Source organism: Staurois parvus, unplaced genomic scaffold (genome assembly GCF_062004578.1).
Source record: "Staurois parvus isolate SC_StPar_1 unplaced genomic scaffold, SC_StPar_1.0 ptg001642l, whole genome shotgun sequence".
Classification (NCBI taxonomy): Eukaryota; Metazoa; Chordata; class Amphibia; order Anura; family Ranidae; genus Staurois; species Staurois parvus.
The window spans coordinates 1363931-1436019 of NW_028319438.1; the positions used below are offsets into that span (position 1 = coordinate 1363931).

The 72089-nt window shown below is 42.8% G+C and overlaps 2 protein-coding genes across 2 annotated transcripts; both read right to left on the reverse strand.

The window, feature by feature from the left end:
- Positions 1 to 8986: 8986 nt before the first annotated feature.
- Positions 8987 to 26331, reverse strand: LOC149434901 (transmembrane 4 L6 family member 4-like). Its single transcript, XM_089663241.1, has 5 exons — positions 26100 to 26331; positions 22061 to 22126; positions 16408 to 16577; positions 14670 to 14880; positions 8987 to 9335 (listed from the first exon to the last, which is right to left on the reverse strand). Exons 1-4 carry the CDS (start codon positions 26280 to 26282, stop codon positions 14682 to 14684), a joined length of 618 nt encoding a protein of 205 aa, XP_089519367.1. The 5' UTR covers positions 26283 to 26331; the 3' UTR covers positions 8987 to 9335; positions 14670 to 14681.
- Positions 26332 to 39917: 13586 nt separating this feature from the next.
- On the reverse strand, positions 39918 to 48205 carry LOC149434902 (transmembrane 4 L6 family member 4-like). The gene is made up of 5 exons (XM_089663240.1): positions 47951 to 48205; positions 46338 to 46406; positions 45422 to 45600; positions 42302 to 42509; positions 39918 to 40238 (listed from the first exon to the last, which is right to left on the reverse strand). Exons 1-4 carry the CDS (start codon positions 48131 to 48133, stop codon positions 42320 to 42322), a joined length of 621 nt encoding a protein of 206 aa, XP_089519366.1. The 5' UTR covers positions 48134 to 48205; the 3' UTR covers positions 39918 to 40238; positions 42302 to 42319.
- Positions 48206 to 72089: the final 23884 nt, after the last annotated feature.

Below are 72089 nucleotides of genomic sequence, written 5' to 3' on the forward strand. Positions count from 1 at the left end.
TGTGAGTTAGGGACCTTAGATTGTACACCCCTTGAGGGTTAGGGACTGATGTGAATGTACAATATATATGTAAAGTGCTGCGTAAATTGATGGCGCTATATAAGTACCTGAAATAAATTAAAAAAAGAACAAAAATATATGTATGCTAAAAATCGGGAGTAGCGAGAACCAGCCAGTAGAGGGAGTAAGGAGAATATCTTCCACACACTGGCAAAGGTAATCTGGTTTAAAAACAGAAAGGAAACAAAAGTATCTCATTGTAACAACAAAAAGGTAAAACATTCTAAATCTATAAAACCAAATATAGGAGGTCAAAGCTGATCAGCCTCGCTCACATCTAGCAAATTGGAATTTTTTTTTTTGCATTTTTTTGCGTGACGTGCATAGGGCAGCCCATTGATATCAAAGGGCTTGCCCTACACGTGTCAAACACGGCAAAGTAGCTTATGAAGCTTTTTGAACATTTTTTACTTCACATTTGCCATGTTTGTTGAGCACTTTTGCCTGATTTGTCTGCTGCAATCGGGGTGCCTTTAAGCGCGTGCTTCTGCGCACATTCCTGGAATGTGATGATGTGAGCGGAGCTTTAGGGCATTTTTGGGCTATCCTGCCTTCTCTCTTGGAATATACTGTGTGTGTGTATATATATATATATATAAAAATTTACTTTTTTTAATTTATTATTATTATTATTATTTTAAGTTTTATTTTTCCACAAATAACTCAACCAAGGAAATACAAAGTATTGTGGCCACTAGTTGGCATTGAAGACATAGGAATCACACATTACAGAGGGAATATGGCAATTTTTCCCTGATTTTGGGAATGTTTGTCACATCTGCACACGGACATTTTATACATTATTATTATTATTATACAGGATTTATATATTATTATTATACAGGATTTATATATTATTATTATTATTATACAGGATTTATATATTATTATTATTATACAGGATTTATATATTATTATTATACAGGATTTATATATTATTATACAGGATTTATGTATTATTATTATACAGGATTTATATATTATTATTATTATACAGGATTTATATAGCACCAACAGTTTGCTCAGCGCTTTACAATATACATAGACCCATACGTTTATTGCTCACCATTGAATGGTTCTGCATACTTCATACTGTAAAGTAAAAATACTTTTTTCCTTTTTGAATAGGAAAGAGGTTTTTATTTGCTTTTTGTGTCCAATTAGAGAGATTTCCCTTCAGTTCCTGTCCTGTAGACTCAACAAGACGATATCTATCCGATGTGACAATGTGAGGGAAAGCTCTTCTTAGACAGTTGTCACAGAAAAAAACATATCCCTATTAGCTCTCATCCATTCCTGTTCCCCTGAAAACTCAAAATTGTGGAGTTCCCTTTACATTTATTGTATTGACATTGGTGATGAAAACCATTTTCTTGAGCCCGCGGTACAATGCACAAAAACAAAACATTGTGAGTGAACCAAAAATGTGTATTTGAGCACAAAAAAGTGCACTTAGGATGTGTTCTGTGGTCCCCTCCCAAACAGGAAGGACCAATCCTTGTCATCCTGGTTCAGACTCCTGACAGGAACAAGGAACTCCCAGGTCCAAAAGGCCCGCCGGACCCCACTGTTCATGATCAGCCGAAGCCAAACAATGAGTACTGAGTAATGGGATTTCACATAAAGAGACCCCCTCCTCCTCCTTCCCAAGGCAGGGGAATAAGGAATCTGAAGCCAGTGCATGTGCAATGGCTTGGCCTTGTAGCCTGCCCATATGGAAGAAAAATATATTTGAAATATATTTTTAAAATATTCTCCCCAAATATATTGACATATATTTGAAATGCTAAAATTTTGGCCATATTCAATATATATACAGTATATATATATATATATATATATATATATATACTGCATGTTGAAATGCATTTTTATTACACAATAGATGAAAAATATTTTTAAAAATACATTTCAAATATACGGTGTGCTATTTAAAAATACAAATCTACATTTTTGGAATGCATTTACAAATATATGTACAAATATATGTTAAAATTCCTTTTTTATATGTTAAAGAAAATCTGAAGAATATATTTAGAAAATATATATTTTTAAAAATATTTTTTTTTAAAAATATATTCTTCAGATTTTTTTTCCATGTGGGTGGTAGCAAATATTCTCCCGATGTACCATATAATAATGACTCTCCTGGAAAATAACTCCCCAGTCATTATTATGTATATTATAATAACCAGGGGTGGACTGACAACTCATGGGGCCCCCCGGGCAATAGGGGATCATGGGGCCCCTGTGTCCTTGCCCAAACTCAAAAAAGTCTATGAAAAAGGTACCAGGGGCATCTCATGGGGCCCCTACTGACCCTGGGCCCTCGGGCAATGTCCGAGTTTCCAAATGGTCAGTCCGCCCATGATAATAACTCCCCAGTCATTTTTATATATGTAATAATAATTCTCACATAAAGAGAGTTATTATTACATATATAAAAATGACTGGGGAGTTATTATTTCATATATAAAAATGACTGGGGAGTTATTATTATTTGGGAGTTGCCTGACTAGATACAGACTGAAAGTATATTACAAGTAGGTCCCCCTACTACATAATTTTGGTAACTCCAAAGTTGACTGTACAGCCATATTGTAATGTGTATGTTGGGCTTTAGATCAGAGACAGCCAAGAGCCAACCAAGTAGCATTTTCAGAAGGAGATCAGCAATGGCAGCCCCCATATTTCCCACAGTACCGTTTTCTACCAGGCCAGATTCCTATGCATAGTCTAATAGGACAAGCCACAGTTTTAATTACCTGATCCCAGGCTGATAATAGAATCATGTGCATTCAGTCGTACTTTGGGCTGAACTTTGCTAATCACGAGTATGTGACATCTTAATAATGAGGGTGAAAGTCTGATAGTAATGGAATAGATCCACGGCTAGTATCACATATATCTCCTCTTATTATCTGCAGATACCTTCATATTGTAGTGTGTAGGAAAACACATGGTGCCTGCTATTGTGGAGCAGAGTTCTGTCTTTGGAGCTGGTGATGGTGTAGGAACGAACCTCCGGGAGAGTATGTCCATCTTTAAAGCAAACCTTCACCCTAATCTTTCACTTTCCATGACTTTACTACCCACCCCCCAACCCTGTTACACTATTGAATATTATTTTTGGGGGGAGCTCCACTGGCTTTCTTTCCAGTAGCTCTTTCTGACCTTCTCTGAATTTTTTGCCTAGGCAAAACATTATGTCCACCCCCCTGCCTGAAGCCTCCTGAGATACTGACGTTAAGCATCAAAGGAGGCATCAGGTCAATCTCCACCACACTGCTCATGCATTGGGGAATCTCTACTACATTGGCATGGGACCCAGAATGCACTGTGTGTCATCAGGGGGATGGTCCAATGAATCTGGAAGAGACAGCTTGCCTTCTGATGACACCAGAAGAGAAGATGATTACATGGGACCAGGGTGCACAGCATGTCATCAGGGGGATTGTTCAATGAACCTGGAAGAGACAGCTTGCCTTCTGATGACACCAGAAGAGAAGATGGTTACATGGGACCAGGGTGCACAGCATGTCATCAGGGGGATAGTTCAATGAACCTGGAAGAGACAGCTTGCCTTCTGATGACACCAGAAGAGAAGATGATTACATGGGACCAGGGTGCACAACATGTCATCAGTTGGATAGTTCAATGAACCTGGAAGAGACAGCCTGCCTTCTGATGACACCAAAAGAGAAGATGTTTGCATGGGACGCAGAGTGCTTAAATAGAGCTGCATCCAGAGCCGAACTCAATAACACATTCTTTGAAACAGATGCAATTGGTAGCTCGGATCCTTCACATCATAAAATCCATTTAGTTAGTATTGGCAGGGATAAAAAAAATACAACAAATAAGCAGCTTACAAGTTTTAGCACTCAGGGGGCCTTAAGCATAGCTACCAATAACACATTCTAGTTGTAATCTGAATTGTGTCATGCTGATCCAAGGGACTATGATAAGGAAAGAAGTATACAGATGGTGACTTTTGTAATCTGTTGGCCTGTTTCAAGTCATTGTCTCAGTGAGTATTGAAATCAGAGACAACCAAGCAAGTAACATCTTCAGAAGATTAGTTTAGTAATGACGCCCTCCATGTTTCTCTGAGTGTTCTCCAGGGCCAAGGACACCAACAATGGGTAACTATTCCTCCCACTGACACCAATGGTGAGACACTATTCCTCCCACTGGCACCAATGGTGAGACACTATTCCTCCTACTGATACCAATGATGGGGCACTATCCTTCCTACTGACACCAATGATAGGACACTATTCCTTCCACCAACACCAATAATGGGATATTATTCCTTCCACTATTCCTCCCACTGACAGCAATAATGGGATACTATTCCTTCCACTATTATCAATGATGGGGCACTATTCCTCCCACAGATTCCAATGATGGAGCACTGTTCTTCTCTCTGACACCAATGATGGGAAACTATTCCTCCCATTGACACCAGAGATGATGGGACACCATTCATCTGAATTAAACCAATGATGGGGCACTATATCTTCCACTGTTACCAAAGATAGGGCACCATTCCTCCCATTGACACCAATGATGTTGCACTATTCCTCCCATTGACACCAATGATGTTGCACTATTCCTCCCACTGATACCAATGATGGGACACTGTTCTTCCCACTGACACCAAAGATGAGACACTATTCCTTCCACCAACACCAATACCAATCATGGGACACTATTCCTCCCAATGACACCAGGAATGGAACACTATTCCTCCTACTGAAATCAATGATGGACCACTATTCCTCCCACTGATACCAATGATGGGGCACTATTCCTCCCACTGACACCAATGATGGGGCACTATTCCTCCCACTGATACCAATGATGGGACACCATTCCTCCCAGTGACACAAAAGATGGGGCACCATTCCTCCCAGTGACACGAATGATGGGGCACTAGTCCCCCCATTGACACCAAAGATGTGGCAGCATTCCTCCCAATAACACCAATGATGGGGCAGTATTCATTCCAATACCACCAATGATGGGGCACTATTTCTCCCAGTGACACCAATAATTGACCACTATTGCTCCCACTGAAACCAATAATGGGACACTATTCCTCCCAATGACACCAGGAATGGAACACTATTCCTCCTACTGAAATCAATGATGGACCACTATTCCTCCCACTGATACCAATGATGGGGCACTATTCCTCCCACTGACACCAATGATGGGGCACTATTCCTCCCACTGATACCAATGATGGGACACCATTCCTCCCAGTGACACAAAAGATGGGGCACCATTCCTCCCAGTGACACGAATGATGGGGCACTAGTCCCCCCATTGACACCAAAGATGTGGCAGCATTCCTCCCAATAACACCAATGATGGGGCAGTATTCATTCCAATACCACCAATGATGGGGCACTATTTCTCCCAGTGACACCAATAATTGACCACTATTGCTCCCACTGAAACCAATAATGGGATATTATTCCTCCTACTGACACCAATAATGGGGCACTATTCATTCAACTGATGCCAATGAAGGGGCATTATTGCTTCCATTTACACTAATGATGGGGCACTATTTCTTCCTCTGACACCAGCAATTGGCCACTTTTCCTCTCATTGACACCAAAAATGGGACACTATTCCTCCTACTGACACTGAGATGGGGCATTATTCCTCCTATGTACACAAACGATAGGGCACTACTTCTCACACTGACACCAAGTGTGGGGCACTATTCCTCAACTGATACCAATGATGGTGCACTATTCCTCCCACTGACACCAATACCAATAAGCACCAGTAGACTGAGAGTGATAAGCACTGGGGTTGGTTAACTCCACAATTTACACTTTACATGCACAAACAGTAGCGGCCACCACAGGTTTTAATAAAAACCCATCTGACCTAAAGGGGCTCTGTGTTGTTTCATCAGGTTGGCAGGATCCTTTTGAGGACTAGGTTGGTCCCTATCATAGATTCCAAGCAGCCACCTTGGGAGGCCTACATCTATCAGATGCTGACATCCCGCAAGGTTTGGGTGGCAATCTGGGACACAGTGTGCTTAAGTAGTCAGGTTATCTTTCCCTGAACCCATTGGCTTGCTTGAAGGATTCATCTGGTCTTCCTGTATTTTTGGAGTTGTTAAGATAACTGCCGTTTACAGAATTTATTAGCCAAGAATTTTCATTCTTCCTTAGTCATCACTTCTTCCTTTAACCCTTCTTTTGGCAGTTTTCTTATTTTTCTTTTCATTTTCAATACCGACTGTATCACAATAGACTAAAAACCATACTCATTATAGAACCAATGAATTAAACAGATCTATGTAATCATTAAATGGCAGACAACATGTCCTTATCTATACTGTATGGATAGTGTAATTCTCAGTATCTGTTCTTATTCTGTATATATGGAATCTGTGCAGTACCACTTCTCTTGGTCATCTCTTTCAATGGCCTTAATTTCTTGGACACTCAGTGGTAAGAGTTCATGTGTGAGGTGTGTAAAATCTTATACAGGCGTACCTCGGTTTACGAATTTAATGTGTTCTCCGGGATGTTTCTTATTGTGAAAACCAAAATGCAGTTTCCCATAGAAATGCATTGAAAACCAATTAATCCATTCCGGAGGACAGAAAAAAAGTCTTTTATCTGTTCAAAACTCTTTATAAAGTGCACTTTAAAGGCATAAATACTGTACAAGGACATGATTAAAAATGAATTCGTAAATGCACTGAAAACCAATTAATCCATTCCAGAGGTCAGAAAAAAAGTCAAAAAGTCTTATCTGTTCAAAACTCTTTATAAAGTGCACTTTAAAGGCACATGATTAAAAAAAATTTATAAATGCATTGAAAACCAATTAATCCATTCCAGAGGTCAGAAAAAAGTAAAAAAAAGTATTTTATCTGTTATACCAATTAATCTGTTCTGGACGTCAGAAAAAAGTCAAAAAAAGTCAAAAAAACGAATTAATCCATTCCAGAGGTCAGAAAAAAAGTCAAAAAGTCTTATCTGTTCAAAACTCTTTATAAAGTGCACTTTAAAGGCATAAATACTGTACAGGGACATGATTAAAAATTAATTCATAAATGCATTGAAAACCAATTAATCTGTTCCGGAGGTCAGAAAAAAGTAAAAAAAAGTCTTTTCTTTTCAAAACTCTTTATAAAGTGAATTTTAAAGGCACGGGGCCGGTGTTATAAACCTCCCAGGCGCAATGCATTCTGGGGAAACTTGCTTCAGATTGCAAAAAAAATTCGGAAACCGAGGCATTATTTTCAATGGATTTTCATTCATAAACCGAAAATTACGTTAGCCGAGGCGTTCGTAAACAGGTATGCCTGTATACTCTTTATCATGTTAATGTAATTTCTCAAATAATCTTCAATCATTTTCAATCTACAACTGTCAATAATATTGTACCTCCTGCTTGTACCATAAAGATCCCTTTTTAGGAATTTCCTGTTGCAGTGTGACTAATCTGTCCATGTCTACCAATTATGCTCCTGTGTTGTCACTACAAGGGGAAGTGCAGACACACATTACCCAGACATGGTCTACTGTAGTCACTGTCGTAAAAAAAACTGCATTCTGAAATGCCATACAGCTTTTAGTGTAGTACATGTAGATAGGATGTGGCTGTAAAGGGGCTACAAGATATCAGCAGCACTGAGATGCAGCCACAAAAAAGGTGAAAACAAGTATTGTATAAAAAAAAATGTTAGTTGCTTAAGGTATGTAGTGGTAGGCTGCTATAGTGGTAGTTTTGCTTGTGCTTGAGTATCTCTAGATCTGGGGGGTTTAGAGCTTTTGTGGAGCCAAAGCTGGGGGTTTTGGAGCAACTCTGAAGCTGGGGGTCTTGGAGCAGATCTGGTGCTGGAGGTCTTGGAGAAATTCTGGAACCACAGCTGGGGTTCTTGGAGCAACTCTGAACCCAGGGGTGGGAGCAGCTTTGACGTTGAGGGTCTTGGAGTAATGTTGGAGCTGGGGGTCTTGAAGCAGCTCTGGAGCTAGAATTAGGTGTTTTGGAGAAACCCTGGAGCCAACACTGAGGGTCATGGAGAGCTCTTTAGCCTGAGCTGGGGCTCTTGGAAGCAGCTGTGGAGGTGGAATTGGCAGTTTGTTGAGCTAGAACCAGGGGCAGACTGACAACTTATGTGGCCCCCGGGCAATAGGGGATCATGGGGCCCCTGTGTCCTTCTCCAAACTAAAAAAAGCCTATGAAAAAGGTACCAGGGGCATCTCATGGGGCCCCCTACTGACCCCGGGCCCTCTGCAGAGCCCGAGTTTCCAAATGGTCAGTCCGTCCCTGGCTAGAAACTGGTGTCTAGGTGTAACTTACTGCCCCCCCCAGTAAGTTACACCTAGACACCAGTTCTAGAAGCATCTCTGGAGCTGGGGGTCTCAGAGCAACTTTGAAGCTAAGTCTCTTAGAGCAGCTTTGGAGCTGGGGGTCTTGAAGCAGCTATGGAACTAGAACTAGGTGTCTTGGAAAATCTGGAGCAAACTCCAGGGGTCATTGAAAACTATTGTGGCAGCTCTGGAGGCAAAATAGAAGTTTCCTAAACCAGAACTGGTGTGTAGGTGCAACTCACTGAGATTCTTGGATTGACTCCAAGGCTAAAGCTGTACTGAGGGTCTACTTAGGCTTTGGAGTAAGCCTGGAGCTGAAGCTTATCCACGGGAGCTACTTGGGTGCCAGAAATAGCAAATATATGGTATGGCCAACCCTAGTCTGATGTTCCCAATTTAACATTTCAGTCATCTCATATTATGAAGAACGTAGCAGGATAAGTAAGACCCAAGCTGGATGAAGAGATATAGAGGTGGGAACTCTGGTGGAGGGCACTTGCCTTAGTTCAGTATGGAGTGGATTACACCTTTAAAATGGTAGCATTACAAATAACTCGAATCCCAAATTTTCAAACACGTCTACATCTCAGTTTATTAACAAATTAACATCAACTTAAATGATAAAAACAGGAATAAAAAACCCATATATACACATTTGGAAAATTTCCCAGAACATTCTCTGCTAGAGAAGCCAGTCAGGGTGGACAGTGTCCCTTCATCCTGTCTCATGTGAATAGATCACCTCTTCATTCCCTCTTCATTGCACACTAGAGGTTAACAGGTGCTCCATAAGAATGACAGCAGGTGTTCAGGTCCAAAAGATCAAAGGAGCCAGCCTTTGTGGTGGGAGGAGTTATGGAAGATAAGAGGAGGAGCTTCTGATGGACCTGTCAGCAAATCAAAATAATTCTCGATCTGCATAAAAAAAAAGAAGAAATGACATGTTTTATGTGAAATATGTGTAGTTATTATGACTAACTAAACATAACTTATGTTCAGCTATGATACATTGGGGGGATTTACTAAAACTAAAGCACTCAGAATCTGGTGCAGCTGTGCCAATCAGCTTCTAACTTCATCTTGTTCAGATAAGCTTTGACAATAAAACCTGGATGCTGATTGGTTGCTATGCAGAGCTGCACCAGATTCTGTGTGCGCCAGTTTTAGTAAATCCCCCATTTGTCATGTTATTTTATGTTATGTTTTATTAAATATTATGCTGTATTTAGTTAAGTTACATTATTTTTTACATTCAATTACATTGCTTTATGATGGGTTACGTTCAGTTAGGTTACTTTATGTGATATTAGCTTATGTTTACTTTATGTGTTCTGTTCAGTTATGTTGTGTTACCTTGTGTTCTGTTCAGTTGTGTTGTGTTACCTTGTGTTCTGTTCAGTTGTGTTGTGTTACCTTGTGTTCTGTTCAGTTGTGTTGTGTTACCTTGTGTTCTGTTCAGTTGTGTTGTGTTACCTTGTGTTCTGTTCAGTTGTGTTGCGTTACCTTGTGTTCTGTTGTGTTATGTTGTGTTACCTTGCGTTCTGTTCAGTTGTGTTACCTTGTGTTCTGTTCAGTTATGTTGCGTTACCTTGTGTTCTGTTCAGTTATGTTGTGTTACCTTGTGTTCTGTTCAGTTGTGTTGTGTTACCTTGTGTTCTGTTCAGTTGTAGTTTTGTTACCTTGTGTTCTGTTCAGTTATGCTGCGTTACCTTGTGTTCTGTTCAGTTATGTTGCGTTACCTTGTGTTCTGTTCAGTTATGTTGTGTTACCTTGTGTTCTGTTGTGTTATGTTGTGTTACCTTGTGTTCTGTTCAGTTATGTTGTGTTACCTTGTGTTCTGTTCAGTTATGTTGCGTTACCTTGTGTTCTGTTCAGTTATGTTGCGTTACCTTGTGTTCTGTTCAGTTATGTTGTGTTACCTTGTGTTCTGTTCAGTTATGTTGTGTTACCTTGTGTTCTGTTGTGTTATGTTGTGTTACCTTGTGTTCTGTTCAGTTATGTTGCGTTACCTTGTGTTATGTTCAGTTATGTTGTGTTACCTTGTGTTCTGTTGTGTTATGTTGTGTTACCTTGTGTTCTGTTCAGTTATGTTGTGTTACCTTGTGTTATGTTCAGTTATGTTGTGTTCCTTGTGTTATGTTCAGTTGTAGTTGTGTTACCTTGTGTTCTGTTCAGTTATGTTGTGTTACCTTGTGTTCTGTTCAGTTATGTTGTGTTACCTTGTGTTATGTTCAGTTATGTTGTGTTACCTTGTGTTATGTTCAGTTATGTTGTGTTCCTTGTGTTCTGTTGTGTTATGTTGTGTTACCTTGTGTTCTGTTCAGTTATGTTGTGTTACCTTGTGGTCTGTTGTGTTATGTTGTGTTACCTTGTGTTCTGTTGTGTTCTGTTGTGTTACCTTGTGTTCTGTTCAGTTGTGTTGTGTTACCTTGTGTTCTGTTCAGTTATGTTGTGTTACCTTGTGTTCTGTTCAGTTATGTTGTGTTACCTTGTGTTCTGTTGTGTTATGTTGTGTTACCTTGTGTTCTGTTGTGTTCTGTTGTGTTACCTTGTGTTCTGTTCAGTTGTGTTGTGTTACCTTGTGTTCTGTTCAGTTATGTTGTGTTACCTTGTGTTCTGTTCAGTTATGTTGTGTTACCTTGTGTTCTGTTGTGTTATGTTGTGTTACCTTGTGTTCTGTTGTGTTATGTTGTGTTACCTTGTGTTCTGTTGTGTTCTGTTGTGTTACCTTGTCTTCTGTTCAGTTGTGTTGTGTTACCTTGTGTTCTGTACAGTTATGTTGTGTTACCTTGTGTTCTGTTGTGTTATGTTGTGTTCCTTGTGTTCTGTTCAGTTATGTTGTGCTACCTTGTGTTCTGTTCAGTTGTAGTTGCGTTACCTTGTGTTCTGTTCAGTTATGTTGTGTTGCCTTGTGTTCTGTTCAGTTATGTTGTGTTACCTTGTGTTCTGTTCAGTTATGTTGTGTTACCTTGTGTTCTGTTCAGTAGTGTTGTGTTACCTTGTGTTCTGTTCAGTTATGTTGTGTTACCTTGTGTTCTGTTCAGTTATGTTGTGCTACCTTGTGTTATGTTCAGTTGTGTTATGTTACCTTGTGTTCTGTTCAGTTGTGTTATGTTACCTTGTGTTCTGTTCAGTTATGTTGTGTTACCTTGTGTTATGTTCAGTTATGTTGTGTTACCTTGTGTTCTGTTCAGTTGTGTTACCTTGTGTTCTGTTCAGTTATGTTGTGTTACCTTGTGTTATGTTCAGTTGTGTTGTGTTACCTTGTGTTCTGTTCAGTTGTGTTGTGTTACCTTGTGTTCTGTACAGTTATTTTGTGCTACCTTGTGTTCTGTTCAGTTGTAGTTGTGTTACCTTGTGTTCTGTTCAGTTATGTTGTGTTACCTTGTGTTCTGTTCAGTTATGTTGTGTTACCTTGTGTTATGTTCAGTTATGTTGTGTTACCTTGTGTTCTGTTCAGTTGTGTTGTGTTACCTTGTGTTCTGTACAGTTATGTTGTGTTACCTTGTGTTCTGTACAGTTATTTTGTGTTACCTTGTGTTCTGTTCAGTTGTAGTTGTGTTACCTTGTGTTATGTTCAGTTATGTTGTGTTACCTTGTCTTCTGTTGTATTATGTTGTGTTACCTTGTGTTCTGTTCAGTTATGTTGTGTTACCTTGTGTTATGTTCAGTTATGTTGTGTTACCTTGTGTTCTGTTCAGTTATGTTGCGTTACCTTGTGTTCTGTTCAGTTATGCTGCGTTACCTTGTGGTCTGTTGTGTTATGTTGTGTTACCTTGTGTTCTGTTCAGTTATGTTGTGTTACCTTGTGTTCTGTTGTGTTATGTTGTGTTACCTTGTGTTCTGTTCAGTTATGTTGTGTTACCTTGTGTTCTGTTGTGTTATGTTGTGTTACCTTGTGTTCTGTTCAGTTATGTTGCGTTACCTTGTGTTATGTTCAGTTGTGTTGTGTTACCTTGTGTTATGTTCAGTTGTGTTGTGTTACCTTGTGTTCTGTTCAGTTATGTTGTGTTCCTTGTGTTCTGTTCAGTTATGTTGTGTTCCTTGTGTTCTGTTCAGTTATGTTGCGTTACCTTGTGTTCTGTTCAGTTATGTTGTGTTACCTTGTGTTATGTTCAGTTATGTTGTGTTACCTTGTGTTATGTTCAGTTATGTTGTGTTCCTTGTGTTCTGTTGTGTTATGTTGTGCTACCTTGTGTTCTGTTCAGTTATGTTGTGTTACCTTGTGTTCTGTTCAGTTATGTTGTGTTACCTTGTGGTCTGTTGTGTTATGTTGTGTTACCTTGTGTTCTGTTGTGGTCTGTTGTGTTACCTTGTGTTCTGTTCAGTTGTGTTGTGTTACCTTGTGTTCTGTTCAGTTATGTTGTGTTACCTTGTGTTCTGTTCAGTTATGTTGTGTTACCTTGTGTTCTGTTGTGCTATGTTGTGTTACCTTGTGTTCTGTTGTGTTCTGTTGTGTTACCTTGTCTTCTGTTCAGTTGTGTTGTGTTACCTTGTGTTCTGTACAGTTATGTTGTGTTACCTTGTGTTCTGTTGTGTTATGTTGTGTTCCTTGTGTTCTGTTCAGTTATGTTGTGCTACCTTGTGTTCTGTTCAGTTGTAGTTGCGTTACCTTGTGTTCTGTTCAGTTATGTTGTGTTACCTTGTGTTCTGTTCAGTTATGTTGTGTTACCTTGTGTTCTGTTCAGTAGTGTTGTGTTACCTTGTGTTATGTTCAGTTATGTTGTGTTACCTTGTGTTCTGTTCAGTTATGTTGTGTTACCTTGTGTTCTGTTCAGTTATGTTGTGTTACCTTGTGTTATGTTCAGTTGTGTTGTGTTACCTTGTGTTCTGTTCAGTTGTGTTGTGTTACCTTGTGTTCTGTACAGTTATTTTGTGTTACCTTGTGTTCTGTTCAGTTGTAGTTGTGTTACCTTGTGTTCTGTTCAGTTATGTTGTGTTACCTTGTGTTCTGTTCAGTTATGTTGTGTTACCTTGTGTTCTGTTCAGTTATGTTGTGTTACCTTGTGTTCTGTTCAGTTGTGTTGTGTTACCTTGTGTTCTGTACAGTTATGTTGTGTTACCTTGTGTTCTGTACAGTTATTTTGTGTTACCTTGTGTTCTGTTCAGTTGTAGTTGTGTTACCTTGTGTTATGTTCAGTTATTTTGTGTTACCTTGTCTTCTGTTGTATTATGTTGTGTTACCTTGTGTTCTGTTCAGTTATGTTGTGTTACCTTGTGTTCTGTTCAGTTATGTTGTGTTACCTTGTGTTCTGTTCAGTTGTGTTGTGTTACCTTGTGTTCTGTTCAGTTGTGTTGTGTTACCTTGTGTTCTGTTGTGTTATGTTGTGTTACCTTGTGTTCTGTTCAGTTGTGTTGTGTTACCTTGTGTTCTGTTGTGTTATGTTGTGTTCCTTGTGTTCTGTTCAGTTATGTTGTGTTACCTTGTGTTCTGTTCAGTTGTGTTGTGTTACCTTGTGTTCTGTTGTGTTATGTTGTGTTACCTTGCGTTATGTTCAGTTATGTTGTGTTGCCTTGTGTTCTGTTCAGTTGTGTTGTGTTACCTTGTGTTCTGTTGTGTTATGTTGTGTTCCTTGTGTTCTGTTCAGTTATGTTGTGTTACCTTGTGTTCTGTTCAGTTATGTTGTGTTCCTTGTGTTCTGTTCAGTTGTGTTGTGTTACCTTGTGTTCTGTTCTGCATCGCCCTCCATATTCACTGCGTCATTTGCAGCCAGTTACAGCTACAGTGGTTTTTGAAGACAGTTGCAGTTAAAGTACACCTTGTCATTAGAGGCGGCCATTGTTGGCCTTCCCTTTTGAGAATATTAGTTCCCAGGTTATAATCCTAATCCAATGTCTTCAATGCTTTGAACAGCTTTTCTCAGCCTCTTTACCCCAAAGGACCCCCTTTAAATAAATATAATAAACTATAATATAAAAATAATTTTCAGGTTTTATGGAACTCTTACTTAAATCAATTCATCTTGGAGCAATGGGAAAATGCCTTATGCATTGGCAGTCAATAGAAAGAATAAACCAGTGGCACAGCGGTAGTCAAAATGCTACCCTTACAGACAGCAAAGAAGATAATTCATTTCAGGTTGCTGGATTTGCCAAGTGGCATTGGACTGTGCAGGCTCCATCAGACAAGGTGTCAATCAGCCACAGCTCCAGGAACCCCTAAACCTTAGATTGATAGCTTGGCACCTAGTATTTTTAGACAGCAGGTGATTTGTTTAGAGTTCCTTTAATCGTGAGTAACAGTCATACCTGAACTAGCGGTTAGTCCAAGTCACTTTTATCCCGGCAAGTTCCGCAGAGGCAGCCGAACAGCCCGTTCAAGACCTGGATGGTACAGAGGATGAGAGAGACGCCAGTGGCAAACAGCACAAGGGAGAACAGGACGACATTGAAAACCACCACTCCCTCGGGGTAGACGCAGGTGCTCCAGATATCTGTGTTGAACAGGTAATTGTCATTGCTGCAGGAGAGAAGGAAAACAACAAATGTTATCCTACTTCTTAAAAAAAGTGACTTTGCTAAGTATGGGCAGCACTGAAAGAGTTCCTTTTCCACCTTAAGAGGTGTTGTTCCTAAAAACTTTCACGGTTCAGGGGTACAGCTGGTTGGAGTTAACATGGTAAAGAGTCCTAACCAGGGGTGGACTGACCATTTGGAAACTCTGGCACTGCCCGAGGGCCCGGGGTCAGTAGGGGGCCCCATGAGATGCCCCTGGTACCTTTTTCATAGGCTTTTTTGAGTTCGGGTAAGGACACAGGGGCCCCATGATCCCCTCTTGCCCGGGGGCCCCATGAGTTGTCAGTCCACCCCTGGTTCTAACCCTGCTAACCCATTGTGGGGTCTTCCTCGTGTTTAGAAGTAACCATGGTTGAAGGATCACTACACACAACATTGAAATGAAGCCTTGAAAAGTGAGGAGGCTGTCTACCTGTCTAGCAGAGGTATTACTGGACATGGGCAGCCAGGGCACATGCTCCATATCTTCTTTGTAATAACAGTTGGCAACAAAGTTTGCAGCTTCGGATGGCAAAATGTTACACAGCCCCCCAACACATCATATTTCTGATTGCCAGTAACACAGTCTTGTGTGTCACAAAAGGTTCCAGGCTGCTATCCTGCCTGCCACTAAAAATGAGATTTCTAATATAACTAATGCCTACTCTTTAAGTCAACAAATGTTCAAGATGTCCTGGCCTACAATAAAAGGTAAGAAGAGTGCTCAAGGGTTGCATGACAGTCTTCAAATAAAGCCTAGGTGAAGCCTCAACTTCTGCTCCTCATGAAACTAAGTCTCACCTCCAGCATTCTACGACCCCCCCCTACCCTCTCCCTGGTATTCAAATGTTAATTGACAGAACTTCAGTGGGTACTAGAGGCCACGGAACTTGATAGTTGGTCATATGGAACCTCTAATTGATTTGTGCTGAAGTTGAGGTTCCATGTACACTCAAGACTTTGGATCCGAAGGCACTACAAAAATGGCAAAGGGTTCATTTGCCTCAAAGTGCTACATTGTTGTTACTGCTTTTACCATAAGAGTGTTGCAGACAAGTCACCTGGCCCAAAGTAAAGTAACAAGAGTGCTGAAGGGTTGCATATTTCTCTGTCTGTAAGAACCCATACGGTCTTTAGATCAATCCATGAACCTGTGGAGCATCAGCTTCTGCTTATCATGAGATCTCGCTTACAGCATTCCCCCTTCCCAGATCTCCAGATGTTAATTGGCAGAACTACAGTGGGCAATAGAGGCTATGAAACTTCACAGATGGTCATAGGGAACAAATAAATGTCTTGGGTTGGAGTTGAGGACCCACATACAGTCAGGACTTTTGATCCAAACGGGCTCCAATAATTACATAGAGTTCAACTAAAAGACTTAGGGTCACCACAAAGAGCTGCATTGCAAATAAGGTTTTTTGGGTAGGAAAGGAAGGCCTTTCCATAAAACTGGTGCTTCTTTTAGGTTCAATTTATTGGCAGGTCTTACCTGAAATCTTCTAGCTCAGAGTCAAAGGGCCGGCCCCATTTGAGCTGAGTAAGGTTTAGGAGAGTCCGGTACTGGCATACTGGTCCTTTCGCCATGCCCACAATGGATACCACAAAACCGTACAGTGATCCAGCCACGCCAATAGCAGCAAAGATGATTGACAGGAACATCTGCAGGAGAAAAGGGGGGAAATATGTCATGCACCAATTGAAATCTTCAATGTTATGACTTTAAACTTTAACTCCAGACAAAACATTTTTTGGGTAGTTTTGAGAGAAGGGAGAGCTTAGATTATTATTAAGATTAGAAATCTTCTCTGCTTTTCCCTTTTTATCAGTATTGTTGGAAAATCCAGCGAAATGTTAAATAATATAATAAAATACAAAATAATTCAATAATGCAGACTGCATAGTAGTATAGCATAAAATGATATTATAGAAAGGTATGGAACATTGCTGCATAGTATAATATTCATTTAATAACCCATATGGAAGAAAAATATATTTGAAATATATTTTAAAAATACTCTTCCCAAATATATTGACATATATTTGAAATGCTACAATTTTGGCCGTATTCAATATATATAATATATTTCAATAAATAAATATATATATATATATATATATATATATATATATATATATATATATACACACACTGCATGTTGAAATGCGTTTTTTATTACAAAATAGATGAAAAATATTTAAAATTTGAACTTGGGTGGAGTAAGGGGTGTATGGGATGACCAAGGGAAAGGCAACTGAGGACAATCTTCCTGGAACTATGCACAAGTCTCTTTAACAGCAAAAATTCTCTTCTTGGAGAGCTAGCCAGCATCTCCTGGTGTACCACTGCAGACCCCAGATACTCCTGTATCCAGCTATCTGAAAGAATCCCTGGGCAGGGAATCCAGTGCCTGTCACTTTAAATAAAGGACAGCCCGGGTAGCAAGTTAATTCAGTTACCCATTAGAGTGCTCCTTTCCATTTCTGGCCCAGGGGGTGCAGGTCTACTCACTCAGTCCTCTGCCTGTGAGCTGATAGGTTGTTGCTCTCAGGCCTTCTGCTGGGCTGCTTCTTCCCTGCTGCACAGATGGTCCTCGCCCTGTGGGCCAATAGTTACTTAGGTTTCTTCCTTCTCAGCTCTGCTGTATGTAGGTGAGCCCCTTCCCATCTGGGCCCTCTCCAAGGCTCCTGCTCTCCAGCCTCTCACTTCATCTTCCACCTGAACTTTCCTGCTGCTGAGCAGGCTCTTTCACATTTAAGGGCTGCTTTGACCCCATGCCAGGCCTCCTGCTTGGCCAGGGTCCCCTAAGTGTGCAGGCCAGCCCCTCCTCGCCCCTGCCCACTGCTTCCAGAATCTTCTCTAAGATCTCTAGAGCAGAGGGAGGTGTCAAGGAACTGACCTGCAGAGCCTCTCAGCCCTGACCTGAAATAACCCTCTGACTTATATAGCGCCGACAGTTTGCTCAGCGCTTTACAACATAACGGGAGACAATACAGCAACAATACAGTTCAATACAAGAGGGTTAGGAGGGCCCTGCTCCTTGGAGCTTACAATCTAACAGGGAGGGGCTAGTGGTAGAAAAGATAGAAACTGTGGGGGATGGACTGGTAGGAGGAATAGAAGATTCCATTATTAGCTGATTTTCAGAGCGCCTAAAAGTGAGCAGAGTAGGTGATAGTCTGATAAATTGGAGTAGAGAGTTCCAGAGGATGGGGGAAGCTCTGTAAAAGTCCTGGAGATGAGCATGGGAGGATGAGACAAGGGAGTTAGAGAGCAGGAGGTCGTGCGAGGAGCGGAGAGTACGGTTTGGGTGATATTTGGAGACAAGATTGGTGATATAATTTGGGGCGGAGTTATAAATGGCTTTATATGTTATTGTTAATGTTTTGAATTTTATCCGTTGGGCAATGGGAAGCCAGTGGAGGGATTGGCAGAGAGAGGTGGAGGACACTGAGTGGAGGTCAGTGGAGGGATTGGCAGAAAGGGATGGAGGACACTGAGTGGAGGCCAATGGGGGGATTGGCAGAAAGGGATGGAGGACACTGAGTGGAGGTCAGTGGAGGGATTGGCAGAGAGGGATGAAGGACACTGAGTGGAGGCCAGTGGAGGGATTGGCAGAGAGGGATGGAGGACACTGAGTGGAGGCCAGTGGAGGGATTGGCAGAGAGGGATGGAGGACACTGAGTGGAGGCCAGTGGAGGGATTGGCAGAGAGGGATGGAGGACACTGAGTGGAGGTCAGTGGAGGGATTGGCAGAGAGGGATGGACGACACTGAGTGGAGGTCAGTGGAGGGATTGGCAGAGAGGGATGGGGGACACTGAGTGGAGGGATTGGCTGGGAGGGATGGAGGACACTGAGTGGAGGCCAGTGGAGGGATTGGCAGAGAGGGATGGAGGACATTGAGTGGAGGCCAGAGGAGGGATTGGCGGAGAGGGATGGCAGATATGGAACGGTTAGTAAGGTGGATGAGTCTGGCAGCAGTATTCATGATAGATTGAAGAGGTGATAGCCTGCGAAGAGGTCGGCCAATGAGGAGGGAGTTACAATAATCAAGGCGAGAGATAGCCAGGGAGTGAATGAATTGCTTAGTAGTTTCCGAGGTTAGGAACGGGCGTATCTTGGAGATGTTGCGGAGGTTGGAGATGTTGCGGAGGTTGGAGATGTTGCGGAGGTGAAGTCTACAAGATTTGGACAGGGATTGGATTTGGGGGTGAAGGACAGATGGGAGTCCAGGATTACACCTAGTACCCTGGCATGACATACAATTCAATCAGTTGTGGAGACACTGGACATGCTACACACTTTCAAAATAATATCATAGATGTACAGAGAACGTGTGTAGCATGTCCTGTCCTTCTGTCCCTTTGCTTCCCCTCTCCCTTGCACTTACTAGCATTTCCCAACTGTCAAAATGACAGTCAGGAGTTGTGTAAATGAGCTGTAAAGCAAAAGCTGCTATTGTCACAAATCGGCAGTTTGACACAGTATTTGTAAATATCCTATTGACCCTAGACAAAAAAGTTACAAAGTAACATTAAAACCTTTTTTTATTAATGCTGTTTCATTCATATGCAGATAAATAGGGTGAGCTTCATTCTGCATAAAATGTCAGTTAAAGACCCTTAACAAGTGAAAAATAAAAGGTTTAACTCTTCGTTTACCCTAATCATTCCTATTCAACTCCTCCTTCCCCTTCTCCCCTTAATGGTTATTTTCCTGCTGCTTTTATTTTTCTCTACTTTTAATTATTAATAATTGTTTTTTTAAATAGTATTGATGACAGTAAAAAAAAAAAAAAGTTTTTTTATCTTAAAGCAGATCTTCAAAAATGGCTCCAGCCTTCTCTCCCCCCTACTATTGCTTTTGATTTTTTTTTGTGTGCTGGACAGCACTTCCTCCTTTCTGCTGTGAGAATTCCACACGTGTGCAGATGTGCTGAAGGGCTCTGGCCAGCCTTTAGGACCTTGCTGAGACCCTCGGTACATCTACGGACGCATGGGTTTTCCCCTTGGAAGGTCCTGGATCTTTGTTTTTATGCGTCTGGCTAGAAGAACCACACAACTGCCTAGGGGCGGACTGACAACTCATGGGGCCCCCGGGCAATACTGGATCATGGGGCCCCTGTGTCCTTGCCCAAACTCAAAAAAGCCTATGAAAAAGGTACCAGGGGCATCTCATGGGGCCCCCTACAGTGCCCGAGTTTCCAAATGGTCAGTCCACCCCTGCAACTGCCTTGTATGGCTTGGGATGATTCTACTGGAGTCCCCAGCTCTACCTCTCAGACAAAGTAGTCACCCCACCCCGTGCTGTGCTCACTTTTATCCAGCAGGGGGAGCCCATGCAGCGGTGAGGAGAGCCGGAATGACCCAGACATGGTTAGATGACTTTACCTGCCTCCATTATTGCACACAAGATAAGATAATTATATTGCAGATGGTCAAGTGACTTTTTAATCTCACTAGCATAACATATATTTCATCTGTTGCCAGGCAAACAGGACTTTGTTCAGATGCTTCAAATTTCCCTTCTTTTATTTATTTTTTTTGTTAGCCCGGAGTGCAGCTTTAATATATCATAAAGCACACCAATGCTGAGAGGAGGAGAAGGATTGCCATTTCTGACCTGTTGCTCGAAATGCTAGTTTTCTGAACACCTGACCTGAAACAAGAGCTCCAACGAGTGTCTGGTAATTATTGAAGCCAGGGGATCAGTATGAAAGCCTGGGGGAGGGGGGGGGGGGTAACCCAAAGCAGCCATTAATATTTCAGTTATCCATCTCCAGTGACCTGCTTTTTGATTGGTTGCTGTAGCATAGAGCCCCCAAAATGTCATCATGCTACTTAAAGCTGAACCCCAGATATACAAGTGTGGTGTAGGTTGCTGAATTTGACCTGGTATCAGCCTCTTGCAATCCCTGTACAGCAAAGCTCAGACTGGGAGAGGGAGTAGCGGCACAAGGAGCCAATCATTTGTGGTCAATGCTCATGAGCTAACAAGGAACATGCTGATAGAAGAAGAGAGCAGAGTGAGAGAGATGAGCTCATCACTCCGCTGCTTTTCCTTTCGCTATCCAGTCATGGGATGGTGGAGAGACAAGACCTGAACTGTAGCCGAGAAAAATTAGGTCTTCTGCTCCACCAGATGGCACAGTGCTGTGTGGCAGAGCTGTGTGACTTTCAAGACTGGATTGACAGAAATGCAAGTTCTTTGGCAGGTGAACCGGCTCATATATATATATATATATAAATGATTATTGTTATTTTTATTATTATTATACAGGATTTATAGCACCAACAGTTTGCTCAGCGCTTTACAATATAACAGGAGACAATACAGCAACAATACAGTTCAATACAAGAGGGATAGGAGGGCCCTGATCCTGGGAGCTTACAATCTAAGAGGAAGGGGATAGTGGTACAAAAGGTAGTAACTGTGGGGGATGGACTGGTAGGAGGAGTAGAAGATTCCATTATTAGCTGCTTTTCATAACGCCTAAAAGTGAGCAGAGTAGGCGATAGTCTGATAAATTGGGGTAGAGAGTTCTAGAGGATGGGGGAAATCCTGGAGACGAGCATGGGAGGAGGAGCCAAGGGAGTTAGAGAGCAGGAGGTCGTGCGAGGAGCGGAGAGTACGGTTTGGGTGATATTTGGAGACAAGATTGGTGATATAATTTGGGGCAGAGTTATAAATGGCTTTATATGTTATTGTTAATGGTAATAAAAGGTAGTAACTGTGGGGGATGGACTGGTAGGAGGAGTAGAAGATTCCATTATTAGCTGAGGACAGGATAGGCTTCCCTGAAGAGATAGGTTTTCAGAGATCACCTAAAAGTGAGCAGAATAGGCGATAGTCTAACAAATTGGGGTAGAGAGTTCCAGAGGATGGGAGAAGCTCTGGAGAAGTCCTGGAGACAAGCATGGGAGGAGGAGACAAGGGAGCTAGAGAGCAGGAGGTCGTGCGAGGAGATTATATATAATCTGAGTGTTTAGCTGTTTGCCTGGAGTTCAGATTTAAAGCTACACTTCAGATGGCCCTCCTTCCTCTTGCCTTGACTGTCTATGTGATTGAGCCCTACATTTTCATCAAAAAAAGCAATACAATTAGGCCCCGCTATGTGTAAGCAACATCCAATCAGGAACATACCCCACAGCGGTTGTTGCAGCATCCTTGCCGTCCTGTCGCCTGGATGTGAACGGCTGGAATCAGGACCTAGGGGAAAGTAAAATAAAATTAGTGGAAAAGAGTAAATTCACATAATAAACACACGTAATGCTTGCCAATATAAATTATGCATTTATTATTAATAATTTTGTATTTATAACTATATTTATTTATTTCAGGTACTTATATAGCACCATCAATTTATACAGCGCTTTACATATATATTGTACATTCACATCAGTCCCTAACCCTCAAGGGGTGTACAATCTAAGGTCCCTAACCCTCAAGGGGCGTACAATCTAAGGTCCCTAACCCTCAAGGGGAATACAATCTAAGGTCCCTAACCCTCAAGGGGTGTACAATCTAAGGTCCCTAACCCTCAAGGGGTGTACAATCTAAGGTCCCTAACCCTCAAGGGGTGTACAATCTAAGGTCCCTAACCCTCAAGGGGCGTACAATCTAAGGTCCCTAACCCTCAAGGGGCGTACAATCTAAGGTCCCTAACCCTCAAGGGGCGTACAATCTAAGGTCCCTAACCCTCAAGGGGCGTACAATCTAAGGTCCCTAACCCTCAAGGGGTGTACAATCTAAGGTCCCTAACCCTCAAGGGGCGTACAATCTAAGGTCCCTAACCCTCAAGGGGCGTACAATCTAAGGTCCCTAACCCTCAAGGGGCGTACAATCTAAGGTCCCTAACCCTCAAGGGGCGTACAATCTAAGGTCCCTAACCCTCAAGGGGTGTACAATCTAAGGTCCCTAACCCTCAAGGGGTGTACAATCTAAGGTCCCTAACTCACATTCATACATACACATACTAGGGACAATTTAGACAGGAGCCAATTCACCTCCCAGCATGTCTTTGGAGTGTGGGAGGAAACCGGAGTACCTGGAGGAAACACACACAGGAACAGGAAGAACATGCAAACCCCAGGCAGGTTGGGATTCAAACCAATGACCCTAGTACTGCCAGGTGGAAGTGCTAACCATTTAGCCACTGTGCTGCCCATATATATATATTGGTCTATCTCTGATCATTTATCTACACAGCTTTCTTCTGTCTAGAGAAAATTGTTTGTTAGTTTGGATTCTGTTTTTTTTTTTTTTTTAATGAAAAACTCTCTGCTACTAACTTCCTATCCCTAAGGACCCATCCATTAACCAGTGTTATGTTGCGTGTTAGTTTCTGTTGCATCAAGGCAGTCCAATGAAAATGAATGGGCTGCCAACATGGTAAAAGTTACACATGACCCTGTTTTTGTCATGCAATGCATTGCAGTGCGTTACCATGCGTTGCTGTGCATCACGGCATGCTACAATGCATTGCCTTAGTGGGGAGGCATTGAAGCTGATTGGCACTGCATAGCAATAACGCAGGTACTGAGTGTTATCATGGCGTAGAAGTGTAAACGGATCTTAACTGTCCTGTGTGAGGAATTAAAGGCTTGTGTAGTTCAACTTTTGCTTTTCTGCATCTAAGGCTTGTGGCCGTACATTAGGGCATATGGGCATACAGAATAGAATATACTGGTTGTTGTGGAACCCCAAAGCCACAGATGCAGTGTAATTCAGCCCACTGACATGTATTGCAGAATACACAGCTATAATGTGCGTAACTGCTGACACTTGCAGTTTCATGTGTATGGGTGTATTTTTCAGAACATAAAATTTGAAAAATACGCCTGCCTGTGGGTTTCTCTAATGTATGGCCATGTGCCATGGCTATGGCTGTGGGCCAGAACAATCTATAGATTTCCGGTTGTATTAATTAATAATGTGGATTGCAGTTCAGTGTTTCTAAATGTAAAATAATGCACCTAGGGAAAAAGAATCCCTTGAGAGAGTACAACATTGGGGGTACAGTGTTGGCCAGCACTACACGGGAAAAGAACTTAGGGATACTGATTTCAGATAATTGCAAAAAGTGTGGCCAGGTAGTGGGAAAAGCGAATAGAATTCTAGGATGCATCACTAGAGGGATCACCAGCAACAGGGAGGAGGTCCTGATTCCCCTATATAGATCTTTATATCGCTAGAGGGGTCACCAGCAGGAGGAAGGAGGTCCTGATTCCCCTATATAGATCTATATATCGCTAGAGGGGTCACTGGCAGGAGGAAGGAGGTCCTGATTCCCCTATATAGATCTTTATATCGCTAGAGTGGTCACCAGCAGGAGGAAGGAGGTCCTGATTCCTCTATATAGATCTTTATACCGCTAGAGGGGTCACCAGCAGGAGTGAGGAGGTCCTGATTCCTCTATATAGATCTTTATATCACTGGAGGGGTCACCAGAAGGAGGAAGGAGGTCCTGATTCCTCTATATAGGTCTTTATATCACTAGAGGGGTCACCAGCAGGAGGAAGGAGGTCCTGATTTGCCTATATAGATCTTTATATCGCTAGAGGGGTCATCAGTAGGAGGAAGGAGGTCCTGATTTCTCTATATAATTCTTTACCACTAGAGGGGTCACCAGCAGGAGGAAGGAGGTCCTGATTCCCCTATATAGATCTTTATATCACTAGAGGGGTCATCAGCAGGAGGAAGGAGGTCCTGATTCCCCTCTATATAGATCTTTAGATATCACTAGAGGGGTCACCAGCAGGAGGAAGGAGGTCCTGATTCCTCTATATAGATCTTTATATCGCTAGAGGGGTCACCAGCAGGAGGAAGGAGGTCCTGATTCCCCTATATAGATCTTTATATCACTAGAGGGGTCATCAACAGGAGGAAGGAGGTCCTGATTCCCCTATATAGATCTTTAGATATCACTAGAGGGGTCACCAGCAGGAGGAAGGAGGTCCTGATTCCTCTATATAGATCTTTATATCACTAGAGGGGTCACCAGCAGGAGGAAGGAGGTCCTGATTCCCCTATATAGATCTTTATATCACTAGAGGGGTCACCGGCAGGAGGAAGGAGGTCCTGATTCCTCTATATAGATCTTTATATCGCTAGAGGGGTCACCAGCAGGAGGAAGGAGGTCCTGATTCCCCTATATAGATCATTATATCATTAGAGGGGTCACCAGCAGGAAGAAGGAGGTCCTAATTCCCCTATATAGATCTTTAGTTAGACCTCATTTAGAATACTGTGTCCATTTCTGGAGACCTCACTTACAAAAAGATATTGATAAGAAAGAACGAGTCCAGAGACGGGTAACAAAAATGGTAAAAAGTCTGGGGGATAAAATATATCAAGAGTGACTTCAGGAACTTAACATGTACAGTCTGGAGGAAAGAAGGGAAAGGGGAGAATGAACTGAAACCATTAAATACATCAAGGGGGTGAACAGGGGCGGACTGACAACTTATGGGGCCCCCGGGCAATAGGGGATCGTGGGGCCCGTGTCTTTGCCCAAACTCAAAAAAGCCTATGAAAAAGGTACCATGGGCATCTTATGGGGCCCCCTACTGACCCCAGGCCCTCGGGCAGTGCCTGAGTTTCCAAATGGTCAGTCCGCCCCTGGGGGTGAATAAGAATCAGGAGGGCAGGATTTTCAACAGTGAACCAAAATCAAGAACTAAACTAACTGGAGGAAAGCTCAAAACTAATCTCAGAAAGTATTATTTTACTGAAAGAGTAGTTGATGCTTGGAATAAACTACCAGCAGAGGTAGTGAGCCAGTCAACCGTAAATAGCTGCAAACATGCTTGACATCAGCAATGATCTATAAAACCGCTAACGGAAAAAACAAACAAAATGGGTGGACTTGATGGAACACTTGGTCTTTTTCTGCCGTTACTGTTCTATGTTTCTATGGATAACCATTCTGAGGCTTGATCATTTCTTTGCTGCAATTGGCCCCATTTTGATTCATCTCAGGTTTTTGCCCTTGAATGCATGCGTTTGAATAGCATTATGCTGAATGCTGAAACTTCCACTAAAATGTAGCGTTCACTATCAAAGCCCGCCTACGTGAACCTTTCAGATGCCAGTTGATAGTATTGACCCATAACTGAGAAATCAATTATCAATGACTTAGGCATTTGCACTTTGAAATTATAAATGACAATATAATTAGTACCAGTAATCCGCCGCCAAGGACTCCCCCAAGGTACAGAACTTCTGGAGTCATCTGTGTATCTGTATTGCGTATGGGTTCAATATCCCATCCCGGGAAAAACTGCAGCACGTTGCAGACCAGGGCAATGGCGACCATGGGGTAGAGGGAGATCCCAATAAACTTGGAACATTTTCCAGTACACATGGCGAGCAGTGGGCGATCCAGGCGTAGAGATCTGAAAAAGTGGAAGTAGAGGGGTCTGTGAAAAGATGCTAGATCCTGGTCCCTTATATTCCCACACCAGACCCAGCCCTCTGATAACAATGACTTACATGATGGTGACGTTTGGACTGGAAAAAAGAACTTATTTCAGAGACAGAGTCTTACGCACAATTTTCCATGTGAAAAAATGACATAATGACAACCATGTGACAATGTATGATATGATAGTGCAGAGATTTACAAGGCTAAAAAAATTGCATGCAGCTGTAGTAACCTTGAAGCAGCTCTTCCAAAGGATTCTGGAATCTTTAATCACTTGACCTCCTGTACCCACAGTATATACCACTTACATGTGACATGCTTTATCTATTTGTGTTTAACTCAAAAGAGCCTTAAATATAACTTTTGTTTTCATTAAGGTAAAGAGTGGTTTTCTGTTCCATTTCTTAACATGCATACATGAGAAGTGAAAGCTCAACTATGCTATAGCCCATGGGTCCCCAATCTTTTCAGTAGGAGGGCCATATCCTATGTTTTACAAATATTCGTGGGCCGAAAAAAAATCCCTTTCAGAGTCCCCTTTACACCAGGGTCTCCTTCAGAATGCTCCCTACATCAGGGTCCTCATCAGAGTGCTCCTTATATCAAGGCCCCCATCAGAGAGCTCCTTACACCCGGATCCCCATCAGAGTGCTTTTTACACCAGGGTCCTATTGGAGTGCTCCTTACATCAGGGTCCCCATCAGAGTGCTCCTTACACAAGGGTCCCATCAGAGTGCTTTTTACATCATGGTCCACTTCACAGTGCTCCTCACACCAGGGTCTCGTCAGAGTGCTCCCTACACTAGGGTACCATCAGATTGCTCTTTACATCAGAGTGCTGCTTACATATGCGTCCCCATTAGAGAGCTTCTCTCATCAGGGTCCCATCAGAGTGCTCCTCACATCAAGGGTTCCATCAGAATGCTGTTTACATCAGAGTGCTCCTTACATGTAGGTCCCCATTAGAGGGCTCCCCTCATCAGGGTCCCATCAGAGTGCTCCTCACATCAAGGCCCCCATCAGAGAGCTCCTTACACCAGGATCCCCATTAGGGTGCTTTTTTACTCCAGGGTCCCATTGCAGTGCTCCTTACATCACGGTCCCCATCAAAATGCTCCTTACACTAGGCTCCCATCAGATTGCTCTTTACATCATGGTCCTCTTCACAGTGCTCCTCACGCCAGGGTCTCTTCAGAGTGCTCCTTACACTGGGGTATCATCAGACTGCTCTTTACATCAGAGTGCTCCTTACATCTGGGTCCCCATTAGAGGGCTCCTCTCATCAGGGTCCCATCAGAGTGCTGTTTACTTCAGAGTGCTCCTTACATCTGGGTCCCCATTAGAGGGCACCCCTCATCAGGGTCCCATCAGAGTGCTGTTTACTTCAGAGTGCTCCTTACATCTGGGTGCCCATTAGAGGGCTCCTCTCATCAAGGCCCCCATCAGACAGCTCCTTACACCAGGATCCCCATCAGGGTGCTTTTTACACCAGGGTCCCATTGCAGTGCTCCTTACATCATGGTCCCCATCAAAATGCTCCTTATACAAAGCTCTCATCAGATTGCTCTTTACATCATGGTCCTCTTCACAGTGCTCCTCAAGCCAGGGTCTCTTCAGAGTGCTCCTTACACTGGGGTATCATCAGACTTCTCTTTACATCAGAGTGCTCCGTTCATCTGGGTCCCCATTAGAGGGCTCCTCTCATCAGGGTCCCATCAGAGTGCTGTTTACGTCAGAGTGCTCCTTACATCTGGGTCCCCATTAAAGGGCTCCTCTCATCAGGGTCCCATCAGAGTGCTGTTTACTTCAGAGTGCTCCTTACATCTGGGTCCCCATTAGAGGGCTCCTCTCATCAGGGTCCCATCAGAGTGCTCCTCACATCAAGGGTCCCATCAGAGCTTTGTTTACATCACGGTCCCCTTCACAGTGCTCCTCGCATCAGGGTTCCATAAGAGTGCTCCTTACACCAGAGTCACATCAGAGTGCTCCTCACATCAAGGTCCCATCAGAGTGCTGTTTACATCATGGTCCGCTTCACAGTGCTCCTCACATCAGGGACCCATAAGAGTGCTCCTTACACCAGAGTCCCATCAGAGTGCTCCTCACATCAAGGTCCCATCAGAGTGCTGTTTACATCATGGTCCCCTTCACAGTGCTCCTCACATCAGGGTCTCATCAGAGTGCTCCTTCCACCAGGGTCCCATCAGAGTGCTCCTTACACCAGGGTCCCATCAGAGTGCTCCTCACATCAAGGTGTGATGCATAGTCCTTACTGTTAATCACATTGTATTCTAAATTGTATTATTACCATTGTTAATTCATTTCAGCTTGCCTGGTTACCAACCATATTGGTGACAATATTTTAAGTTTGCCTTTGCTACCTGGTTTGGCACCTATTTTCTTTGTTAAAACACTACTGTTGCATACTTTGAGTGATTTCCTGTGATATTGTATGTTGGTACACTCAGCCTTGTGTGTCTGAGGGGCTGAGGTTCTTGAGAAGGTCAAGGCAAAGAACAGAGGACCCATCCAATACAGCAGCTCCTACAGGGGTAGCTCTACAGAAGTACTGGTGATGTCCCTGGTCTTTAGTGAATGGACGGGCTGCACTCTCATGAATATAAAGTGTTACTGTTGTCACTGGTCTTCAGTGAATATAAAGGTTGTGTTCTCATACATTTTCCACAATTATTTGGTTTCTGACTTCCATGGTTTTACTGAGACCTGAATATTGTATCTTATTAAACACTGACCTCTTTACCTTCTATTACCTGCCTTGTTTTGCTGATATTTAGGGTCAAAGTAAAAAGTATCCTGATCCAGCAATAGCTATAAAGATGCTGGTTGCTGGCCAACAGGTTTTATCTGCTTAGCATTACCAATAAATCTGAGTCAGCAGAAGGATTTTGATACCCAGTAGACCCATAGTTACCTTTAGATGAAGTGTGGCTTCTAAAGGAAACTTATAAATTTACACTAAAGTCCCGTCCTCCGTATAGGCGTGTCATGCTGCAGGTACATAGTTGAATCTGGATGACAGGAGGTCCTTGCCCAGAGTCCTGCAGCAAAGTCAGATCTCCCTGAACACCTCAGGGTGTAGTGACCATTCCCCTGGCATCAGTTCCTGTCAACTTAGAAATCACTAAATATATTTTCTCTCCTACAGAGATGCATCCATCACCTGAGGACACTAGCAAAAATAGGATCACATGGTGGGATGGGGTTCTATAAGGGAATGGATAGAGCTTTGAGTGGCTTTGCCAGCAGCCAATCACCTGAAGGGGCAATATATAACCCATCCGTTATGACTGAAGACCCATGTCCTGTACTGTAGACTAGATCCTCTTCTTTTCGGGTCCTCTCTGGTGCTGCTGGCTCCTGCTCCTCAAGCAGTGCCCCTAGGGAAAGCCGCTTGCCTTGGGGGCACCTCTGCATGCACGTCTCCGAGCTGCTGCTCTATGCGTCCATAGGACACATAGAGCCGCAACTCAGTCCTACCCCCACTTTCTAATCATTGGCTCACTGGCTGTGATTGACCACAGCGGGAGCCAATGGGCTCCCGTTGCTGTCTTAGCCAATGAGGAGGAATAGTCCCCAGACAGCGCAGGCTGTCAAGAACATTGCTTAATTAGAGGGGGCTGAGGCAAGGATTGGTGGGGGAGATGCTGCACACAGAAAGTTTTTTTACCTTCATGCAAAGAATACATACAGTTGTGTTCAAAATAATAGCAGTCAGAAATCACTAACCGCATCAATCACTGTTTTTGGTAGAAATGATATTTCTACATGGCAAATAATTTACTAGCAGGTGTAGTAGAGTAATAGAAATCAAACAGACCCAACAGTCATGACATGCATGCTGCTGATTCTGTGTCATTGAATCACTCATTGAAAGGGGCATGTTCAAAATAATAGCAGTGTGGAGTTCTATTAGTGAGGTCATTCATTCTTTGAAAAACAGGTGGCAATTATTGCCCTTATTTAAGGAAGGAAGGCAGCAAATGTTGTACATGCTGGTTACAGTGCATTTCTCTCTGAAATTCTGAGGAAAATGGGTCGTTCCAGACATTGTTCAGAAGAACAGCGTACCTTGATTAAAAAGTTGATTGGAGAGGGGAAAACATATACAGAAGTGCAGAAAATGATCGGCTGCTCAGCTAAAATGATGGCAAATGCTTTAAAATGGCAACCAAAACCTGAAAGATGTGGAAGAAAGCGAAAAACTACCATTCGAATGGATAGAAGAATAGCCAAAATGGCGCGGACTCAGCCAACAATCAACTCCAGGAAGATGAAAGAAGGTGTAAAGTTCCCTGTGAGGACTGTTACAATTAGAAGACGCCTATGTGAAGCCAAGCTATCTGCAAGAAGTCCCCGCAAAGTCCCACTGTTGGAAAAAATACGTGTGCTGAAGAGGTTACAATTTGCCAAAGAGCACATTGACTGGCCTAAAGAGAAATGGTGCAACATTTTGTGGACTGATGAAAGTAAGATTGTTCTTTTTGGGTCTAGTGGGCGGAGGCAGTTTGTCAGACGACCCCCAAACACTGAATTCAAGCCACAGTACACTGTGAAGACAGTGAAGCATGGTGGTGCAAGCATCATGATATGGGGATGTTTCTCATACTACGGTGTTGGGCCTATTTATCGCATACCAGGGATCATGGATCAGTTTGAATACATCAGAATACTTGAAGAGGTCATGCTGCCTTATGCTGAAGAGGAAATGCCCTTGAAATGGGTGTTCCAACAAGACAACGACCCCAAACACACCAGTAAACGTGCAACATCTTGGTTCCAGACCAACAAGATGGACATTATGGAGTGGCCAGCCCAATCCCCGGATCTTAATCCAATAGAAAACTTGTGGGGTGACATCAAAAATGCCGTTTCTGAGGCAAAACCAAGAAATAGAGAAGAACTGTGGAATGTCGTCCAATCATCCTGGGCTGGAATACCTGATCACAGGGGCCAGAAGTTGGGTGACTCCATGCAACACAGATGTACAGCAGTTCTCAGAAACAGTGCGACTACAACCAAATATTCATGAAGTCATTCAAAGGAAAGCAAAATCTTCAAACATTTTTCAGTTTATATAGTGAATGTTTGAGTTTGTAAAGAAGAATACAAACACTGCTATTTTTTTGAACCGTCTAATATTCACTTTTCTTCATTTTTTTAGAGGAACAACACAAATTTGATCTATTTTTCTTCATGTTTTGATTTGGAATAGAATGTGTAGTGTTCCCAATGCAATCTCCTAGATTGTAAGCTCGAAAGAGCAGGGCCCTCGATCCCCTCGTGTATTGTAATGTTACTGTCTCGTCTCATGTTCTGTCCCCCTTGCTACTGTACAACGCTGAGCATACCCTTTGGCGCTATATAAATACTGTATAATAATAATAATAATTTGTGTGGATGGAAATAAAAGCTATTAGAAGGATTTTGAGCTTTAGTCACTTTTTTCAACACACTGCTATTATTTTGAACACAACTGTAAAAGTAAAAAACCTTGAACCTTTAGAACCACGTTAATGTGTTACATACATTTTTAAAGTTAAATTGTAAGTATTATTATATTTTTATATAGCGCTGACAGTTTCTGCAGTGCTTTACAATATAAAGGGAGACAGCAGAGTACAGCTACAATATAAGAAGGTTAGGAGGGCCCTGCTCACAAGAAAACATAAAAATTGCTGCCTCTCCCAAAATCTACTTTACATAATAAATTAAGTAAATTAATGACCTCCCTACTACACAAAGGGTCGCCACAAATGTACATGTGCTATAATGTCCTGTGGGCTGACAATTATATCCCTCCTCCCCAGTGGCTAAATCCCAAATAAACCAATAACTAAATACAAGGTGCTAGCACCTATACAATGCCATGAAACTGTGTATGCAGTGAAATTGTATAAAACAATATATATATATATATATATATATATATATATATATATTAAAGTCCCAATAATTGTGCAAACATATAAAAGTTCCAAAAATATTGAAAGTTAAAAAAAAAACCCAAAGTAACTCCCACCCGCATCCGGTGTGAATATTAAGTGATACAGTAGTCAATCTTCTTATCCATAGCTATTCTCTATGCGTAGTGCTCCAATTAGTGCTCCCCCTCCATAGCTCCACTCACCACAGATAATTGACCACCTGGATTGGTAGGTCAAATATCGCATGAGATGTTGCAGCGCTCTCCTGCAGGAAAGTTAGCAGTCTGTGCGGTCTTGACACTTCTATACGCTGATGACAGACTCCATAGTGGAAATACCTCTGGATCAATCGTTTACGACAAAATTCCTCCAGAACCTCCAAAGTACTCAGGGGTGGACTGACCATTTAGGCACTCAGGCACTTCCCGAGGGCCCAGGGTCAGTAGGGGGCCCCAGGAGATGCTCCTGGTACCTTTTTTGGGTGTGGTTTGAGTGTGGGCCAGGACACAGGGGCCCCATGATTTTCTATTGCCTGGGGGCCCCATGAGTTGTCAGTCCACCCCTGACAGTACTCCTCCACCACCGTAAAAACATCAAAGGGAGACTTCCACAGCGTAACACCGTATTTATTAGGTAAAAAACATTTGAAATTGCACTTACATAAAAACAATCTGTATGGCACTTTAAATCCTAGCAACAAGCAATTCCTTCTCAGAGGACAAGTGTAGCTCTATCAAGCCCCGCTCTACATGTTTCGTCATATGAGGTCATCAGGAGCGCCTGCTCACAAGAGCTTACAATCTATGGGGCAAGGGATGAGTTGATAGCAAAAGTAAAAGTTCACTTGTCAGAGGTTGTACAGGCTTCCCTGAATAGATGTGTTTTCAGGATTAGCTAAAGGAAGCCAGAGTAGGTAATAGCCATACAGGTTGGGGTAGGACGTTCTAGACTAGGGGTGCTCAACCTTTCTGAGGAGCGAGGGTCACGTAAGTGATTTGGTAAACGGCCACGGAGCACAATGAAATGAATTGGTTCAGAATTTTGAGCTTTTTATTTTGGATAGCATATTGAACATTTTCCTCCTGCAGCCGCTGAATACCGGTGGGAGGAAGAGCAGGAGAAGCAAGACTTCAGCAGTTGCAGGAGGAAAATGGAGAGGACCAGTTCCTGTTTATTCTGCCCCTCCTGTCCAAGTGTAAAACAGAATGTGACAGGGAGGCCACAAATGCCGCCTGGAGCATGGGGCAGGGTCGCAGGGTCTCAACTATGGGGTTTTACCACCCCCCCAACCACAGATGTAAACACGCCCTTACTGTCCTGAGTCCCCTATAAGGCTGCTTTCACACTGATGTGTTGCGGTTTACCTGGAGCAACGCAGTGCACCTGCAGCTTTCTTGTTGCTTAGCTGCGCAGTTCTGGGATGACTCCTCAGTTCTCGTGATCATTGACACTCCACAAGATGAGATCTTGCATGGTGCACCAGACCTAGGGAGACTGACAGTTGTTTTGTGTTTCTTCCATTTCCGAATGATTGCACCAACTGTTGTCACCCTCTCACCAAGCTGCTTGGCGATAGTTTGTTAGCCCAGTCCAGCCTTGTGTAGGTCTATAATCTTGTCCCTGACATCCTTGGACAGCTCTTTGGTCTTTGCCATAGTGGAGAGTTTGGAATCTGATGGTTTGATTGCTCCTGTGGACAGGTGTCTTTTATACAGGTAACAAAATGAGATTAATAGCCCTCCCTTTAAGAGACTGCTTCTGATCTCAGCTTGTTACCTGTATGAGAGACACCTGGTAGCCAGAAATCCTGCTGAATGATAGGGAATCAAATACTTATTTCCCTCATGAACATGCAGATCAGTCATCATTTGTTAGACATGCATTTCTGCTGAATTTTTTGTTGCTGTTCAGTCTCTCAGTGTTACAATACACCTAACATTTTTAGACTGATCATTTCTTTGTGAGTGGGCAAACATTCAAAATCAGCAGGGGATCAAATACTTATTTACTTCACTGTAGATTTCCATTATGTCTTGTGGGTGTGGTGCACTTAATCTCCTGCATTCAGTTTGAGTGTCACGTCTATGGTAGTGAGCTCTATAGGTCCACAGCTTGGGGTTCCCCAGGGAGCAGAATCTAAGCCCCAACCTGCTTGTTCACCAGGGCCCCTGATGGTGGAGATGGACTTGCAGCAGGCTGGGACCAGGTCGCGACCCCCAGGTACACCCAGCTGAGGTGGAGGAGACCGCTAGCGGGAGCAGGGTGCAAGGGAGAAGACACAGGGAATCCAATGGGCAAGCCGAGGTCAGGACAGGCGGAAAACTAGCAAGGTCAGGAACGAAGCCAGGGTCGATACACAGATAGACAACACAGGATACACAGCGGAACCACACGGGAGCTCCAACAACATGAAGTTGATCAGGCAATGTGGCCTAGTCGGAGCACATCTTAAATAGACAGGCAGACAAGGAGGCGGGACAGGAAGTGATGGAAGGGAAGGACATAAAACTCAGGGAATAGCAGACGACGCCCATAGGTGAGCACAGACAAACACACATGTGAAGGAATCAAGAGCAGCAAGGAGGTAAGGGTAAACACACAAGAGGCTGCAGGCTAACTTGTGACAGTACCCCCCCCCCCCCCCCTTACGAGGTCTCCCCACTTTTTTAGGGCCAGGCTTAAGGGGAAACCTCTGATGAAACAATTCCACCAGACGGGGTGCAGAAACATCAGTAGAAGGAATTCAACACCTCTCCTCAGGACGATATCCCTTCCAGTCAATTAGATACAAGAGCTTTCCTCTGATGAATTTAGAATCCAAGATTTGCTTGACTTCATACTGATCCGAAGTACTCGCTATTGGGGAAGAATAATGATGAGGACGGGAAAATCTGTTGATGATATACGGTCTCAGAAGAGAAACACGGAAAACATTAGGGATTCTCAGATGTGAAGGGAGGCAGAGTTTGAAAGCAACAGGATTGACCTGGCGAAGGATGGTAAGGGGACCAATGAACCGAGGAGCAAATTTCATAAAGGGTACCCGTAAACGGATACTCTTGGTAGAGAGAGTCAAACCTTGTCACCCGGGAAATATTTGGGACTCACCCGGGGATGAAAATCTGCAGCTACTTTGTACTTAGAAGCTGACCGATGTACGCTCTTGGAAACATTTGCCTCAGAAGGAGTAAGACTAGGAGAACATACAACAGGAAATTGGGCTGGAGCAGGCACCAATAACCAGGATGAAGGGTCTGGTGCGGAGGCTGCCAGGGAGGGCACAGGAGTAGGTGTGAAGGTTTTGATTTGTACAGTGGGCAAAGCAGGCTGTGCAGACAAAGGAACCTGGGGTGATACAAGGAACAGAGGACACTGTAGGATGTATGGGGGGCAGGACAGGGGACAGAAGGCACGGTAGGGTGTAGGGGGGCAGGACAGGGGACAGAGGGTACAGTAGCTACTAATGTGGAAACCACGGCTGGATCCAAAGCAGCTGAAGGGAGTTTTGGGGTCTCAGCATGCAGAGCACATGAATCTGGGAACTCAGATGGTACAGAGGTCACAGATATTGGGACCTTCTCCCATCCAGAAGGTCGTGATATAGGAGCTCTGAGCTGCAACATATGTAAAGGGACCCAAGATTTGGGCAGCAAAGAAACTAGAGGTGGACAGCACCGGAAGGGAGCCCGCAATAGGAGTAGGCAGAGGAGCAGCCTTACTACAAGAAACATCTTGTAAGGTCTGGCAATGTTGAGGGAGCATCAGAGAGGTGGTGGCCACAGCCATGGATACAGTGCGAGGTGGGCAGACAGAACAAGACCTAATTAGATGACCTTCAGCCCGACAGTAAAGGCATAGACCAAATCTTAGGTGACGCGATCGTTCTTCTGGAGTAAGGTGTGTTCAGCCTAACTGCATGGGCTCTTCAGACATCGGTACGGTTGCAGAGGTAAGTTGATCAGGGACTTTCGGGAAAACAGGAGCAAGAGAACCCACTGGAGGGTGACGTGGATGAGCCCTTTCCAGATCTTGCTGCTGGAAGCGGATATCGATCTGGATGCTAAGAGCAATCAAGTCATCCAGGGAGGAGGGTATGGTTCTTCCAGCTATTTCCTCCTTAATACGGTCTGCTAAACCCTGCCAAAAGGTTGCAGAGAGGGCCTCATTATTCCATGCCAGTTCCGAGGATAAGGTGCGAAACAGAACTGCATATTGTCCAACAGTCCTGCTACCTTGACGAAGCCGAAGAAGAGCTCCAGCGGCAGATGAAGTCCTGCCAGGCACATCGAATGTCTTACGGAAAGCTTGCAGGAAGGCTGCAAATAATTGGATCTTGTCGCTCCCACAGTGGCGAGGCCCAAGCCAGTGCTTCACCAGATAGGAGGGAAATCATATACGCCACGTTGGAATGATCAGTAGAAAAATGGTGGGCTGCTAGCTCGAAGTGAATTGAGCACTGATTGATGAAGCCCCGACAAGCTTTAGGATCACCAGAGAAGTGAGGCGGTGGAGGCAGCTGGAGTCTCGAAGGACAGTGTTCCACTGGGGGAACAGCGGAAGGTGGAGCAGAGGGAACCGGAGCAGGGGCCGAAACAGAGGGTGAGGAAGTGGACGCAAACTATGGCTGATCCAACCGGGAGGAAAGTTCCTGCAGACAGTGCATGTTTTGTTCTTGGAAGGCCTGCTGGACCTCGACTCTCAGCGCCAAAGCCTGAAGTTGTTCCAGGACAGGCTGCGGAGTCTCCGAAGAGCTCATGGCCTGAGCAAACTGTCACATCTATGGTAGTGAGCTCTATAGAACCACAGCCTGGGTTTCCCCAGGGTGTGGAATCTAAGCCCCAGCCTGCTTGTCCACCAGAGCCCCTGATGGTGGGGATGGACTTGCAGCAGGCTGGGACCAGATCGCGGCCCCCAGGTACACCCAGCTGAGGTGGAGGAGACAGCTAGCGGGAGCAGGGTGCAAGGGAGAAGACACAGGGAATCCAATGGGCAAGCCAAGGTCAGGACAGGCGGAAAACTAGCAAGGTCAGGAACGAAGCTGGGGTTGGTACACAGACACCACAGGATACACAGCAGAACCGCACGGGAGCTCCAACAACACGAAGTTGCTCAGGTAATGTGGCCTAGTCTGAGCACATCTTAAATAGACAGGCAGACGAGGCGGGACAGGAAGTGATGGAAGGGAAGGACATAAAACCCAGGGAATAGCAGATGACGCCCATAGGTGAGCACAGACAAACACACATGTGAATGAATCAAGAGCAGCAAGGAGGTAAGAGTAAACAAACAAGAGGCTGCAGGCTAACTTGTGACATTGAGGTCGAAGGTCACATCAGAGGGCTCCGAAGGCCACATTTGGCCCGAGGGCCTTGGGTAGAGCACCCCTGTTTTAGAGGATGAGAAATCTCTGGAGAAATCCTGGAGTTGAGCATGGGAGGAGGTGACAAGGGAGCTGGATAGCAGGAGGAGTGAAAAGGATGTTTTTGGTGATATTTTGAGACAAGGTTGGTGATATAGCTTGAGGCAGAATTGGAGATGGTTTTATATGTAAATATTTTGAATTTTATTCATTGGGCTTGTGGAACCCTGAGAAGGGATTGGCAGAGAGGGATGGACGCTGAATGTTTTGTAAGACTGAAAAGTCTGGCAGCATAATGAATAATGAAGGGGAAGGCCTGTGTAGACCAATGAGGAGGGAGTTGCAATAGTCAAGGAAATTATTTGGCATCTTGGTAGTGTCCTTGGTTAAGAAGGGGAGTATTCTGGAAATGGTCAGTGTGTCTAGATTTGGATATTGATTGGATTTAGGGCAAAAAAAACAAAGCAGAATCCAGGAGTACAACTAGCACCGTGGCAATGGGGAAGGGGGGGGGGCTGATAGTTGTATTATTCATCTTGATAGAAAAGTCAGGGGAGGGGTACAGGGGAAAAAAACTTGGCAAACTTATTATGAGGAGAGTTTTTGAAAGTTTTAGTTTTAGAAGTGGTCTGATATCCATACTGATGTACTACACCAAGGTCTACAGAGGGGGGGTCAAAATGCAATGTAATTGCAGGCTGTATAAGCATTATTACTAGATGTCCAGAGCACACACCCCCTTATATCAGATTTCAAAAGCCTCACCACCATCAGAAGTCCAGAGTCCCCCAACCTCCCTTATTTTAAAGCGCACCCCCCTTACCTTGTGCTGCTGCCGGGAAGAAGCTGGGTGCAGAGCTGGGAAGCGGAAAGTGCAGGGTCTTGAGGAGGACCAGAGGAGGGCTGGAGTCAGTTACCAGTGTCTGCTGAATGCTGAAACCCAGGGAGGTGGAGACGAGGGGGTGCTGCAGCTGCACAGTGAGGCACAGGATCTGTATAAGTTCTCTCCTCCTCTCTGCTCCTGACTTCTGAGCCTGCAGCAGAGGGGGAGTGTGTGGGGGGGGGGGGGGGGAGACAAGCCTCTCTGCAGCTGCATGAAGAAGCACAGGATCTGGTTCAGGTTTTCTGTCCTCCTCTCTGCTGCCAACTGCTGAGACAAGGTGGGAGTGGAGACAAGGGGGATGCCGCAGCTGCAGGAGAGGTGCAAGAGCCACATGAAATGGCCTGGTAGCCTATATGGAAGAAAAATATATTTGAAATATATTTTAAAAAGATGCTTCCCAAATATATTGACATATATTTGAAATGCTACAATTTTGTCCATATTCAATATATATATATATATATATATATATATTACTGCATGGTAAAATGCATTTTAATTACAGAATATATGACAAATATTTTTAAAAATATATTTCAAATACACTTTGTCTTTAAAAACACAAATCAACATTTTTGGAATGCATTTACAGATATATGTAAAAATATACGTTAAAACTACTTTTTCATATGTTAAAAAAATCTGAAGAATATATTTTAAAAATATATATTTTTATAAAAATATATATTTAAAAAATAAAATTTTTAAAAATATATTCTTTAGTTTCTTTTTATTTTTACATATGTTTGTAAATGCATTCCAAAAATGTAGATTTGTATTTTTAAAGACATAAAGTGTATTTGAAATGTATTTTTAAAAATATTTTTCATCTATTTTGTAATAAAAACGCATTTCAACATGCAGTATATATATATATATATATATATATATATATATATATATATATATATATATGTATATTGAAATATATTGAATATGGCCAAAATGGTAGCATTTCAAATATATGTTAATATATTTGGGAAGAATATTTTTAAAATATATTTTTCTTCCATGTGGGTAGGCTTGATTCAGTTCTAGTGTAACCTGAACATCCTCACAGGATGGAGTGCAAAATCTGGTGCAGCTCTACATAGATACCAATCGACTTCCAGGTTTTATTGCCAAAACTTAATTGAACAATCTGAAGTTAGAAGCTGATTGGCTCCCATGCACCAGATTTTGCACTCTCCAGTCTCCAGTGTATTTGCCGTTTGTAAAGGCTCCATCACATTTGTTACAGGATTATTTTTATATGTGAGTTTAAGCAAGTTCTACGGTATAAAAGGTATATTTACCCAATTAATCACACATTGGAGGTTCAACGTTTTTGAATGGATTCTGACTTTCATGCAAATTTTTTAATTAAAAAAAAAAAAAAGACAAAGACCTGAATGTTGAAATCTGTTTATTTCACATAAGTCATTAATATAAAGGAATAAATACAAAAAATAAATCTATTATATACAGGTATTTGAACATCTCATGGAATCCATGCTGACATGAGCCAGTCAAGGTTGGTGACAACCATTCATCTTGTCTCACTTTTGTCAGATCATTTCTCTTTTTTTTCAGTGCACTTAAAGCATTAAAAGGAACTGGGAGGGATGAACCAACTGGAATAACCAAAGGAACCAGCCTTTGCAGTGGGAAGGGTCCTGCGGATGGTGGGAATTGGTGCTTTGTACAAGAAAACTTTCTGATGAGTCAATCTGCAGGGAAAAAATTATTTTTAGACAGTTGATATAAATTTTATAAGTCTAACTAAATGAATTTCTAATGTGTTAAAATATATGCAAGAATATAGGGAGATTTCTGTATCTCTCCAATGACTTTGGTCACCAATACAAGAAATATATGGAAGCTTCCCAATGAGGACTCACGTCCTGATTCATCAAGCTGCAGGAGCTCTTAAGGCACCTTAAAATGGCTTGCTAAAGTGATGTTATTGTTGGATATTTTAGCATTCTTTAAGCACTTGTAAGCATGCCTTAAGTGCAATTGCAGGTTGTTAAATCACGGCCTAAGACAGTAATACAAACCAAGGTTCTGTGAAGCCCTGGGTTCTTTCTTGAGAATGCTAGAGGCAGGGGCGGACTGACCATTTGAGCACTCAAATAGAGCCCCTGTGTCCTCGCCCACACTCAAACCACACCCAAAAAAGCCTATGAAAGGTACCAGTGGCATCTCATGGGGCCCCCTACTGACCCTTGGCCCTCGGGCAGTGCCAGAGTGCCTAAATGGTCAGTCCTTCCCTGGTCATGGATGTCCCGGCTCTTTGGTTCTCTGCACATTGTGGGGAAACTCGTGTGCAGATGTGCCGCAGGTCTCTGCCAGGTCATGAAGGCCGGGCAGAGCACTTCAGCAAATCTGCGCATGAGTTGTACTTTCAATAGTGGCTCCGATAAGGCAATGGGGGGGGGGGAGTTGGGGTGGGAAGCATTATGAGAACTGAAGTTTATCCACTGTTCCTTGCTCAAGGAACCTCTAGCCAGGGGCGGACTGACAACTCATGGGGCCCCCGGGCACAAGGGGATCATGCTGCTCCTGTGTCCTTGCCCACACCCAAAAAAGCCTATGAAAAAGCCAATGAAAGGTACCAGGGGCATCTCATGGGGCCCCCTACTGACCCCGGGCCCTTGGGCAGTGCCCGAGTGCTCAAATGGTCAGTCTGCCCCTGAGTGGGTCCATCCTGCGGGGATCGTTGGCTTTCTTTATAACTTACCTTTTTGTGGAGCTGGTCCGGTGTCACCCCGTATAGGTTGCATGCTGGCCATCTCCGCAGGATGGTTCGGATCTGCGGATTGAGCATAATGGATCGGAGTCCGATCCATTATCCTCCCCAATCCACAGATCCAAACCATCCTGCCGGGATCGTCGGCTTGCTTTACAACTCACCTTTTCGTGGAGCGGGTCTGGTGCAGGGGCGGACTGACAACTCATGGGGCTCCCGGGCAATAGGGGATCATGGGGCCCCTGTGTCCTTGCCCAAACTCAAAAAAGCCTATGGAAAAGGCACCGGGGCATCTCATGGGGCCCCCTACTGACCCCAGGCCCTTGGGCAGTGCCCGAGTTTCCAAATGGTCAGTCCGCCCCTGATCTGGTGTCACCCTGTGCGGTAGGTGCCACCAGGTGCGGCGCTCACCCCCTGCACCTGCCTTGGGACGCCACTGGGTGGTCATCAAGTGGCTAAACTATGATGCCTTTAATGTCAGCCCAACCCAGTTCAACAATAGAAGTCTCTGAAAAGCGCAATGCTGGCTTCTTATATATGCAAGCTCTGCTTTGTGCCTACAAGCACCGCACAGTGATAGTACTTTAGGCTTGGATCTCACTACTGTGTGCGCATGTGCGCCCCTGTCTCTGCGCATTCCTATGCAGGACTGCTCATGTATTCCAATGGGCAACCCTACATGCGAAAAACTCAAAAAAAGAAGTCCAAGACTTTTTTTTTATGAATGTGTGCTCGCTAAAGTGCAGCATGCTTTTCAGCGTGTTGGAAAAGTGTGTGATTTGTGCATGTTAGATGTGAACCTAGCCTTACTGCTCCTCATATCTCACTGCAAATCCAATAGCAGAGCCTAGCTAGCCCCTAAAACCAGAACGCTCCATCTCATTCTATAATCTATTTTGCACAGCAGACATTCAGCAAGAATGCCGATTGCCCCGTCTTACAAAATGGGGGTTGCAATACTTTTTTCATCTGAACTATAGCCATTACGATAGGACACAGCAAGCAAACCTTTTACAGTGTTAACCCAAAATAAATACTAACCGAAAATAGGTTCCCCAATTATTTCTTCTCCCCACAGGTTCCGCAGCAGCAGCCGAACAGGCCGTTCAACATCTGGATCACGCAGAGGATGAGGGAGATCCCAGAGGTGGACAGCACAATGGAGAACAGGATAACGTTGAATTGCACTACATCCTTGGGATAGATGCAGGTGTTCCACACGTCTTGGTTGAACAGGTAACTTTCATTACTAAAAACGAGGAGAAAAAAACAAAACAAAATTAGTATTTATGATACGTGCCAATCCTGGTCTACTGTAAACTACTAACTACAGTGCAATGATTGCAACAAGGCTTGACTAGCAAGGCTCTCCTTTGTGTCCAGATGTGTATATTACAGGGGCGGACTGACCATTTGGAAACTCGGACACTGCCCGAGGGCCCGGGGTCAGTAGGGGGCCCCATGAGATGCCCCTGGTACCTTTCTCATAGGCTTTTTTGAGTTTGGGCAAGGACACAGGGGCCCCATGATCCTCTATTGCCCGGGGGGCCCCATGAGTTGTCAGTCCACCCCTGGTTTATTATACACTATTATCATTTGAATATCTGCAGTAGACATAGGGATCTATGTGTAAAACGTTTGTTGTGCGCATGTGATAGATATGCACACATTTAGAATGAAAAACACGGCCTTTTCTCTAATATATGTAGTTCCTATGTCATTAGTGCCACCTGGTAGCCATAATGCATTTTATTCCCATATATACATATGGCCATTAGATGGTGCTGACGATATAGGAATTACATACACTATATTGCCAAAAGTATTGCGCCAGCCCTCCAAATCATTGGATTCAGGTATTCGAATCACCTCCATGGCCACAGGTTTATAAAATCAAGCCCCTAGGCATGCAGACTGCTTCTACAAACATTGGTGAAAGAATGGGTCGCTCTCAGGAGCTCAGTGACAACAAGCGTGGTCCCGTGATAGGTTGCCAACTGTGCAATAAGTCCATCTGTGACATTTCCTGGCTGCTAAATATTCCACGGTCAGCTGTTAGTGGGGTTATAACAAAGTGGAAGCAACTGGAAACAACAGCAACTCAACCACAAAGTGGTAGGCCACATAACATGACAGAGCAGGGTCAGCGCATGCTGAAGCGCACAGTGCGCAAAAGTCGCCAACTGTCTGCAGAGTCAATAGCTAAAGACCTCCAAACTTGGTGTGGCCTTCAGATTAGCACAGCAGTGCATACAGAGCTTCATGGAATGGGTTTCCATGGCCGAGCATCTGCATCCAAGCCTTACATCACTAAGTGCAATGCAAAGCGTCAGATGCCGTGGTGTAAAGCACGTCGCCGCGTGACTCTAGAGCAGTGGAGACGTGTTCTCTGGAGTGGCCAATCACGCTTCTCTGTCTGGCAATCCAATGGACCTTTCTGGGTTTGGCAGTTGCCAGGAGAACGGTACTTGCCTGACTGCATTGTGCCAAGTGTAGAGTTTGGTGGAGGGGGGATTATGGTGTGGGGTTGTTTTTCAGGGGTTGGGCTTGGCCCCCTAGTTCCAGTGAAGGGAACTCTTAAAACGTCCGCATACCAAGACATTTTGGACAATTTCATGCTCCCAACTTTGTGGGAAGAGTTTGGGGATGGCTCCTTCCTGTTCCAACATGACTGCGCACCAGTGCACAAAGCAAGGTCCATAAAGACATGGAGGAGCCAGTTTGGGGTGGAGGAACTTGATTGGCCTGCACAGAGTCCTGACCTCAACCCCATAGAACACCTGTGGGATGAATTAGAGCAGAGACTGTGAGCCATATAGCCAATATAGTGTATATTAGAGAAAATATGGTGATTTTCTTTCTAAATATGTGGATGTTTGTCACATCTGCACAATAAAAGTTTTATACATAGACCCAATAATAATGGTCATGGCTGTATTTAGCTGTTTGTAAAGACTCAATCCCTTTTAAGACATGATTGTTTTATATTTGTGAGACCCGAAACAAGACGAGGCTACAGTATAAGACGGGGGTCCCCAAACTTTTCAGTATGAGGGCCACATCTTATATTTTATGTTTGTGGAATTAAAAAAAATCTGCTTTTTATATGAATAGATACAATTGCTTGAATATTTTTTTTAACTAGAATGATTTAGAACAACAGAAAAAAGTCAGTAAACTAAAGCAAAGAAATTCCAAATAAACCCAACAGAGCCCCCCTTTAATCAGAGTCCCCATCAAAGTCACTCTATACATTGGAGTCCCCATCACAGCAGAGCCCCCCTTACATCAGAGCACCTCCATACATAAGAGTACCCATCAGTGCTATCCCCCTTACATCAGTTTCCCCATTAAAGTCCCCCTTATATCAGAGTCCCTCTCCTTTATTTTGGCTTTTCATATAACAAATGGAATAATTTAAGGGTTAGATAAAAAGGTTTCCTACACTTTTGAGAGTTAAATAATGAAAAACATATATTTAATAAATGAAAAAAATTTTTGTTATAGGAATCCTTACATCAGGCCAAAAAGACAAGAGGGACAACTGATGAAGAAAGAGGTATTCGATTCTAAAAGAGGGACACTTCCTCCAAACAAGGGACAGTTGGAAGACATGCTATAAGGACTGCTAAATGGAAGGGCATATGAATTCATGCTGCCCGATCTGCAGAGAGTCTGGTGACTCTTTTGGACACTTCCTGTGCCCCCTTTGTTCTGCAGTTGTCTTGCTGGATTTGCTCTCAAATGTCCAGAAGTGGTCAGATATGGAGCAATAAAGAAGTAACAATTTGTAGAATGGGTTTTGGCCTTCCTAATCATACTGACCGAAGACGTGGCCCTAAGATGTAGTAGAATGGAGCCCCAGGTCACAACCAGCCATGCCCTGTCTCCTGTGACGTTACAGCTCTCTAGTTAACTACACCCCCAAAACTAATTGCTCGAACCCCCACTCTCAACCCAAGCAACTTCTCTACCAACTCCTGACGCATGCCTGGGCTGCTTTCTCTGCCCATACCCACAAAAACATAAAACGACAATAGATCTCCTTTAGGTGGGAACAGGGAATGCTTTCAAATGATTTCTACCACATTTGGAAGAAGTATATTCTGTATGACAAAGACAAGGAGGGAAGTAGTGACTAGGGCGACCCACAAATCTTACCTGAATTTGTCCAGCTCCGTATAAAAGGGACGTCCCCATATCGGGGTGCCTTGGGGGTAGGTGGCATTCTTCACTAAATACTCACAAGTGGGTCCTTTCACCATGCCCACAATTGACACGGCAAAACCATATACAGAGCCAGCAACTCCGATAGCGGCAAAGATGATTGATAGAAACATCTGTGGGAGGGAAAAAAAAAGTTAGCATTTGAAAAATGAACCAGTAAACATCATACTAATGCTTTTATCTTTTTTTAATGTTTTTTTAGATGTTTATACCATCATTTCCATCACAAATGTAAAGAATCAGGGGCTTATTTCTCTGGTATGGATAGTCAGCAAAGACATACAAATTATGGTGCGCTCCAGTGGTCAACTAACTGTGCAGATATACATTTCCAAAGGGACATCCCTCCAAATGTGAACGTTCAGGTGTTTCTAGGGTTATAACTACCACATATAAAGACATTTTAAACAATTGTGCCAACCTTGTAGTAGCAGTTTGGCGAAGGCCTTTCTTCTGTTCCTACATGACTGTGCCCCGTGTACAAGGCCAGCTCCATAAAGATATGGTTGGAGAAGTCTGGTGTTAAGGAACTTCAGTGGCCTTCATAGAGCCCTGACCTTAACCCTACTGAACAACTTTAGAAACTGGAACATGGTTTGTGAGCCAGGACTTCTCATCCATCATTAATACTTGACTTCACTAAGGTTCATTTGGCCTAATTGTCACAAATTTCTGCAGACACACTCTGAAATCTTGTGGAAAGTCTTTCTAGAGGACTGGACCACAAAATGAAGGCAGCTGATGGTTTTGGAATGGGATGTGCAACAAACTCATGTAGGTATGATGGTCAGGCATCCACAAATGATGGCCATATAGTTTATATCTATATAACATACAGTCAAAATCTTACCCCACATCTGTTATTGCAACATCCTTTTTCTCGTCCTGTCGCCTGAATGTGGATAGCTGGAATCAAGACCTATCAGAAAAAAAAGTAAGAGTATTTGAGGGTGGCTCTACTTAAAACTGATATTTCAGTTTTGGATACGCATCAGATTGTTTAATCACTTGGATCTCTCAGGAGGTCCGATAGAGATATATTTACACCAGAATAGCCAGCCCTATCCACCAGTGGAAGACATTATAACAGGTCTCATTGCCTTTACATGAGGGTTACACAGGCAAGTTCTGGTTGCTCAGTCACACTATTAAAATCTCAAGATATCAATCTCTTTCTTTGTACCACGTTTTTAATGTAAACTATTACATAATAAATGTTCAGTAGTGTGAGTAAGGGATCAATATCCCAAGATTGCAAAATGCCACATTTGATCTCCCACAACTACACAATGCCACAACTGATCTCCAACATTTGCAGAAAACCTTAATTTAATCATGTAGCAGGAACTATTATCAATTAATCTCCTGACTTCTCATCCATAGATTTCAAAGGGAGCAGGAGGTTAATTGCTCAACCATTGCAGGAAATTCTTGGGCGATTTTATCCATTATTAATCTCCGAAAACCAATCTCCAATCAGTTTACCATCGATCTCTTGTAGTAGAAAAACATTTTTTTCAGTCTCTGAAATTAACCACTCAGTATGTTCTCATGCGCAATGAACCATGCCATGAGAAGGTTTGTTAAAGTTGCATTGGAAGACCAGGAATGCAAGTCTATATGTGTTCCTAGTTATTAGACCCCAAAGTAGTCAGAGTTATTAAGACTACTAAATTTAAAACCAGTTGGAAGCCCAGTTTATCAGCAGCCACCAACCATTAAAATATCAGCTTCTGGTGGTCAACCCTTTAAATATGTATTAGTTATGAGTACAGATTATAATGCAGAATAGTACTATTACCTGTATTTAATTTCTAATGTATAGGACTTCTGGTGTCATCTGTTCCAATGGGTTGCTGATGGGTCATTCTACCATTCCTTAACCCCAACCCTTTTGGTGGTCTAAACCTTTAAATATTTGTTAGTTATGAGCACAGATTTTAATGGAAAAATACTGTTACCAGCATTCCACTTCCAATGATTCTGCCTATGTATAGAACTTCTGGTGTCATCTGTTCCGATGGGTTGCTGATGGGTCATTCTACCATTCCTTAACCCCAACCCTTTTGGTGGTCTAAACCTTTAAATATTCGTTAGTTATGAGCACAGATTTTAATGGAAAAATACTGTTACCAGCATTCCACTTCCAATGATTCCACCTAGGTATGGAACTTCTGGTGTCATCTGTTCCGATGGGTTGCTCATGGGTCATTCTACCATTCCTTAACCCCAACCCTTCTAGTGGTCTAAACCTTTAAATATTCGTTAGTTATGAACACAAATTTTAATGGAAAAATACTGTTACCAGCATTCCACTTCCAATGATTCCGCCTATGTATAGAACTTCTGGTGTCATCTGTTCCGATGGGTTTCTGATTGGGTCATTCTCCCATCCGCTAACCCCAACCCTTTAAATATTTGTTAGTTATAAGCACAGATTATAATATAGAATAATACTATTACCAGTATTCCACTTCCAATGATTCCGCCCATAAAAACAACTTCTGGTGTCATGTGTTCCGATGGATTGGTAATGGGCTCAGTCTCCCATCCCGGGAAGAATTGGATTATGTTGGCAACGAGGGAGATAACAACTAAGGGGTAGAGAGCAATCCCGATGAACTTGGAGCATTTTCCGGTACACATGGTGTGCGATGGACGATGGGAGCAGACGAAGGAAGAAGATATGGTACAGGAGCCTGCTGGTACTGTGAGCAGTAGACGGATCTTGGTCTTTTATATCCCCAGACCCAACCCATCAGATAACATTGACTCACACCACACTGGAATTTGGACTTGGTGAGAAAGACAGTGACGCACTGTGACAGTCCCATGCAGAAACTCATACAGCATTACACAATAAGGTGACTTGGTGAAAATATTGACCTGCAAGATGACCAAACTCTGCATGACCCCCAGGTCATGTTTTAGTCTTATATACTGAGTCATGTGCCTGGGGTGAGATAGAGCAAATAATAAATTACATAGGCAGGAAAGATGCCCTCACCACACTCTTCTTATTCTTTGTCATTTTAGCAAATAGGAAGGTTGCCAACACTTAGGGGTCTATTTATACATTTACTACAAGATCACTCAAGGATTCACACATCTATCCAGCTATATCCAATTAGAAACATTTGTCAATCATATGTGAAAATTGTGAGAATCATGGGCAAAATCAAATATAAATAGACCCTTCAAAGTGTATCTAAAGACAAATCTTGTTTAATTGTTCTGGATAAAGTAAGAAAGGGTTACGACCCCTATTGTCTTTTGTTCCCATGGGTATCTCATTAGGGAAATTTTCATTTGCTTTCTGTTTTTAAAGTGTATCTCTAATTAAAATGTTCATTTCCACAGTCTTTTTCAGTTATTTCTAGCCCGGGGGCGGACTGACCATTTGGAAACTCGGGCATTGCCCGGGGGTCAGTAGAAGGCCCCATGAGATGCCCCTGGTACCTTTTTCATAGGCTTTTTTTGAGTTTGGGCAAGGACACAGGGGCTCCATGATCCCCTATTGCCTGGGGCTCCATGAGTTGTCAGTCCGCCCCTGTTCTAGCCTACTTCTAGTAATCTGAAGGATCGTGAAGTTTGTAAACTTACTTTGTGAAGATCCCTAGACATTTACTTCCTTGAATTCTGTGTCCCGTAGTCACTATGCCCTGTGAGTAGGCACAAATATGTCACACATTTCACAGAGCCTGCCTTCTGAACTACAGAGGTGCTGAGAGGAGGAGTTTCGGGAGGTGGAGTCAGAACAGGAATCACTGTTTGTAGGCAGCAAGGTACCATGGGATATGTAGTCCTTAGAAATTGAAAATAAACAGCATAGGAGAAGCTGCAAAGCATGTAGGGAATCCAGGAATTAATGGAATGAGTTAGCTGGTAAACAGGAAGAATTCACAACATGAAAGGAGATTTATCAAATAAGTGTAACCAGGTTTGAACGGAGGCAAGTAGGTGGTGCTCGACTGAAGAGGTGCTGTAACTGGAGAGGAAGTCAAGGGAAACTTCTCTAGGGTTTCCTCAGTCCCCTGGAGTGTTCCAGTTGGCTATGCTGCATCCAGGTGATCCTGATGGCCATTTTGGGTCAAGCAGAACCCTTTTAGGTCCCTGTTTCCAAGTTCTGGTGTGCATTTGCAAAGTGGCTAGTGAGGGAGAGATACCCTGTCTGTCAGGGACAGCACTAGCGGTAGGGAGAGGTTGCAGAGGAGTAGAGAAAGTGTAGGACCTAAGTCTACACGTCTGCAAGTTCCCTCATGGGATGGACTGGCCATGAAACACTCTACCTCCCTCACCACATACTGCCTTCAGCTCAGGCCTACCTGACTCTCTGCTGCATTGACTGTGAGTTCTTGGATGGGCATTCTTCCTGCCAGGGTTATCATGATTTCGGAGGCCATTTTGGGTGAGCTAATATGCATTCTGGATGGATTGTGACTGGCCAGAGAAGGACACAGAGGGAGTTGAAATGCTAAACCTTTGGCATGCAGTTGACTCTAATAGGCATGTTTGGCATACCTACTAAACGCAGCATGCTGAGTTAAATTTGTTGCAAAGCATTGTGAGCAAAGCAATGTGAACACACTTGAGCGTTTGACATGTAAATTTGTAGAAAGGCAGTCAAGGGCAGTGAAATTCAAATCAACCACCTATTTTTACTGCCTCTTGACTACCTGCGTGATCCTAGCTTTTGACTGTTGTCACCAGAACAAGTATGCATCATTTAAAAAAGTCCCCTCTATTCTTGCTCTGGTGACAACTCAAAATGTTTGAGTTTTGCTGACTTTGAGTCTTGGTCACTGGAGTCAATAATGAGACCAAAATCTCCTTAGCGAAGAAAAAAAAGAATTTGACACAGGGTCTAACCCAGCCATTTTCAACCGGGATTCTGTGGAACCCTAGGATTCCTCCAGAGGTGGCTAGGGGTTCCTTAAACTGTGGTTGTTTGGCCTCCCCTTTGCTCGCCTAGGTCCAGGGCCAACTCTGCTTGTCAGAAGCATGACACCAATGAACGTTAGTGGTGGAATTCTTTCTTCTGACCACCAATGTATATATTATAGATATATATATCATTTGCATAAGAGTGCTTGGAGGTGTTCAAAACAATTAGAGGTGATTGTGTTTCGAGATAAACATACAATATATAAGCCACAGCAAAAGTAAATAACGGACAAGCTGCCCTGTATCTGTCTGGTTCTGTTCCCCCAGGAGACCCGCCAACCCAGCAATGCAAACTTTGTCAAAGTTTTCACAAGCCCCATCCACTGTGTAGACCTTTCAGTAGGACACAATTATTACTATTAATTTGTATATCTATAGTGCTTTTCTCCTTTGGGATTCAGAGTGTTTATCAACTTGGCATTGGAGCAGTTAGGAGCCATCTTTGGTGTCCTCAGTTGAATATCATTCTAGTTAATGACCCATGGATTAACCAATCATTTTCTGAGTATTCGTTCAATGTGGTCCATGCAAATGTTGTTGTTATTGGGGAGGGGGTTGGCAGTGGGGTTGAGTGGTGCATCCTTTGCCTACATTCTGTGAACTTGAAGGTGTCCTTCGTTTTCATCTAAAAAGTTGGATCCTTAACCTCCCTAGCGGTCTGATTATGTCAGTATTTCTGTGCTCAAAGCGGTAAATTTTTTTGCATGGAAATATGTATTTTTTTTATTGTAGACTGTAATTCTTAGGAATAACTCACTGAAATCTGTCCGAACAAGAGTCTAATAAACATCCCGGATATGATAAAACTTGAAACACAAAATCATAAATTATAATATAATAAATAATCATAAAAAATAATATAATAAATTTAATTCAATAATATAATCAAACCAAAAACACTGAAATTTGAAATAGAGCGCCAAGTTCACACATCTGAGCAAAGTCGCAGAATCGTTTTCAGTGTCTGATGATGAATTTCCCCCACGAATCATTATCACTCAATTCTGCAAGTGGTTCTGATTTACTATCGCTGTTCTCTAGCCGGTCTAAAACCGCTTTTGACCTAAAGGGACGCTTTTTGGACGCCATGGACGTTTCTCAGTTTCCAGGCAGAAAGAACAGTAAAAATGCAGGCAGGGCACCGGACAAAGCACTCGGGACAAAATGTATGTGAAATGGTTTGATACAGGAATGGAATACCGTATATACTCGAGTATAAGCCGACCCGAATATAAGCCGAGGTACCTAATTTTACCACAAAAAACTGGGAAAAACTATTGACTCGAGTATAAGCCGAGGGTGGGAACACCAGTGGGAAGAATCGTGCCTCATCATTGGTGTCAGTGGGAGGAATAGTGCCCCATCATTGGTGTCAGTGGGAGGAATAGTGTCCCATCATTGGTGTCAGTGGGAGGAATAGTGCCCCATCATTGGTGTCAGTGGGAGGAATAGTGCCCCATCATTGGTATCAGTGGCAGGAATAGTGCCCCATCATTGGTGTCAGTGGGAGGAATAGTGCCCCAGCATTGGTATCAGTGGGAGGAATAGTGTCCCATCATTGGTATCAGTGGGAGGAATAGTGCCCCATCATTGGTGTCAGTGGGAGGAATAGTGCCCCATCATTGGTATCAGTGGCAGGAATAGTGCCCCATCATTAGTATCAGTGGGAGGAATAGTGCTCCGTGATTGGTATCAGTGGGAGGAATAGTGTCCCATCATTGGTGTCAGTGGGAGGAATAGTGCCCCATCATTGGTATCAGTGGCAGGAATAGTGCCCCATCATTAGTATCAGTGGGAGGAATAGTGCTCCATGATTGGTATCAGTGGCAGGAATAGTGCCCCATCATTGGTGTCAGTGGGGGGGAATAGCACCCCATTATTGGTGTCAGTGGAATAGTGCCCCATCTTTGGTGTCAGTGGGATGAATAGTGTCCCAACATTGGTGTCAGTGGGAGGAATAGTATCCCATCAGTGGTGTCAGTGGGGGGGGTGGAGGAATAGTGCCCCATCGTTGGTGTCAGTGGGGGGGAGGAATAGTATCCCATGACTGGTGTCAGTAGGGGGTGGAATAGTGCCCCATCATTGGTGTCAGTGGGGGGGGGGGAGGAATAGTGCCCAATCGTTGGTGTCAGTGGGGGGGAGGAAAAGTGCTCCATCGTTAGTGTCAGTGGGAGGAATAATGCACCATCATTGGTATCAGTGACACCAATGATGGGGCACTATTCCTCCCACTGACACTTGCTGACCCCTGTTCCAGTATGGTGATGCTGCAGCCAGCATATGTGGTTGCAGCAGCACTTAAGCATGGCACACTTACCTGCATCTCCTTCACTCGATTTTTGTGGGGCCGCTCAGCTCCGCCTCCTCGCCGGTGATTGGCCGCCTGTGTGCCTTTCCTGAGCTACAGTTCTGGCGGCCAATCACCGGCGAGAAGGCGGAGCCCAGCAGCCGGGCGAACATCCAGTGGACGAACCAAATGAAGGAGCAGCCGCGCTTCCTGGACCGGATCGTCGTGGGACCGGAACCAGGTAAGAGACAGCAGCCCCCTGCAGACGTTGACTCGCGTATAAGCCGAGGGGGCCGTTTTTCAGCACAAAAAATGTGCTGAAAAACTCGGCTTATACTCGAGTATATACGGTACTATCAGATTTTAGTGTATTTAGTGAATGTCACATTTATAAATTTTTTAATTACCCGCCAGTTCCGTCCCCCGTACATCCCGATGTCGCAGGGAACGGAACCTGGAAGACAGATACCGGCATCGGCCGGAGGAGATGGCCGGGGACACTGCAGGGGGGACATCGCGGGAGCGAAGGACAAGGTAAGTGAAAAAGAGATCCCGGAGCAACGCTGCAGTGTATTCTTGAGTGTAACTCGGGGTTACCGCTTGTGGTACTGAAACTTTACCCCGAGCTACACTCGGGAATACCGCCAGGGAGGTTAATGTGTCTCGTCCCAAGAACAAAAATGTAATATATTATACCAGTCCTTAGATGTGCTTTTTGCACACTCCCTGTCCTAGGGTGACAACGTTCGCTCGCTGTACTATGTATATGAAGAAACAGCGTCAGCGCCACCCTAGACCAGGAAGTGCATTATGACTACAGAATCTCCCCTCCAGCTCCATTACATAAGGAAGGGAGGGGGGTGTCCAGTAGACATCTGCAGTTTGTTTTGTTCTGAATCGAAATTTGGATGAAATTTTCATTATGCATTCGGATGTATCTGAATTTCCGAATTACAATAGTAACGAATTTCAATGAATCTGAAATAAGGAAACTAAATTCAAATCGAATTTGAAAACAAATTTGAAATGTAAAGATATCGCTGACTATTGCTGATATCCTTCATAGTCCGTGTGTATTAGAATATAGCCATCTTCCAAAATTTTAATTTAAAAAAGAATAGAGTAGAATAAAATAAAATAAAATAAAATAGGATAAAATACAAAAGAAAAGAGTAAAACAGAAAATAGAAAATTAAGGAATAGAATGGAAAATAAAAGAATAGAATAGCATAGAAAATAATGGAATGAAACAGAAAAGAATAGAAAAAAATAGAACAGATTACAATAAAATAGAATGCAATAGAAAGATTATAACCGTATTCCGAAATTCTAATTTTGAAAAGACAAGAATAAAACAGAATAGAATAGAAAATAAAAGAATAGAATAGAAAATAAAGGAACAGAATAGAATAAAAAAGAATATAATAGAAAATAGAATAGCTTAGAAAACAATAGATTAAAATAGAAAGAATTTATCTTCCAAACTTTTGAATTTTTAAATTTGAAGTTTGAATAGAATATAATAAACTAGAAAGAATATAGCTATCTTCCTAAATTTCAATTTCAAAACGAATATAATAGAATAAAATAGAATAGAATAAAAAAGATTAGCATAAAACAGAAGAGAATAGAATGGAAAATAAAAGAATAGAATAGAAAATAAAGGAACATAATAGAATAAAAAAAGAATATAATAGAAAATAGAATAGTTTAGAAAAGAATAGATTAAAATAGAAATAATTTAGCCATCTTCCAAACTTTTGAATTCTGAAATTTGAATAGAATAGAATAAAATAGAAAGAATATAGCCATCTTCCTAAATTTTAATTTCAAAACGAATATGTTAGAATAAAATAGAATAGAATATAAAAGAATAGCGTAAAACAGAAGAGAATAGAAAATAAAAGAATAGAAAATAAAGGATTGGAACAGAAACCAATAGAAAATAAAATAAAAGAATAGAAATTAAAGGAATGGAACAGAAAAGAATAGAAAATACAAGAAGAGAATAGATACAATACAATAGAATAGAACAGAATAGAATAGAAAATAAAGGAATAGAATAGAAAAACATAAAATGTATTGGAATAGAATATAGCCATCTTATGAAATTATAATTTAAAAAAGAATAGAATAGAGTAAAACAGAATAGAATAGAAAATAAAAGCATAGAAAGGAAAGGAATATAATAGAAAATAATGAACAGAATAGAAAAAAACAGATTAGAAACAAAATAAAATAGATTAGAGTAGAATATAATATAGCTGCCTTTCAAAATTCTAATTTAGAAGGTCAAAGCATATTCATGTGTTAGAATGGCCCAGTCACAGTCCAGACCTAAATCCAATGGAGAATCTGTGGCAAGACTAGAAAATTGCTGTTCACAGACGCTCTCCATCCAATCTGACAGAACTTGAGCGATTCTGCAAAGAATATTGGGCAGAAATGTCCCTCTTTAGATGTGCAAAGAGACATCCCCAAAAAGACTTGCAGGTGGAATTGCAGCGAAAGGGGGTCCTACAAAGTATTGACTCCGGGGGGCTGAATACAAATGCAAAGACAATATCTGTGAATTCTAGGAGCCATGAGGTCATCCTTAGGCTCCCATGACCAAGCCGCTGTTGGCCAGGGCCATGTATAATGGGGTACCTCCAGTCCTACTGTACAGGGCCCAGGCTAGCAGGGGAGCCCAGGCAGCTGGGTAAACAGGGAGTGGGCAGGGAGGGTGATTGGCACGGTGGGGGCAATTACTGGATTCCTCTCCTCTCCCTCCTGCTGGTTTTCAGCTGCCGCAGAGAGACCCATACAGGGGATTGGTTTTAGTAATTGCCCCCCCGCCGCACCCATCACCCTATCTGTGCACTCTATGCTGCCCAGGCCCCCCTGAGAGCCCCTACCCCTGCAGTGCTGCTGGCTTCCCACTGCTAGCTGCAAGCACACAATAGGATCCTTCAGGATAGAGAGTGGGGGAAGGGTCACGTAAATATGTCCCATTTACCAGCCTGTTCCTTAAATGAATGAACACAATGAGTGATCAGTAACTATCACTCACTGTGTTCATTCATAGCTGAAGCATAGTAAACTGTGTTTTTTGGGGGGGCTGTCAGGTTGGCAGTATGGGGCCCCATGGTTTCTAACAGCAGCCCTGCTGTTGGCACTCCCTTCTCTCCCCTGCAGCAGCTGCTCACTGACACAGGAGAGCAAGAGCTGTGGGATCATGTGACCTGACCAGAATAAAATGAGGTAAGTACACAGGTCTTGTTAATACAGGTTAGTCAGTATAGGTCGGAGGAGGGGGGAGGAAACATTCTTAAGCATAGTTATAGTTAGGGTTTTCTTCCACTTTAACCACTTCCTGTCCGGCCCATGTATATATAAATGGCCGGACGGTGGCAGTGCAGGGGCGGGTTGCCGTTCATAAACAGTGCCTGCCATTTTGGATGGGAGTGCATGGCACCTCGATCCAGTGCCCGCTGTGTCCTCCGGACACTGCGGAACACCGATCGCTGTACGGGACCTCTGAGTGAGGTCCCGATCATGTGATCACTGATTGGCCAATCAGTGATCACATGAATAGGTGTAAGCAAGATGTCACTTCTGACATCATTGCTTACTACTGTGAATGATCACAGAGATCAAATGGTACAAGGCTATTCACAACAACCTTGTACCATGTGACAATCTGTGACCAATCACAGCTCACACAGTAGTTCTTAATGGCTGCAAGAATGCAGCCAGAGAGAAGGAGAAATAATTGCTTTTACAGCCTACAGCCTCAGAAAAAAAAAAAAAATCTTCATCACCCCCTACAAGTAGTACAGTGTCACCATGGTGACACTGTACTGCTAGGGTGACAGTATGTTAAAAAAAGAAAAAAAAACACAAATAATAATGTAAAAAAATCAAATAAAAATGTAAAGAAAATTTTTGAAAAATTATAATTATAATTTTTGGTTATAAAATAATAATTTGGGTTTTTCTTTTACTAAAAAAGATGACTGAATAAATTTCGGCCAAGATTTATAATAATAATATAAAAATATAAAAAAAAATTTTGAAAAATTATAATTTTTGGTTATAAATTAATAATAATTTGTTTTTTGTTTTTTTTATTTACTAAAAAGATAACTGAATAAATTTTGGCCAAGATTTATAATAATAATAATATAAAAATATAAAAAAAATGTTTTGAAAAATTATCATTTTTGGTTATAAATTAATAATAATTTGGGTTTTTTTTTTTTTACTAAAAAGATAACTGAATAAATTTTGGCCAAGATTTATAATAATAATATAAAAAAAATAAAATAAAAATATAAATTTTTTTTTTAAACTAATTTTTGGTTATAAAATAGTAATAATTTGGGTTATTGTTTTTTACTAAAAAGATAACTGAATACATTTTGGCCAAGATTTATGAAGAAAGATTATTTATTTGCAAAATTTTAGAAGAAAAACACTTTTTCTCAAAATGTTTGGACTTTTTCATTTATATAGCAAAAAAAAAAAAATCCCAGTGGTGAATAAATACCACCAAAATAAAGTTTTATCTGTCTCAAAAAAAATGCATATGGGTAGAGTGTTGCATGACCGCGCAATTGTCATTCAAAGTGTGATAGCGCTGAAAGCTGAAAATTGGCCTGGACAGGAAGGGGATGACAGTGTCCGGACATGAAGTGGTTAACAAAAAAGAAAGAGCTAAACAAAACGTAAAACGTGGTAAAAACGCGTCAAAAACGCATGTAGAGAAACACAAAACAAACTGCAAAAAGCACTAGAGAAAGCGTCAAACGCAAAATGCATATATGTGAACGAAGCCTTGAGAAAGGGCAATCAGGGTCCATATCCAAAATCAGACATGAAAGGGTGTTGCCAGCCACTGATTTTAGGAATATTGGGGGGGAGGGGGGAGAGAGGTAATTGCCTTGATCTCAAAAAAATGCTAAAAAATACATATGGGTACAGTGTTGCATGACCGCGCAATTGTCATTCAAAGTGCGACAGCACTGAAAGCTGAAAATTGGCCTGGACAGGAAGGGGGTGAAAGTGTCTGGACATGAAGTGGTTAAAGTGTGTTCTGCCGCACAGCCACATTTTCAGGTTTGGTTGGTACCCAGAAAAGGACATGCAGATGGTTCTTCGGTGACCCTGATGAACAAGTTCTCTATCAGCCTTTTTATGATTCTACCTTGTCACTGCATATCTAAGGAAACTGATGATGAAAAATGCAGCTACAAAGGTGGCGATAATCTATGGAACATCTCAGGATCAGCATTCTCTGGGTGTTATCGGGGTGGTTTATCCATTCTTCTTCCAACGTCACATTGACAGCTTGGCTTTCTAGCATCTACCCTACGGATGACGTCACTTGGCCTTCCCTATATCTGTATCTTCGATCTGTGTGGAAGGTCAGGAATTCACTAAAGCCTCACACACGATGAGACTATCGGACGAATGATCGTTTATTGTCTTTTGCCTGCTAGTATCATATCAAAAGTGAAGAGGTTACTAAAGTTACGAAAATTCTTGAACGACCGAAAGAAGATTCGGAAGTGATGTCATGTATTGTATTTGTATTGCATTTTCCGACAAAAACTGTTCTCAATAAACAAAGATTGTATGATGTGGTATTGTACAAGAAACGTTTTCGTGTTTGTCCCTTCAGATAACTTCGGATGAAAGCTGTGTACTAACGATCAGATTATCGTACGATCGCTTCCAAAGAGGTACTTTTCATCATTTCGATTTTCTGATCATGTGTACTACACATAAGACTTGGAAGAAATATATCGGCTGGGACTTACAAATACTTACTCTAAACCAGAGGCGGACTGACCATTCGTGCACTCGGGCACCGCCCAAGGGCCCGGGGTCAGTAGGGGGCCCCATGAGATGCCCCTGGTACCTTTTCATAAGCTTTTTTGGGCGTGCTTTGAGTGTGGGCAAGGACACAGGGGCCCCATGATCCCCTATTGCCCTATGACTTGTCAGTCCACCCCTGCTCTAAACACCAACATTCATCACAAGAGTCATGAGGCATGGGAGGAACGACTCTGATCTCTTCCACTTACTTTCCTCTTTTCTTGACTACAACTACAGTGCCTTGAAAAAGTCTTCATACCCCTTGAAATTTTCCACATTTTGTTCTGTTACAACCAAAAATGTAAATGTCTTTTATTGGGATTTTATGTGATAGACCAACACAAAGTGGCACATAATTGTGAAGTGGAAGGAAAATGATAAATGGGTTTCAAAATTTTTTACAAATAAATATCTGAAAATGTGGCATGCATTCGTATTCAGCCCCCTTTACTCAGATAGCCCTAACTAAAATCTAGTGGAACCGATTGCCTTCAGAAGTCACCTAATTAGTAAATAGAGTCCACCTGTGTGTCATGTAATCTCAGTATAAATACAGCTGTTCTGTGAAGCCCTCATAGGCTTGTTAGAGAACATTAGTGAACAAACAGCATTGTGAAGGCCAAGGAACACACCAGACAGGTCAGGGATAAAGTTGTGAAGAAGTTTAAAGCAGGGTTAGGCTTTAAAAAAATATCCCAAGCTTTGACCATCTCACAGAGCACTGTTCAATCCATCATCCGAAAATGGAAAGAGTATGGCACAACTGCAAACCTACCAAGACATGGCCGTCCACCAAATCTAACAGGCCAAGCAAGGAGAGCATTCATCAGAGAAGCAGCCAAGAGGCCCATGGGAACTCTGGAGGAGCTGCAGAGATCCACAGCTCAGGTGGGAGAATCTGTCCACAGGACAACTATTAGTTGTGCACTCCACAAATCTGGCCTTTATGGAAGAGTGGCAAGAAGAAAGCCATTGTTGAAAGAAAGCCACAAGAAGTCCCATTTGCAGTTTTCGGGAAGCCATGTGGGGGACACAGCAAACATGTGGAAGAAGGGGCTCTGGTCAGATGAGACCAAAATTTAACTTTTTGGCCTAAAAGCAAAACACTTCGTGTGGCTGAAAACTAACACTGCACATCACCCTGAACACACCATCTCCACTGTGAAACATGGTGGTGGCAGCATTATGTTGTGGGGATGCTTTTCTTCAGCAGGGACAGGGAAGCTGGTCAGAGTTGATGGGAAGATGGATGGAGCCAAATACAGGGCAATCTTAGAAGAAAACCTGTTAGCGTCTGCAAAAGACTAGACACTGGGACAGAGGGTTAACTTCCAGCAGGACAACGACCAGAAACATCCAGCCAGAGCTACAATGGAATTGTTTAGAGCAAAGCATCTTCATGTGTTAGAATGGCCCAGTCACAGTCCAGACCTAAATCCAATAGAGAATCTGTGGCAAGACTTGAAAATTGCTGCTCACAGACGCTCTCCATCCAATCTAACAAAATTTGAGCTATTTTGCAAAGAGGAATGGGCAGAAATGTCCCTCTCTAGATGTGCAAAGCTGGCAGAGACATCCCCAAAAAGACTTGCAGCTGGAATTGCAGCGAAAGTGGGTCCTACAAAGTATTGACTCCGGGGGGCTGAATACAAATGCTGCCACACTTCTCATAGGTTTATTTGTATCAAATGTTGAAAACCATTTCTCATTTTCCTTCCACTTCACAATTATGTGCCACTTTGTGTTGGTCTATCACAGGGGTTTCCAAATTTTACAAACAAAGGGCCTGTTTACTGTCCTTCAGACTTTAGGGGGACTGGATTGTGGCCAGTGGGGCTACAAAATGTCCTGTGCCCAACATCACTGAGAATAAACTTTGCCACAGGATTGTTAGTCAGTTACATAGTGCCTGTGGGCAGTAGGAGGAATAGTGCCCCATCATTGGTATTACTGGGAGGAATAGTGCCCCATCATTGGTATCAGTGGGAGGAATAGTGCCCCATCATTGGCATCAGTGGGAGGAATAGTGTCCCATCATTGGTGTCAGTGGGAGGAATAGTGCCCCATCATTGCTGTCAGTGGGAGGAATAGTGCCCCATCATTGGTGTCAGTGGGAGGAATAGTGCCCCATCATTGGTATCAGTGGGAGGAATAGTGCCCCATCATTGGTGTCAGTGGGAGGAATAGTGCCTCATCATTGGTATCAGTGGGAGGAATAGTGCCCCATCATTGGTATCAGTGGGAGGAATAGTGCCCCATCATTGGTATCAGTGGGAGGAATAGTGCCTCATCATTGGTATTACTGGGAGGAATAGTGCCCCATCATTGGTATCAGTGGGAGGAATAGTGCCCCATCATTGGTATCAGTGGGAGGAATAGTGCCCCATCATTGGTGTCAGTGGGAGGAATAGTGCTTCATCATTGGTATCAGTGAAATAGTGCCCCATCATTGGTATCAGTGTGAGGAATAGTGCCCTATCATTGGTATCAGTGGGAGGAATAGTGGCCCATCATTGGTATCAGTGGGAGGAATAGTGGCCCATCATTGGTATCAGTGGGAGGAATAGTGCCTCATCATTGGTATCAGTGGGAGGAATAGTGGCCCATCATTGGTATCAGTGGGAGGAATAGTGCTCCATCATTGGTATCAGTGGGAGGAATAGTGCCCCATCACTGGTATCAGTGGGAGGATTAGTGCCCCATCATTGGTATCAGTGGGAGGAATAGTGCCCCATCATTGGTGTCAGTGGGAGGAATAGTGCTTCATCATTGGTATCAGTGGAATAGTGCCCCATCATTGGTATCAGTGGGAGGAATAGTGCCCCATCATTGGTATCAGTGGGAGGAATAGTGGCCCATCATTGGTATCAGTGGGAGGAATAGTGGCCCATCATTGGTATCAGTGGGAGGAATAGTGGCCCATCATTGGTATTAATTGGAGGAATAGTGCCCCATCATTGGTGTCAGTGGGAGGAATAGTGCCCCATCATTGGTATCAGTGGGAGGAATAGTGCCTCATCATTGGTATCAGTGGGAGGAATAGTGCTCCATCATTGGTATCAGTGGGAGGAATAGTGTCCCATCATTGGTATCAGTGGGAGGAATAGTGCCCCATCATTGGTGTCAGTGGGAGGAATAGTGCTTCATCATTGGTATCAGTGGGAGAAATAGTGTCCCATCATTGGTATCAGTGGGAGGAATAGTGCTTCATCATTGCTATCAGTGGGGAATAGTGCCCCATCATTGGTATCAGTGGGAGGAATAGTGCCCCATCATTGGTATCAGTGGGAGGAATAGTGCTCCATCATTGGTATCAGTGGGAGGAATAGTGCCCCATCATTGGTATCAGTGGGAGGAATAGTGCTCCATCATTAGTATTAGTGGGAGGAATAGTGCCCCATCATTGGTATCAGTGGGAGGAATAGTGTTCCATCATTGGTATCAGTGGGAGGAATAGTGCCCCATCATTGGCATCAGTGGGAGGAATAGTGCCCCATCATTGGCATCAGTGGGAGGAATAGTGCCCCATCATTGGTATCAGTGGGAGGAATAGTGGCCCATCATTTGTATCAGTGGGAGGAATAGTGTCACAACATTGGTATCCGTGGGAGGAATAGTGCCCCATCATTGGTATCCGTGGGAGGAATAGTGGCCCATCATTGGTATCAGTGGGAGGAATAGTGCCCCATCATTGGCATCAGTGGGAGGAATAGTGCCCCATCATTGGTATCAGTGGGAGGAATAGTGCTCCATCATTGGTATCAGTGGGAGGAATAGTGCCCCATCATTGGTATCAGTGGGAGGAATAGTGCTCCATCATTAGTATTAGTGGGAGGAATAGTGCCCCATCATTGGTATCAGTGGGAGGAATAGTGTTCCATCATTGGTATCAGTGGGAGGAATAGTGCCCCATCATTGGCATCAGTGGGAGGAATAGTGCCCCATCATTGGCATCAGTGGGAGGAATAGTGCCCCATCATTGGTATCAGTGGGAGGAATAGTGGCCCATCATTTGTATCAGTGGGAGGAATAGTGTCACAACATTGGTATCCGTGGGAGGAATAGTGCCCCATCATTGGTATCCGTGGGACGAATAGTGGCCCATCATTGGTATCAGTGGGAGGAATAGTGCCCCATCATTGGCATCAGTGGGAGGAATAGTGCCCCATCATTGGCATCAGTGGGAGGAATAGTGCCCCATCATTGGTATCAGTGGGAGGAATAGTGCCCCATCATTGGTATCAGTGGGAGGAATAGTGTCACAACATTGGTATCAGTGGGAGGAATAGTGCACCATCATTGGTATCAGTGGGAGGAATAGTGCACCATCATTGGTATCAGTGGGAGGAATAGTGGCCCATCATTGGTATCAGTGGGAGGAATAGTGCCCCATCATTGGTATCAGTGGGAGGAATAGTGGCCCATCATTGGTATCAGTGGGAGGAATAGTGCACCATCATTGGTATCAGTGGGAGGAATAGTGGCCCATCATTGGTATCAGTGGGAGGAATAGTGGCCCATCATTGGTATCAGTGGGAGGAATAGTGCCCTGCCATTGATATCAGTGTCGGGAATTATGCCCCATTGTTGGTGGCGGTAGAAGGAATAGTGCTTCTTATCAGTGGGAGGACTATTACCCCAAGGGCCGGATAAAGGCTAGCAAAGGGCCACAGTTTGGAGACCACTGGTCTATCACATCAAGTCCCAATAAGATACATTTACGTTTTTGGTTGTAACATGACAAAATACGGAAAATTTCAAGGGGTATGAATACTTTTTCAAGGCACTGTATTCCTACTCTTTTTCATGTTCTTTTCCTCTTTTCTTTCTTTCCTCCCCTTTTCCTTATATGTAAGGCGCCTCTGGTTTGACTAAAGGGGATAAGCTTGTTTACATGCATGTTAAGGCCTTCTTTGGTAACTCCATTGTAAGACCCCAACAATTGGTCAGTCTGCACTGAAAATAAAAGTTACTGATAAGTTAGCTGAAGGAACCCAGTTAAAGTTAAGTAACCCAGTTAAAGTGGTTATAAACCCTTAGATACTGTATATCTAGTGAAGTGACTGACCTCAGTTGATACACAGAAATGAAACAAATCCTCTTACATAAGTTGTACCTGTTTATCTGCAGTATTCTCCTCTCTACATGTGTTCAAAGACCAGAATTTATACAGCTTGTCTGAGCTTTCAGAAAACAGGGCAGGGAGCTGAAATTACACTCTGTAGAGCTAAGAGAGGAGAGCTCCGAGAGCTGATTGGAGGAAAGAGACACTCCCCCACCCCTTCATATATCACACAGGAACAGCTGAGTCTGTCAATCACAGGCTGTGTCCTGGAGCTCCCTCGCCTGTCACCTTTTTTTTTCTTGGTGTCAGGAAAACATGTCAGAAGTGACCCATGCTGATAGCAGAGAAATGATGCAGCAGACAGAAATTACACTTTGTGTTCTAGATTGAGACAAGTACACACTATAGAGGGATATGCTTTGTTCATATTTTATGTTTACAACCACTTTAAGGTCTTAGAAAACCTGTAACAGCTGTAATTGTTGATCCATAAACTATACTCCAAGGTACAATATTTTTTGTACCTTTCTTACTATGATGATAATATATTTCTGACATTGACCTATACAGCAGATCTGTTTTTTATAGCAGTATTAAACCCAAAAGCAAACGTATTATATTGCAGCAAAACAGTGTGCTGTAACTGCTTTTAAAGTGTGAGTTGAAGTTTGGCTTCAATCTGTTCTTGCAGGCCTTGAAATTTTCACTCGCCTGCTCGATAATGGCGAGTGGAAATTATGGAGGGGGCGAGTGTGTCCCCTAGGGCCGTCTTGCTGAGCAGGCTCGGAGCTCAGGCCGGATCTGTCATTGGCACTGGGAGCCGTCAGACTGCTTAGTAGCTGAGCGCAGTGAAAGCAAAGGAGTGTGTGCTGTGCTCTCTGCCCCTAGAGTGCAGTACCCGGCTCTGTGAGTGAACAACAAAGTACTGCAACTTCTAGGGCTGTGTGTGTGTGTGTTCCTAATTTCAACTCACTCTGGTTACATGATCCTCTATGTTAGCCAGTGGTGGCTTCAGGGGAGAGGAGAGAGCACTTAACAGCGTGTGTGTGTATGCATGTCTGTACATGTGTGTATCTGTACATGTATGTGTGTGTGCATGTACATGTGTATGTATGTACATGTGTCTGTGTGTATGTGCATGTGTCTGTGCATGTGTATTTCTGTGTATGTTCATGTAGCTATGTGTATGCGTGTCTGTACATGCCTGTGTGTGTATACATGTGTCTGTGTGTGTACATGTGTCTCTGTGCGTGTGTGTACATGTTTCTGTGTGTGTGTGTGTGTGTGTGTGTGTGTATACATGTCTGTGTGTGTTTACAGGTGTCTCTGTTTGTGTGTGTTTGTTGGTGGTGAGTAACTCTTAAGGCCTGGCTAGTAGCTCAGGACTTGAAATTTTAAGCCCTGTGTTAGTGTATTTAAATCTGCTGGTCCATCTAACACTCCCCTTCCTCCAGACTGACAATGATGTTGTCCAAAGGTGCCCTCTATGTGCCTTCATCCATCTTTTCCAATAAAGTGGAGTTACTCTCTAAGCTGAACTCCAGGCAGATATGACAAAACCAATTAGTGCCATTATGAAAGCAAATCTTACCCAAGCTCAATGGCTCCATTCACCACATGGAGACAGGAGACCGGTACCCTGGCTGAGGCATCCACTCCTCACAGAAAAAAATATCCACAACTCAGAAAGCTTCTTAATGGAAATCTTTATTGGTTACATAAATACAGGATCCGTAAAACTGACGCGTTTCGGCTTCACAAAGCCTTACTCATAGCATACAAAATATCCCTAAAACCTCAACATATATAGTATAGAAAATACTACCCTAATGTCGGAGTGTATCAATTAAAAGCTCAGAATAAAAGTGCAGCGCAAAAAAACAATATGAGAAATCTTACCAGGCAATTGAACATAAATAGTAGATGCGTTATAATCATAAAATGCCTAAAAACGCATGGGAATATAGTCCCTTACATAAAAACGCACAGGCACCTCTGATGCGCTTCAAAACATATAATGTCATTTAAAATCTTAGTAAAATCTTCCCGGTGAATTGTCAGGATAATCTCCAGGTGATTATGTAAAATCCCAGTGTATGGATCCACGGGTGGGTGTGCTAATAAGTATATGAAATGCGCACTCACCAGAAGCGCATAAATATAGTGCGTTGTATCGTATACTGTAGGAACAGTCAGGAATCCCTTCTTAGGGTGGTCCGGAATGCAGCTTGGGAGTGGATGGCCTTCCTTAGGTTACAGGATATTGGCAAGCCAGGGTAAATGAATCAACCTCGTCCAGGCTCTGGGATGTTCACCGGGGATTGCTGGGAAGTTAAAATGCTCGGTGCGGAGCAAAGAAAAGGGGTATTACCATAGTGTAGTATTTAAAATGATGTTTTAATGGTATTAAATGTAAAAAGTATCAATTCAAACACGTACACTTGTTGTGCAAGAGATGAAGCAATAAAATGACAACTGCATGAATAAAACCAGCTGGTAAAATGGGGTGGCCGCCGGACCTCCGTGATTCGGCGGCTTGACGTCACGGCATGCAGGGCTCCTCCTTGACGTGTTTCGTACTACAAGTACATTGTCAAAAGGGGTATGCCATTTGCAGCCTGACGTCTGTACATTGCTATTTATAGGTTTCCACTTTTTATTTGCACTTTTATTCTGAGATTTTATTGAAGGCTTATGGTGTACCTTTAGTGTTTTCAGCTGCTTATATATATATATATATATATTTTTAGCGCTCGCTTCAATATCAAGTAAAAGCAATTAGGATCATTACTGACACATGGAGAGGAAATCAAGCAGAAAAAAAGCAATAGAGAACTGGAGGTAAGCAACCTATAAGCCATTAACATTCAACATAGTGCCAGTATGTACCCAATGAAACATGTATTCTATTCCTCCAGTGTATAAAACCAGAATCTGCTTTAGTGTCAGCCAACTGTAACCTCCTGTACTGTATTTAAACCAGAGCTCCGCCCCAAAAGGGGAAGTTTCGCTTTAAGGCCTTTTCCCTTGCTCCCCGTGAAGTATTGGCACCTTTGGGGAGCGGCAGGGGCGGACTGACCATTTGGAAACTCGAGCACTGACCTAGGGCCCGGGGTCAGTAGGGGGCCCCATGAGATGCCCCCGGTACCTTTTTCATAGGCTTTTTTGAGTTTGGGCAAGGACACAGGGGCCCCATGATCCCCTATTGCCTGGGGGGCCCCATGAGTTGTCAGTCCGCCCCTGGGGAGCGGGTACCCAATTTTGACAGGTACCTGTATCCGCTTTGATCAGCTAGGCCAGGGGTAGGCAACCTGATAGCCGCAGGACTCTGCAAGTCATAGCTGTAACTGTCAGTTTTGCAATGTTGCAATGCCTCATGGGAAATGTAGTTCCACAACAGCTAGAGGGCCGCAGGTTGCCTACCCCTGATCTAGGCAATCAGAAACAGACGTTGTCCTCCCCCCTCCTCGTAGTCTTCTGGGATATGTGACAGGTCCCAGAAGACCAGGGGACCATTCACAAGGCACAGCACTAATCACGCATGCGCAGTGGGTACCTGGCTGTGAGGCCGCAAGCTGTCACAGCCGGGTGCCCACACTTAAGATGCCGGCACCGGGGAGAGAGGACAGCCAGTGGTCCCGACTGCGGTGAGGATCGAGGGACAGGTGAGCGGCTGTTTTTAAAAGTAAGCTTCTGTGAGAGCGTGGGGCAGTACTTATGGCTATTCAAAAGTCTTGACAGGGAACATGCTGGCAGGAGGAGTGAGCAGAGGGATGGTGTACTGCTGTACTGCCCATAAGTGTACTGCTGCTCCTTCTTTGTCTGATATCAAACCGAGGGCAAGTAGTTGACCTAGTTGTGTTTCTTTACAGTAGATGTAAAATATAGGTCACCAACCTGGCTGTGGTGTGTGGCAGAGGACTCAGTAAAGGGGGAAGGGAACTTTTGTCGCTTGGGCCAGTATGAATAATAATAACGTTTGGGCCCAGAGTGGAGATTATCCCCCCGTCTAACTTCAATTAGTGCAGGGCCTACAATCATGGTATCTCCACTAGGTGAGTCCTTATCTTTTTCAGCTACCACAAAAGGGCTAGATGGTTGTGTTGGCCTTCAAGGCCAAAAATGTAAAGTCCTCCAATGCAGCACAAAGCAATAGCAAGAAGAGAAGCCAAGATGCTAAGGAAAGAGGAGCGACAGGAAAAGGAACGATTCAAAGGGAATGTCTTGTTGTCCCAACATCTCACAGATGATCTCCACTCAGAAGCCCCAACTCTGTGCCTGTTGGGCCATTGGGCCACCGGTTGGGTGATGCTGCAGTAGGTATCTTGGGCCATCCAATGGGAAATGGCTCATCTCCACCGTACTTGTAGGTGTAAAGCAACTCTCCTAGTCAACTGGCCATTGAAATGCTTCTAGTAAAAGGTGAAAGTCCTCAAAACAATCCAAAGTGCCAGCATCATAGTGTCCTCAGCATTGCATTTCTGGGTTATCTACAGTATAGGACATTGAAGGCTGAAGTGTAGATCGAAAGCCCCATATTAGGGACCTTGGGCCATCCGATGGGAAATAGCTCATCTCAACCCAACTTGTGGGCGTAAAGCAAACCTCCTAGTCAACTGGCCAATGAAATGTGTCTGGTAGTAGGTGAAAGCTTTCAAAACAAGCCAGGAGCATTGTATCTTGAGCATTGCAGTTCTGGATCATCTACAGTATTGGACAGTGGTCTCCAAACTGTGGCCCCTGGGGATGGATGGGGCACTTTGCCTGCCTTTATCCGACTCTTAAGGCATTATTCCTGCCACTGACACCAACAATGGGTTATAATTCCTGCCACTGACACCAACAATGGGTTATAATTCCTGCCACTGACACCAACAATGGGTTTTAATTCCTGCCACTGACACCAACAATGGGGCATAATTCCTGCCACTGACACCAACAATGGAACACTATTCCTTTCACTGACACCAATGATGGGGCACTATTCCTTCCACTGACACCAATGTTAGGGCACTATTCCTTTCACTGACACTAATGATGGGGCACTATTCCTTTCACTGACACAAATGAAGGGGCACTATTCCTCCCACTGACACCAATGATGGGGCACTATTCCTCCCACTGATACCAATGATGGGGCACTATTCCTCCCACTAATACCAATGATGGGGCACTATTCCTCCCACTGACACAAATGATGGGGCACTATTCCTCCCACTGACACCAATGATGGGGCACTATTCCTCCCACTGACACAAATGATGGGGCACTATTCCTCCCACTGATACCAATGATGGGGCACTATTCCTTTCATTGACACAAATGATGGGGCACTGTTTCTTTAGTGACACCAATGATAATGCATAATTTCTTCCACTGATAACAAAAATGGGGCACTATTCTTCCACTGACACCAACTATTTCTTCCCCTAATACCAAAGATTGGACATTGTTTACTCCCACTGGGCACAGTCCGCCCCCCCCCCCCCTAAAGTCTGAAGAACAGTAATTCAGCCTTTTATTTACAAAGTTTAGTGACCACTGGCCATTGAGATGTGTCTAGTAGTAGGTGAAAGTTCTCAAAACAAACCAGAAGCAGGGTATCCCGAGTGCTGTAGTTCTGGGTCATCTATGTGCCATTGAAGGCTGTAGTGTAGAACAAAAAACCCCTTTATGAAGCTTTATTGGTAAATCCATACACTGTAAATGGGTCACATGACGTTGGTGCCTGTCACAGACTGTTCACGGTCAATAGACATTTCCCTTCTTATCTCAATCCATAAACGGCCATAAACTTTGCAAATACCCAATAAATGCTGCCACTAACACACACATTGTTCTGTTTTATAGCTCAATACACTCACACTGCTGTGTAAAACCAATATACAGAGCTTTACAGCTGCTCTGGAGTGTATATATTTAATATATACTGTATATATGTGTGTGTGTGTGTGTGTGTGTATATATATATATATATATATATATATATATATATATATATACTGTGTTATTATTATTATTATACAGGATTTATTTATTATTATTATTATTATTATACAGGATTTATATATTATTATTATACAGGATTTATTTTATTAATATTATTATTATTATAATACAGGTTTTATATATTATTATTATTATTATTATTATTATTATTATTATTATACAGGCTTTATATATTATTATTATTATTATAATACAGGATTTATATATTATTATTATTATACAGGATTTATATATTATTATTATTATTATACAGGCTTTATATATTATTATTATTATTATTCTTATACAGGCTTTATATATTATTATTATTATACAGGATTTATATATTATTATTATACAGGATTTATTTTATTATTATTATTATTATTATTATTATAATACAGGATTTATATAATATTATTATTATTATACAGGATTTATATATTATTATTATTATTATTATTATAATACAGTATTTATATATTATTATTATTATACAGGATTTATATATTATTATTATTATTATACAGGATTTATATATTAATATTATTATTATACAGGCTTTATATATTATTATTATTATTATTATTAATAAACAGGATTTATATATTATTATTATACAGGATTTATTTTATTATTATTATTATTATTATTATTATTATTATACAGGATTTATATTATTATTATTATACAGGATTTATATATTATTATTATTATTATTATACAGGATTTATATATTAATATTATTATTATACAGGCTTTATATATTATTATTATTATTATTATTAATAAACAGGATTTATATATTATTATTATACAGGATTTATTTTATTATTATTATTATTATTATTATTATTATACAGGATTTATATATTATTATTATACAGGATTTATATATTATTATTATTATACAGGATTTATATATTATTATTATACAGGATTTATATATTATTATTATACAGGATTTATATATTATTATTATTATACAGGATTTACATAGAGCCAACAGTTTGCTCAGCGCTTTACAATATAACAGGAGACAATACAGCAACAATACAGTTCAATACAAGAGGGATAGGAGGGCCCTGATCCTGGGAGCTTACAATCTAGGATAGATATACATATACACAAGGCTTTTTTCTCAGAGAATAGGTCCAGGAGATCCCATTTTCTGAGTCACCCCTTGTTTCTGCCCCCCACCCACCTCTGAGCCCCATACAACCAAGTATCAGAACCAGGTATCATTTTGCGGTGCTAAGTATTTTTTTTAATAATAACAAAAAAAGCAGTAAGATAGATTCCCTGCAGTTAGCAACAATAGAATCCCCCAGCAACAACAGATCCCCTAACAATAGCACCCCACCCCCTCACAACAATAGACTTCTCCAGCAACAATGGACCTCCGACAACAAAATACCACCCCAACAACAATAAATCCATCCCAGCAACATTAGACCCCCAGTAGCAACAACAGATCTCTCAGCAGCTAGCATCAATAGACTTCCTCAACAGTAGACCCCTCCCATCAACAAATAACCCCTCCCCAGCAACAACAGATCCCCCAACAATAGCCCCTCACAACAATAGTCTTCTCCAGCAACAATGGACCTCCGACAACAAAATACCACTCTGACAATAGATCTGCCCCAGCATTAATAGACTCCCAGTAGCAACAACACATCTCTCAGCAGCTAGCATCAATAGACCTCCACAACAGTAGATCCCTCCCATCAACAACTGACCCCCACAGCAACATAACACCCTTCTCCCCCCGGGACAATAGGTTTCCCATCAGCAACAACAGACCTCCTCAGAAACAATAGACCCCCCAGCAACAATATCTCCCCCCCCCAGGAACAATGGACCCTTCGGAACAAAATACCAACGCAGCAGTAACAGACCCCCAGCAGCAACAGCAGATCTCCCAGCAGCCAGCATCAATAAACCTCTCCCTCAACAGTGGATCCCTCCCAGCAACAATTGACCCCAAACAACATAAGATCCCTCCACCCCAGCAATTATAGATTCCCCACCAGCATCAATAGACCTCTCCCTCAACAGTGGATCCCTCCTAGCAACAATTGACCCCAAACAATATACGATCCCTCCACCCCAGCAACTATAGATTCCCCACCAGCAACAAGAGACCTCTCCAGCAACAATTGGCCCCCAGGCAAAAATAGATCCTCTCCAACATCAGCATCAATAGACTCGCCAAAAAAATTGAAAAACATGGCTCAACTTCATGTTTTTTCAGTGCCCCAACCACAAGAGTAAATGAGCCCTTAAAAGAAAATGTCAATTATAGTATGTACTGTATATAACAATACATCCCCCCAGGAACAATAGATCTCCAGTAGCAACAACAGATCTCTCAGCAGCTAGCATCAATAAACCTCCGCAACAGTAGATCCCTCTCATCAACAATTGACCCCCCCAGCAACATAACACCCCTC

What these genes read in the sequence shown, in the direction of transcription:
- LOC149434901 (XM_089663241.1), bottom strand. Translation starts at nt 26,282, where the DNA reads ATGTGTACTGGAAAATGTTCCAAGTTTATTGGGATCTCCCTCTACCCC. An exon ending in GCTGCAACAACCGCTGTGGG is followed by an intron (nt 16,578 to 22,060) that starts GTATGTTCCTGA and finishes TTTCTCCTGCAG; the next exon opens with ATGTTCCTGTCAATCATCTT. An exon ending in TCTGAGCTAGAAGATTTCAG is followed by an intron (nt 14,881 to 16,407) that starts GTAAGACCTGCC and finishes TCTCTCCTGCAG; the next exon opens with CAATGACAATTACCTGTTCA.
- LOC149434902 (XM_089663240.1), bottom strand. Translation starts at nt 48,133, where the DNA reads ATGTGTACCGGAAAATGCTCCAAGTTCATCGGGATTGCTCTCTACCCC. An exon ending in GTTGCAATAACAGATGTGGG is followed by an intron (nt 45,601 to 46,337) that starts GTAAGATTTTGA and finishes TCCCTCCCACAG; the next exon opens with ATGTTTCTATCAATCATCTT. An exon ending in ACGGAGCTGGACAAATTCAG is followed by an intron (nt 42,510 to 45,421) that starts GTAAGATTTGTG and finishes CCTCGTTTTTAG; the next exon opens with TAATGAAAGTTACCTGTTCA.